At 35.7% G+C, this 72,089-nt stretch overlaps 1 protein-coding gene across 1 annotated transcript; it reads left to right on the top strand.

Annotated features, from left to right (window-relative positions):
* The first annotated feature begins 37,948 nt into the window (after positions 1–37,948).
* Positions 37,949–52,126, top strand: LOC105220110 (protein wingless). The gene is made up of 5 exons (XM_011196527.3): positions 37,949–38,714; positions 39,563–39,825; positions 46,545–46,846; positions 49,205–49,617; positions 49,775–52,126. The coding sequence occupies exons 1-5, from the start codon at positions 38,617–38,619 to the stop codon at positions 50,079–50,081; spliced, it is 1,383 nt and encodes a 460-aa protein (XP_011194829.1). The 5' UTR covers positions 37,949–38,616; the 3' UTR covers positions 50,082–52,126.
* Positions 52,127–72,089: the final 19,963 nt, after the last annotated feature.

Here is a 72,089-nt window from a genome sequence, read left to right as displayed (position 1 = left end):
ACTAGGAATTTTCGAGAGGAACAGCTTTCGCTGAACCTGTTTTGTTTTCAGTTTTTTGTACTGAATTATCAAGTTCAAATAAAGAAGAAGATGAGGAAGTTGCAAATATATTAGCTGCTGTAGCGGCTTTTTTGCTGTTTTCTGTCATCTACAAGTATGTATATCATCTATTCCAAATGTATTACAATACTCAATTACTATGAATTTTATGCTCTGTGCAATGCTTTGAAAAGATTTCTGAAGAAAAAGAAAAAAAACAACAAACACATGCGAGAGCTGTAGCACATGAAAATTTTCATTAGCTCTGCTGTGCTACCGCTCTCAATTTTTTGCTACCGCTACGCCAGAGCATAGCGCATAATTTAATTTCCCGCACCAGCTACAGTTTTTTACCTAACAAAACTCAGAGCATAGTAGAGCACATACTTTTACATTGTTATGCAAAGGCCATGCTGTGGCTCTCGACAAAGTGAGAGCGGTAGCGATAGCATAGCAATAATTCTAGAAATTTTGCTGCTACGGAGTAGTAAATAAGAACCCTGATCTCAACATATAACACTGACACCAGAGACCTGCAGAAGTGCACCGCCACTCAAAATACACCGCGTGCTTACTCGCATATTTCTCATACTTGTGTATCAAAAACACTTAGCCAAATATGTCGCGATGGTTTTAAAACTCACAGAATTTTTGACTTAGCTCAAAGCGGTTAAAAAAACACTTAACTCTATCGCTAATAATAATCGCTTTTTTCCAAAAGCAAACTTTGACTATATTAAAAAGGGATATAAATATTTCAATTTTACATGCTAAAAAACTTTTTAATTCTAATTATCGTACGAACAGTCAAAAGGTTGACATTGTTCTTGCAGGGAATGTTCCACAACGACTTGCGTCAGCATACATAAAACAACAAAAAAGTTTGCAGTTCCTAATAAGCAACGCACAAAAAACTGAAGCACGACAAAAAATGAATACACAAACATCAATACAATAGTAAGCACTACTGGTGATGAGTGTTTCTTGCCTTTTCCTTTGCTGGTCAGGATTAAGATCACCACTTATCAGTAAAAATCAAAAAGAAGAGTGTGTAAAACAAATACAATTAATATGCAATAGCAAATACATGACTGGCTCAGTAGCTTCTTCACTCATAGTTCTTTGAGTAGATTTTAGCTCACAATGCATGTCTATGAGTGTGAGTGGACACCGCCATCGCTTTTGAAGCAAGTTTACTCTCAGTAAGGAAATTAGGCACTCATGCAGTTCTCTGACTGACACTCGTCAACTTCACCATTACGAAATAACCATAATCAGCAAACTTACAACACTAACACTGCACACTCACCACACTCACCACACCACTCAAGAGAACAGTGTGGATCAATGCTCACAGAACTACACCCATACACGATGAAACTACATGATGACACTACACGATGACACAACACTGCACATCCAAACGCAACAAACAAAAGGGACGTACAATGCGACCCGAACCCCACTTCTCTTTTATCGTTTTCGAGATTCTTGGCCACGGTCACCCGATCAGCGACTATTCTCCGCCCTCCATAGTGTTTTAAATAACCAAAATTGTAATATTTTACCTTATAAATTCAATTTGAATCGTTTGTATATACATTTAAAGAAAACATATAATACATCAAAACAGAACACATATCAACACTATAACTTGCGCGTTCTTATTTTATTAACGTTTAAAACAATCTTCGATACGAAGGTGATATACAGTGAAGAAACAAAGTAAGTACTCAAAATTATACACTACTGTTCGACGGGTTGTCGCATGGATTATTTCAATAGGACATGATTTCATTAAGTAGCCAACAGCAGAAGCATTGGAAGACAAACTCAGAAATTTTTACAAAGGAAAAAAACTCCAGGTGTAATTGATGCTATTGTTTGTGCTCTTAATAATTAACGCACCAGTTAAAGATAAGCATATTTATTTTGATAGAAATAGAAACAAACTACAGCATTGTTCTACAGGGTATTGTCGACGCAGATCAAAAGTTTATTGATATGCACTGTGGCGAACCCGGGTCTTATCATGACTGTAGAGTTCTTAAAAGATCAGCATTTTATAGAAAAGCTGAGAGTAATATAAAAAATGTATTTAAAATTCTACCTTCATTTTCGGAGACTCGGCATACCTTTGCAAAAATTATCTTATACCGGTGATCAAGGACTACGGTTCGCTAACACGTGAGCAAATTTGTTTCAACAAAATGCATTCCTCTGCAAGAATTGTAGTGGAAAATGCATTTGGCGCACTTAAAGGACGTTTCCGAAGGTATTTTAAGTTTACAGAGCACAGAGATTTATGTTCAATATAAAATTTAGTGGCAAATCTTGTATAATGCACAACATATGTATTATAGTAAACGACGATACCACTATTGGCAATGATATTGAAAGTGCCGAAACGGAACCAGTCCCGGCATCAGAAGGGGAGAGAGAAGCATGTGGAGATCGTCCTAATAAGTTGCTTATGATTTTAACACAAAACAACTAAATGTTTTAAGTTGCACTTCGTCTTTCAGGCACATATGAATAAGAAATTAGATATATTTACGAGCATACATACCACATTTATAAATGTATATAGATTATTTTTACTTGTTAATTGTTTACCAGAGTTACATAACTACTTATATATTTTTAGCCTCCCATATAGACATGCATATATAAAACATTAAAAAAAATAATTAATTTTATTCAAAAAAAAGTACTGAGCTGAAGCTAAAAGCATCCTAATACCCCTGACAGACGGCGGCGTTAATTCGGAATAACTGCTTTTATTATTATTATTATTATTAACCCAAACGATTACCCTCCTCCCGCCCAACCGACGCGTGGGGCGCAGTCCACATACGAGCGGAATTTGCCGAGTCTAGAAAGGCAAGAGATTTTTAAGCGTCCGGTTCTCAAACTGCTCTGCTACAGAAACAAACATTTCAACAGCTGAGAATTAAAAATTTATAAAAACAAAAAGTTAAAAATTTCTGAATATTACTTATTAAGAGAAGACAAAATAGTTTTTTTGATGCTAAATATTGAGTCAGTTGGATCAAATGTGCTGGAATGCGAATTAAAATCATGACATATTCGGCGGAATGGTTCATTTAACTCAAAATTTGTTCTAGAAGATTTTAGAAATTTTAATTGGGGTTAATTCGAGAGTTATCTCAGTTAACTCCGTTTGCTAACTCCCATTTAATCCTCAAAATATTAGGAGTTAGTGGGAGTTTGTGGCATTTTCGTTGGCAACATTGTTAAACATGGCCGCTTTTTACCTATTGTGAATGAAAATATGCAATACTGACAGCTGTTTTTCAATTAAATATAAACAAAAACATAGGCATGCTAATTTTTTCTAAAATGGAAGTTTTAATAATTACGTATTTATGTATATTTGTTTAGTAATTTGTGATTTTGTACTAATTGTGCGACTAACAACCGCAATATTTGCTTTCTATCCAATTTTATTTTACCAAAAGTGAAATATTATTGCCAATCAACTGTTTATGGGAGTTTATAACTCGCTTTGCTGCCGTCTGTCACCTACAAAATTGGAACTGATTAAAAGCGCAGTTAATCCGAATTAACTCTGCCGTCTGTCTAGCCTATTACCGTAAATCCTTGAAATATCATGTCTTCTAAAACATGCTCATATGCAAATTTTTTCTTCCGTGAGTGTATATAAATATATAAAAATAAATTTATATTTATGTATATTAAAAATTTGTTAAAACAATTTAAAATTCTAACTTGCAATTTCTTTATTTCGTTAATTTTGAAATAAATTGAATTTCAGTTGACAGTTCGTGCCTGCATTGCCAACACAGCGAATATATGAAATAAGCAAAGTGCGTTTTATTTGCCCACGATTTAGCTATTAGCTTGTGGTGGCAAAATAAAACACGCCTATTGACATAGTTCAGCTACGCGGGCTGCAGTACCCGCCGGAGAAAGCACAGGAAGAGGAAGACTTCCACTCCGTTGGAAAGACCACGTGGAGAGCGCAAAATATTGGCAGTTAAGCGGGAAAGCCACTTAAACGGGGATTACTTTTTATATATAAAGTTTTAATATATTAGGTCTACAACTTTGCTTCCGCAAAAATTACAAAAATTTTATTCAAAATATTGGTCGTCTCTAGCTACTACTTTTGACCATCTTTCTGGCAGCATGCGTATTTCGTGACGAAAGAACTCCTCATCTTTCGAGTCGATCCAAGTATCAATCCAATTTTTTACTTCTTCGTAAGAACTGAAGTGCTCGTTAGCTAGACCGTGTGCCTTCGATCGGAACATGTGGTAGTCAGATGGAGCAACGTCTGGAGAATACGGCGGGTGGGGTAAGATATCTCATTTCAGCGTCTCCAAATATTTTTTGACCACCTTTGCGACGTGAGGCCGAGTATTGTCATGTTGGAGAATGACTTTATCGCGTCTTTCCTCTTACTATGGCCGTTTTTATTTTAGTGCTCGGCTCAAACGCATCAATTGCATTCGTTAACGATCTTGGCTTTAGCATCTCATCCCAGCTGGTCCCACGAAATGCAGAGCATGACCTTGGCTTCATAATCACCATTCTTAAAACGTTGAAACCATTCGCGATATGTTCTTTCACTTAGGACAGCCTCACCGTACGTATCCGAAAGCATTCGATGAGCCTCAGTCGCACTTTTTTTGGAATTTCCGGCAAATGTCAAGGATTCGGCTCAAAAAGTGACATTTTCTGTTGAGAAAAGTTTGGGATGCAAACAGATCTCTACAAATATTTTGTTGGGTTAATGTTGACACAAATGTCCAAGATCGATATAAAACGATTTAATTGATTTAATCGACCAGTGCTTGACCCTAGAGACTTCTATTGGAAAACGGCAACGGAAGCAAAGTTGTAGACCTAATACAATGAAGAAGAGAATACCAGACAGAACAGATAACCAGAAGGCCCCACATTTCTCTCTGAATATTTCGAGACTCAGAGTAACTACGAACAGACTTTAGACCAGTAAGTTAAGAAAATGAAGAATTGGAGGAATAATTTTGATTAAGCAACTTCACATTTTTTATACTCTCGCAACAAAGTTACTAAGAGAGTATAATAGTTTTCTTCACATAACGTTTGTTTGTAACACCATACATCTCCTGCTAATGGCAGGCACCTTGTCGCGGTGCAGGGGCTTAGTCGTTGCTCAGCCGGCCATCTGACTGCGATGAAAATTCTAACAGGGTCTTTGTGTCTATTCAGGTGGTAGCCGTGGGAGTTGCGATGTCCAAGATCTGCCACCTCCTAATCCAGGGTGTTATGCGACTCCCATGCCCATTGGATGGTTTGCAGACAGGAGGTACATCCGGCTGTATTCCAACGGAGCCTTCCCAACACCAGGCCGCATTGGGAAGTAACTGTGGCCTTACCACGTCATGGGGCTCTGGCGTGGCGGACCTACCCCTTCCCCACAGTAAACGTTGACCAGGAGGCTAACTCAAAAACAACAAACAAAAACAACAAAAACAAACAAAAACAGCGACAAGGGTACTCCCAGCTCAGGGAGAATACCACGCTTCCTTGATGCTCTAACGGCAGAGGAGCGTTCGCTGTTCGAGGAGTACGCGAGAGACGACGACGTACCCTCAACGAGCAGCGGCAGAGTAGGCAAGCCACTACTCCTGGCATACCAGGCGGGAAAAACCCCAAAGGAGGTTCGAGCGAGTACGAACCCCTGCAATATGTACCCTCTATCGCAGAAGATAAAGGCAAGGGGCCGGCGAAGAAACGGCCCGACAAACTAAACGAGTCCAACAGGAGGGGTAAGTACCCTTCGCTACCTGAGGCAGGCTGTCCAGGTGGTCCAGACGATCCCCTTAGAGTAGGAATGAGTGGGGCTACTGTAAAGTGGTACCTTCGACACTTGGATGAGGGAAAATCGCCTGAAGTAGCCAAGGAACTTGCCCTTGGCAGAATACGAGGTGACGGAGGAAGCAATGCCAAAAAAGCGCCTGTAACAAAAGGTACACAGGACAACACTTCCACCAGGCGGCAAGTCAGAGATGAAAGAGCTGGCAAACGTGACAGAAGCCAGGTAACGCCACAAGAATTACCAAATTCTAAGCAGCTTAGACCAGCCACGGTTCCGGAGTCGAGCGGGCAAGCTAGGTCCGAAGAAGCGTCCAGGGTAGTAGATAGCCAGCGCAGGTATGCGGACACTCTTAGGAGCGTACGCATTGCAGTACTGCCGCTAAGCTACCCAGAGATAGCTCTGGTCCCGGCCCAACTCACCGTCCTCCAAAACCGCATAATGAAGCGGGTAGCCAAAGGATGGAGGAACGCTCTATCCTTCAATGGCGTCTATTTTCGATCAGGCATGCTACTGGTTGACTGTAGGGACGAAGAGACCGCTACCTGGCTTACGGAAACTGCTCCCAAGCTTGAAGGGTGGGACGGTCCAGTCCTCTGCTCCAAGCGAGGTGAGGAAATACCGCCAATACACAGTATGACGGTATTTCTTCCTAGAAGCGCTGATGAGCCTCTTGAATTCCCCATGGAGCTGATAACGGCACAAAATGAGGGCATTAACACCTCAGCTTGGCGAATCATAGACAGCAAAAAAGAAGCCTCCGGAATAAGACTCTACGTCGGGATAGACGACGTGTCTTACAAAATACTCCGGAAGGCGGACTTCCGTCTTAACTTTTGGTTAAGCGCTGTCCACATGCGCCCTTGGCGGCCAAAGCCCGTGGAAGAAAAGGGAAATGAAGGCGCCAAAGTGCAAGGTGGAGCGGAGACAAGTGTCAAATCCGCCCCTTGGATCCCGCCGTGCAGGTTTCTACTGCCGGTGTCATGGACACCACGGAAGCGCTTCCCAAAGAGTCAGTAGAGGAGGCACCCTCTACTCACGAGCTTTTGGAGGGGATAGAGGAGCTAGTCGCTGCAGATAGCAAGGCCAGCGACTCGGAGGACCTCCCCTTCCTGGATCCCATACTATGAAGGACTCCAGTTTAAAAGTTGCTCAGGTGAACCTGCATCATGCAATGGCTGCATCGGCGGTTATCGCCAGCAGGTTCTTTAAAGACAAACTGAGCATCACCTTAGCCCAGGAACCCTGGGTTTTCAGAGGGGAGGTCAAAGGACTAAACACTGACAACAATAAGGTAATCTGGGACTTATCCAGCGACAGACCTAGAGCCTGTATTGTTCTGAAGAAAGACATTGATTTCTTTTGCATTTCAGAGTTTCTAACGCAGGACCTGGTGGCTGTACAAATAAAGGACAAGGAGGAAAAGGAAGTTGGACTTATCCAGCGACAGACCTAGAGCCTGTATTTTGCTGAAGAAAGACATGGATTTCTTTTCCATTTCAGAGTTTCTAACACAGGACCTGGTGGCTGTACAAATAAGGGACAAGGAGGAAAAGGAAGTTGTCCTAGTGTCAGCCTACTTTCCTGGAGATACCACAGTTGTGCCCTCCTCAACGGTGGAGAAGTTACTGGACTACTGCAAGCTTCCACTTATCCTAGGATGCGATGCCAATGCGCACCATGTGGAATGGAGCAGCTCAGACTTCAACCCAAGGGGTGAGACTCTTTTAGAATTTATTATTAGTAATAATATGAACGTTGAAAATGTAGGGTGCAGGCCCACCTTCATTACCATGGCCAGGGAGGAAGTCTTGGACGTCACTCTGAGTAACGACCTTGCGACCAATCTGATCTCTCAATGGGGGGTCTCTTCGGAACCATCCATGTCAGATCATAGGATCATAAGGTTTGTACTCGGAGTCAAGACCAGAAATATTCCACCAAAACGTAACCCAAGAAAAACAAATTGGGATACCTACAGGACAACGCTTAATCTAAATCTAGAAAGGGTTGACCAGCATGTTAGGGACAGATCTGTTGGGTCACTGGAAAGCAGGGTCACTGCAATTACCCAGTACGTCATTGACGCTTACCATAACAGCTGCCCTATTAGTAAGTCCACCGGCAGACAATCGTGCAAATGGTGGAAGAGCAAACTCTCGAAACTCAGAACCTCTGTGCGCAAGCTTTTCAACAAAGCGAAACGCACAGGGTGCTGGTTGGAGTATAGAATAAGTCTGACCAACTATAGCAAGGAGATCAGACAGGCAAAGAGAGACAGCTTCAGAAATTTTTGTGAAAGCGTCTCCTCGACGCCAGAGGCTGCGAGACATAATATTAATTACATAAGGTCATAGTCAGAGGGAAAAGCGATACTACATTAGCTATCAAACTCCATAACGGATCTTATACAACAAGCGCAGAAAACAGGATAAGAGTGCTGCTGAGTACGCACTTCCCGGAGTCGTTCCGGAAAATCACTGATTGGGCACTCGCGGGAACGCTATTCACAGTGGACTCAGTGAAATGGTCTTTGGGATCTTTTAAGAAACTCAAGGCGACAGGAGTGGACGGGATCTTCCCGGACATTTTACAATATGGAGGAGAATCCTTACTAACTCACCTGGTGGGGTTGATGAGAGCGAGCCTTGCATTAGCTTACATTCCGCTCTCCTGGAGGATAGCTAGGTTTATCTTCATACCCATTGCAGACGAACTTGCTGGTACAGCTGCTGCAACTATACCGACTGGGCCAGAACCCTTTCTGGCAGTGGGCCCCCACACTATCCGGGCAGAGGAAAAAAGTGTTAGGGAGGAGGAGGTTAGATTCAAGTGCCTCAAAAGGTGCAAACTAAGGGTATTGGTGGTTATATACACGGGCCACTGTAAGCTCAGGACACATCTTAATAATCTGGGCTTGGTCTCGTCGCGGACCTGTCGCTTCTGTGACATGGAGGACGAAACTCCCCTTCACTTACTGCTGGAATGTGCAGCGCTTCACAGGAGCAGGCAGGAGCAAAGTTTTAGGATATACCATCCCAACAGATGGGCGCCTCGTCTCCCTTAGTCCTAATACTATCCTGAAATTTTTCAGGGTACTGGGTCTTATGGAGTCGATGTAGACATGGAGAGGGCACAATAGACCACTGGTTGTGGTGCTTTCCTCAAAATCAATATCTATCTATCTATCTATCTAACACCATATATACCGACCAATTTCAATTAAATTCGATTCGTAATATTTCCGTGGCATATGATATGTTATAAAAATAGGCCAAATCGGTTGACAACCACGCCTACTTAGTATATACCAGAACTGTGAAGTCAATATGAATCGTTTACTTTACAATGTATAAAGTAAGCACTAGAGAGGATATTGAAACAGAACTTTGCACAAATACTGAATTTATAGAGTGACATTAGCCATCTTAAAATCGCCGAAAGCGGACCATAATACATTTACATTTTTTAATAAAATTATAATTTATAATAATTTTCACTAACCGTAGTTTCCCTTCTTTTTTATCCATTATCGCATAAAGTCATAAACCAGCGCGAGCTAATAAATTATTTAATCAGGAAATATTGGAAATAGATTTATTTTAAGTGTAACATGGCCAAATTTTTGTTTCCAAATAATTTTAGTTTGTTTAGACTTTTAAAATACCATGTACATCTATACAGGCGAATACTTTTGTCTACATGAATTAGTACTTATTTTTATACTCTTGCAACATGTTGCTCAGAGGATTATAGTTTTCTTTACCTAACGGTTTATTGTGTCACTTAGAACTAAACGAGCTATATAACAAGTAAGGAAGGGCTAAGTTCGGGTGTAACCGAACATTTTATACTCTCGCGACCCATATATTCGGTATAAAGTTCAATAGAATAACGAAAATCATCATAAATAGTATATGGGGACTGAGGTAATTCCTAAACCGATTTCACTCGTTTTCACCACCAAGATACAATGTATCGAAGACTATACGCTCACTTAATTTAGTATTACTTATAATTAGGTATATGGGATCTGGGGGAAGTTATGACCCGATTTTTACCATTTCAGGTACAGAGAGAAACTGTTATAAGAAAAAAATTCAGAGGGAATGAATTACATTAAAATATCTGAGGGATTTACCTATATTTTCGGTGAAAAATTACCCTTAGGTACTGAGTTCTTCATGTTTGATATCAGGGCCCTTGAAAAGTCATGGTTCGATTTTGACAATTTTTCCACAAGTGAGATCACAGCTCAAATACAATATTTTTGTAATGTTTTATTCCGCTATCTTCATTTGTTCCTAATGTATATATGTATTACTAGCAGACCCGGACACACGTTTTTGTGGCTAAGGAATACATTAAATTAGTAAATCTTTCAATGCAGAGAAAAAATGCTTACGCATAAAGACGAAAACATTATAGCCGATAAATTTTAAAATGATTGATAGACACTATTGTTGATCTGTGTTAAGCGTAAATCGTCATAATATGTAAAACTTTGATTTTTTAATCGTATATTGGAGAAAGTAACAAATGACCAAATTTCATAGTTGGCTTTATTTTGGCTTTGGTGACGACATTGATTACCTTCTTCACAGCCAGTCTTGTTCTTTTGCAAAGTTTGATGTTGATTTATGTTACGCAGCATGATGACAATTCACACTACTTTTAATTGCAAGTGATTGGGGATAGTCCAGCAATTTAAAATAGTCTGTGGGATAATTGAATACGTCATCCTGGTTTGTAGCTGTGTCAACTCTCCTTTAACGAAATTCTAAATTGTCGCATTAAGATCAAATAGATCCTTGTTTTTTTACCACCAATATAGGTCATTCAATCAGCCATTTATGTTTATCATATTATGGTTTCATGTCAGGAAAAACATGATGAATGTTTTTATAAATAAAGAGACTTTTCAAGTAGTGGTATTTTAATAAATTTTTTTTATAGAAAATCGCTTATTGTGACAAAACTATAATAGTTAGAGATATGATGTCGCGACGTTTTTTGTAGATAATGATAAGTTCTACAAAATAGTAGCACATCACTTTGTTATATTTTCAAGCGTTTTCGCAGCATTTGCGATTAAAGAAAGTTTTTTGGTATTTTTTTTACATTATCGGAGTTTTGGTAAGGAACCCTATTTTTTTTTTAACTAAATATAGCCTATCTCACTCAGGGATAGTACAGCTTTCCAATGGTGAAAGAATTTTTCAAATCGGTTCAGTAGTTTCGGATACCTATCCGAGACAAACAAACAAAAAAACAAACCTTTCCTCTTTATAATATTAGTATAGATAAAGTGAACAAATCAAAAGAATTCAAAATTGAGTTATGTGTTCAGTAGTTTCGGAGCCTATCCGAGACAAACAAACAAAAAAACAAACCTTTCCTCTTTATAATATTAGTATAGATAAAGTGAACAAATCAAAAGAATTCAAAATGAGTTATGTGGGAAGTAGACGTAGTTGTGAACCGATTTCGCCCATATTCCACCCGTGTCATCACGGTGTCCAGAAAGTGTTATATACCGAATTTCATTGAAATCGATAGAATAGTTCTTGAGATATGGTTTTTGATCCATAAGTGGGCGACGCCACGCCCATTTTCCATTTTGTAAAAAGATGTCAGTGCAGCTTCCTTCTGCCATTTCTTATGTAAAATTTGGTGTTTCTGACGTTTTTCGTTAGTGAGTTAACGCACTTTTAGTAATTTTCAACCTAACCTTTGTATGGGAGGTGGGCGTGGTTATTATCCGATTTCTTTCATTTTTGGACTGTTTAAGGAAATGGATAAAATAAACGACTGCAGAAAGTTTGGCTTCATTGGTTTGCGAGTTATATACAAAAAACCTATTTGGGGCGGGGTCACGCCCACTTTTCCACAAAAATTACATCCAAATGTGCCCCTCTCTAATGGGATCCTATGTTCCAAATTACATTTTCATAACTTTATTTATGGCTTAGTTATGACACTGTATAGGTTTTCGGTTTCCGCCATTTTGGAGGCGTGGCAGTGAACCGATTTTGCCCATTTTCGAAGGCAACCTACTCAGGGTGCCAAGGAACATGTGTTCCAAGTTTCATTAAGATATCTTAATTTTTACTCAAGTTATCGCTTGCACGGACAGACGGACGGACAGACATCCGGATTTCAAATCCACTCGTCATCCTGATCATTTATGTATGTATATATAACCATATCTAACTCTTATATTTCTTGGTGACACAAACAACTGTTATGTGAACAAAACTATAATACTCTGTGCAACAGGTTGCGAGAGTATAAAAATGATAAGGATGACGAGTAGAGTTGAAATCCGGATGTCTGTCGGTGCAAGCCATAATTGGAGTAGAAATTAAGATAAATATGAAATGGTGGTATCTTAAAAGCTATAAAATTAACTAAAACATAAATAAAGCTACGGAAATAATATTTTGTATGGAGGATCCGACTAGAGAGGATATTTACTGACATTTTTTCATCAATACCGGTGTGACCTCGCCTCTAATAGGTTTTTTTATATATCTCATAAACAACTAAATCTATATCAACCAAACTTTCTGGAGGTATTTACTTTAGCCACTTCATAACGTTATTTTCAATTTTGTTTGTTGTCGTTTGCTATTGTTTGGCTCTTGACATCTGTATCCCATGCTTTTGTTATATGATTTATGCGATCTATAAGTGTAATATTATAGTTTTTGTTCGCATCCATACGATATTGACTAACTCTTTTAAAATTCTGCCTCGATAGTAAAATTTTAAATTTATATTATCCCCTGGTCGAAAAGTTCGATTTATGGAAGGACATTTGTATGAAATATGTTTTCAATTGCTAATTCAAGAGTTCGAGTTAGGAAAGTTTGAGTTGTGGAACAAAATTATTATGACATTTGATTTTTAAACGCTATTCGAAAGTTCGAGTTATAGATGTTCGAGTTATGGAAGTTACACTGTATATACAAAAAACCTTGTTAAATTTCATCCAAATATGCCCATCCCCTGTACCACACCTAATCAAATTTTATAGCTTTATTTATGGCTTAGTTATAGCTCTGACAATCGGCCGATTTCACCCACTGTTGCCAAAGAAATGTTTACCGAATTTCATCAATTTATCTTAATTTTTACTCAAGTTATCGCATTCATGGACAGATGTACAGAAAGTCGGTCGGGCATACATCCGGATTTCAATTCTACTCGTCAACCTGATCAGTTTTACATTTATAATACTCAGCCCTATCACGCAATTCATCGTACACTGTTTTTTCGGAAAAGTTAGAAATTGCTTTCATGCAATTCGATTATCTTAAAAAGTAAGTTCGAAATTCGTAAAGTGACATTCACAGAATACATCCGAAACGACGCGTTTTTGCTAACGGAAAAATTTAAGAATATACATAAAAAAGAAGAAATAAAGCAAAAAAAGGTGCAAATGTAAGTTTTTACTGAATTTAAGTTAATTGCATTTGTTAAGAGTAAAATATATTTCAATTTGATTTCCACAGGTCTAAAGTAATAACCACGAAACAACAATATGCGCTTCTGCTTGAACTTTTGCAGCAAAAGCCCGAAATGGCGCAGGGTGTTTCAAAGTGTCCTAAGGAAGAAGCAGCGGAATTTTGGAGTAAAGTAGCCGATGAACATTGTAGGCCCCCCTACTAAAGACATTTCAAGCTGGAAGAAGGTAACATATTACAGTTCTTTTAATTATTGAAACTAAAAGAATAATTTATATATTCTATATTTTATTTTTTAAAAGGTATGGCTGGATTGGAAGGCATATATAAAAAGGAAATTGGCCGAAAACACCGAAAACAAAAAAGAACAGCCAGCTACTGGTGGCGGTCGAAATAGACAGCACCATTTCAGCGAATTGGAAGAAGCTGTAATCAAATTAACTGCATTAGAGACGAGTACTAACGGCATACAAAACACAGTGAGTGTGGGTTTATCTATGGCAGTTGACACTGATAATGAGGCCGAGGCCGATATATTGCTACCTTCAATGAGTTGTAGCCCTGCACTGCCAAGACGCAATGGTAAGATACCAGAAACATGCACAATAGATTTAGTAAAAGAACAACTTTTACTTCAAAAAGATTTTCAAAAAAAGGTTTTCGAAAAGTTAGACGATCTTTCTTCAGATATGCGCTGATTATGCAAACTAAAGAAAGCAGAAGTGGAAGAAATCGGTAGGCATAATAGAGCAATGGAAAATTTAATTGCAGCGAAAAATTCAGTTAAGCAGCAAATGTTGCAAGTGGAGCAACAAAGCTTACATTATCAAAAATATTTAAATAAATAAAATTTTAATTAAACCTCCATAAATATATCGTGTTAAATTTGTTCTACATATAGCCTGTCTTATCTGTGAAGCTTCATCATTATAAGTTGATGAGATGATATCATCATTTTCAGAAAAATTATTGGGATCTGAAACATTTTCTAAAGCATCATCAGGTACACGAAACTGGATGCAAACATTGTGCAACGCTGCCGCAACATTAACGATTTCAGATGCCTTCCATGGCTCGTAGTGAAGTTCACGAGCACTCATAAGACATCTAAATCGATTTTTAAAACACCGATTGTTCTTTCTACAATATTTCACGCCTTTGTATGTATTTTATTATACTTCTCTTCCGGGCTTCCTGAGGAAGGTGTTCGAAAAGGTGTCATTAACCATGGTTCCAGGGCATATCCAGCATCTCCTAAAAATTGTAATTTTGAAAGTTTGTAAAGAGTTATGACAATTTTTATACTCTCGCAACAAAAGTTGCTAAAGAGAGTATAATAGTTTTGTCCACATAACGGTTGTTTGTAAGTCCTAAAACTAAACGAGTTAGATATAGGGTTATATATACCAAAGTGATCAGGGTGACGAGTAAAGTTCAAATCCGGATGTCTGTCTGTCCGTCTGTCCGTCTGTCCGTACGTGCAAGCTGTAACTTGAGTAAAAATTGAGATATCTTAATGAAACTTGGAACACGTATTCCTTGGCACCATAAGAAGGTTAAGTTCGAACATGGGCGGAATCGGACCACTTCCACGCCCACAAAATGGCGATAACCAAAAAAACATAAAGAGCTATAACTAAGCCATAAATAAAGTTATGAAAATAAAATTTGGAACATAGGATCGCATTAGGGAGGGGCACATTTGAATGTAATTTTTTTGGAAAAGTGGGCGTGGCCCCGCCCCCAAATATGTTTTTTGTATATATCTTGCAAACCAATAAAGCTATATAAATTAAACTTTCTGCTGTCGTTTCTTTTAGCCGTTTCCTTATACAGTCCAAAAATGAAAGAAATCGGATAATAACCACGCCCACTCCCCATACAAAGGTTAGGTTGAAAATGACTAAAAGTGCGTTAACTCACTAACGAGAAACGTCACGAACACAAAATTGCACAGAAATGATAGCAGAAAGAAGCTGCACTCAGATCTTTTTACAAAATGGAAAATGGGCGTGGCATCGCCCACTTATGTGTCAAAAACCATATCTCAGGAACTACTCGACAGATTTCAATGAAATTCGGTATATAATATTTTATTGACACCCTGATGATATGTGTGGAAAATGGATGAAATCGGTTCATAATCACGACTACTTTCTCATATAACTCAATTTTGAATTCCATCTGAATCCTTCACTTTATAATATATACATTAGGAACCAATGATGATAGCGAAATAAAACTTTACACAAATACAGTATATGATCTGTGGCATCACTTGTGAAAAAATTGTCGAAAACGGACTATAACTTTTCAAGGCCCCAGATATCGAACATGTTGAACTCAGCGCCTAAGGTTAAATTTTAACCGAAAATATGGGTAAATCTCTCAGCTAATTTAATGTAATTCAGAGGAATTTGTTTTCTTCCAATAGTGTGTCTCTGTTCCAAAACTTATTAATCGGGTTACAACATCCCCTAACTCCTATATACCTAATTATAGGTTTTTCAAAAATTCGTTGGGCTTTATTATGCATATATGTTATGGTTAATATGTGATATATCTTAGCAAAATTAAGTAAGCGTATTGTATTGGATATAGTGTCCCTTGCTGGTGAAATTGAATGAAATCGGTTCAGGAATTACCTCAGCCCTCATACCTATATATAACGATTTTCGCTATTCTATTAAACTTTGTGCCGAATTTATGGGTAAATTTGTGCGTTATCTTAATAAAATTTCTTCAATAAATTGCGAGAGTATAAAATGTCCGGTTACACCCGAACTTAGCCTTTCCTTACTTGTTATACATATGTATATATGTATGTAGGTATAATACCCAAAAGCCAAGTGTTTCGTTCCCCATCGAGGTACTTTTTCTCAAAAAAATAACGCGCACTGCTAACATTCCATATATGCGAGTCATGATTGCTCCCAGGATACTGAGCGTTTACATAACGTATTTTCATATTATTGTCGCATATCTGCAAAACATTGAATAAGAAGTTTGACATGTGAATTTGCTTCCTTACTTACAATCATGGCATTGATACTAAAGTATCCTTTGCGGTTATAATAGAGAAACTTATCTTTTGTTGGAGCAACGATTTTAATGTGTGTCCCGTCTACACACAAAATCGCACCTGGAAATCCGTATTTCTGATGATGAACGATGAAGTAAAGATATAGATGAAGTCCTTGAAGAACTTGCATTCCTTTCAAGAACGCCGAGGACATACGTAAAGGCCGGCTTATTTAAGCGAAAATTTTTAACAAACCTGTTTTGAGAAACTCCTTTGAATAAAGTATAACTATTTTTATAGAACCTGAGTATGTACGTTGTTTCGCCTAACTCCGAGTCTCAAGTCCCTAAGTGATTTTCTTTGAAGTTTTAGATCGCGGCGGGTTCTCTCTCGTTCTTCCTTTATCAGCAAAAATACAGCCGTCAACGAATACATTTTTTTGTTCATAAATTCAACTATATCATACAAGTTTTCAGTTTGCTTTATCAAAATATACATACTTTTCTCAACCCAGCTGATTTTGAAATGTCAAAATCCAAAATTTAAGTATGGTAACAAAGTTTCGAGATCACATGGATTCAGTGATAGCAAATTATTCGTATTCGTAGCGAACATTCGTATTCGTAGCTTTGCTACGATGGATTGCGTGATAGGGCTGACTATGTATAACTCTTTTAATTCTAGGTGACACTTACAATCGTTAGGAGAATAAAACTATTATAATTTGTACAATATGTTGCGAGAGTATAAATATAATACATATGTACTAGTAAAAAACAAAGTTTTAAATATACTTTAATTTTGGAGTACAGTTTTCACCGCTTATGTGCCCCCCGTTTAAGTTCCTTTCCCGCTTATGTGAGCATTTTTTGCGGCATCGTTGTTTTTCTCTTAATTTACGTATAACAATACCCGCTTAAGATCCTCCGCTTAAATGCCTGTAATATTTAAGCCGCCACAAAAAATTTGTTTGCAAATTTCCTCTTTTAAGTGCCTTTTAATATTTTTGACATTGCATGCGATGAGTATTGTCAAAAGTAAAACATCTACAAAGTTATGTAATGTTTTTTTGTCCATATTTATTGTTATTAAGAAGTATTTTTGTTATTAATAAGAAATAAGTGTGAGATTAATTCTAAAAGAAAAAAATATTAGATCGAAGTGTTGGAGAAAAAGCTTGATAAGTACGAGTACCTCGAGGCACTTAAGCGGGATTCATTTAAGTGCCTTTCCCGCTTAAGTGTCTCAAAAGTCTTGCATGTTCAGAGGGGGCACTTAAGCGGGGATTACTGTATTTATGCATATTTCTTTTAATGCGAAAAATCACATTTAATCTACATTTTTATACTCTCGCAAAATGTTGCTCAGAGTGTTATAGTTTTGTTCACATAACGGTTGTTTGTGTCACCAAGAAATAAAAGAGTTAGATATGGAGTTATGTATATATAAATTATCAGAATGACGAGTGGATTTAAAATCCGGATGTCTGTCCGTCCGTCTGTTCGTCCATGCAAGCGATAAATTGAGTAAAAATTAAGATAGCTTAATGAAACTTTGAACACATATTCCTTGGCATCCTGAGGAGGTTGCTTTCGAAAATGGGCAAACTCGATCCACTGCCACGCCCACAAAATGTCGAAAACCGAAAACCCACACAGTGTCTTACCTAAGCCATAAATAAAGTTTTGAAAATAAAATTTGGAACATAGGATCGCATTAGTGGGCGTGACCATGGCCCCAAATAGGTTTTTTGTATATATCTTGCAAACCAAAAAACTGTATAAACCAAACTTTCTGCAGTCGTTTCTTTTAGCCATTTCCTTATACTGTCCAAAAATTACAGAAATCGGATAATAACCACGCCCACCTCACATATAAAGGTTATGTTGAAAATGACTAAAAGTGAGTTAACTCACTAACGAAAAACGTCAGAAACACTAAATTTTACAGAAGAAATATCAGAAAGAAGCTGCACTGAAAGTTTTTTACAAAATGGAAAATGGGCGTGGCGTCGCCCACTTATGGGTCAAAAACCATATCTCAAGAACTATTCGAGCGATTTCAATGAAATTCGGTATATCACATTTTCTTGACACCCTAATGACACGTGTGGAATATGGACGAAATCGGTTCACAACCACGCCTACTTCCCATATGACTTAATTTTGAATTCTTCTGATTCGTTCACTTTATAATATATACATTAGGAACCAATGAAGATAGCGGAATACAACTTTACACAAATATTGTATTTGAGCTGTGACATCACTTGTGGAGAGTTATCGAACATGAAGAACTCAGTGCCTAAGGGTAATTTTTCACCGAAAATATAGGTAAACCTCTCAGATATTTTAATGTAATTCATTTGAATTTTTTTCTTATAACAGTCTCTGTACCAAATATGGTTAAAATCGGACCATAACTTCCCCCAGATCCCATATACTTAATTATAGGTAATATAAAATTAAGTGACTATTTATGATGATTTTCGTTATTCTATTGAACTTTATGTAGAATATATGGGCCAAATTGTGTGTTAGCTTTATAAAATTACATCAATAAATTGGGAGAGTATTCGGTTGCAACCGCACTTAGCCTTTCCTTACTTGTTTTTATATAGTACTTATGTTTAAATATGGCGTCGTCTCGGTGGAAATTAGAAAAAATATTAGTTCAAAAATATCACACAATTTTATTAATCACAAACTTACTTCACGTTTAATAATATCGAGAACCACACATAATAAACATACGAATTTTATAAGCACTGGAAAGTCATATTGTAAACATGTGTGCCCCATTACATATACATATATATTAAAATATACACATAGATACGCACTCTCGCATTGTAACAATACTGTATTCTAATATTTATGCACATAAATAGGCGCCACAAACCTTATTCCTGAAAGAATTTCATTTGATTAAAAGTAATAAAAATAAGTAAATAATTAGCGTAGAAGTAGTTTGTATATGAAATAATTTTTTGTCATAAACAAATGTATAGCACTTTAAACAACTAATATCATCAATTGCTTACATATCGAAATAACATACATATATAATGACAGTATTTGTGGTTATAAGTATGGCAGAAAACCATTCGGGCGAGAAAACAGAAACTATGAAAAACATCAGGAAATAATTTGATAAAATCGTTTAAGACAAGGAGTGGGTATACTGTCAACGTTTCGTTTTAACACAAGTAAATATCAAATAACTGTGTTTACATAATCCAGGTTTAAATTAGCAAAGGTTAGCGTGTAGTGTAGGATATTTATAAAAGCAAAACTCTCGTCGTATAATATTTTAGAAAATATTTAAAACTATTATACTAATAGTGCGATGAATGTCGAATCAAAACCATGACAAAGATGTGTACAAAAAATTAACAGAATTTTCGTTTTATAATTTATTAGTCTACTTTAATATTGTCACCTTCAAAATAGTCCTCATTCGATATTATGTACGCGTTTCTTCCAATCGTTGAAATACTTCTTAAACTCGATTTTTGGGTTAGCCTTAGCTCTTTCAACGAGAATTTTTTGAAAAGGGTAAGAGGACATTGTCCAAATAAATTGAGGAATACTACCGATTTGTCAGACGGACAAAATCTCCATAAAATTGGTATTTTTAAACCAAACCAAAACAAAAAGTCAGAATCATTAAATTTCACCACTGAAATAGTATAGTGATGTGACATGTGAAATGTTACAAAAACTGCATAATGGGTATATTTTAGACAAAATCTCATTCTCGAATAAAATTTTATTGATGCCTTCATTTCATTATTCTCGTCGACTTTATACTATCACCTTAGAAATCTGTCCACAAATTACCCAAAAGACCTAAATATAAATTTTCGCTATACAGGTTGACTATTAATTTATCGATATAATGTACATACATACTATGTGCGAATTAATTAAGTGAATATATTATCTTGCATATAATGCGGTTTTGTGTCGAAAATTGTTGAAATACAGTCCCAAGTTTTACAGTCCAGTCTCCAAAATTAGATATAATCGTAATAAAATTTTTGAAAAATATTTCCTGAGAATGCTTTAATCTAATGATTCTGTTTTCACTGCCTATGTTTAAAAGTATTTGGCCTTTGCAAATTGAGAGAGCATAAAATGTTTGATTTTGGGTTATTTTATACTTAATATGATTTCGTACCTCTAGGGTGTCATGCAAATTTTGTTAAGATAAAAAATAATATTCGACATAGAGTTCATTAGAATAATGAAATCATTTCATGCAGTATATGGGGGCTGGGGTAATTCCAGGGTCAATTAAAGTAAACTGGAAATTTACTTTGAGGATGTTTTGATGAAACCTATCTCTCAATAACTAATATCTTGAAATCGTGCATCCTCTGAGGATTGGTTCGATATATTCACGTTAGTATAATTAATTCAAATTTCAAAAATCTATAATAAATTTTTTTAACAATTGGAAAACTTTGGAATCGGTTCACTGTGCAATGGTTTTGCAAGAGCAAGAGAATCCCCCTAGTGTGTTTTTATGCTCAAAGTTAATGGAATCAGTACCTACTTATTCCCCCTTCCCTAATTTATTCAATATATTGAATTTACATATATCGTTGCTAACGTAAGATATATATTTTAATAAAGAGAAGCGAGAATATTTTTTCTTTTTCTTTATATGGAATTTGTGACACGCATGCAAATAGTTCTACTTCAGATATGCGTACGTTTTATAAATGTAGTTACGATAATAGCAAAAATCGGCCATTTTTGGGCAGCTGGCAATCTCAAATTTGGTTAATTCAGCTAAATGTATGAAATATTTGTGCATTACTGATCTGCATTAAAATGGGTCATCAACAAAGCATCCAAAATAAATTTACGTATTGAAGATAGCTCAGATTGAAGCTCTGCTCATTTACCAGTGTTACAAAGTCTATGTGAAAAACCAGTAATTTCGTCCGGCACTTCTTCTTTATCTAATAAACATACTGATTGGTATAAATTCATGACTATACTGAATAAAGTCGAATTTAAATTAATGCGCATATCGACAGATGTTGAATTAGATTGTGAAGTTGAATCCTTCCCAAAAGTAATTCAAAATGCTCGGAGGAAGAGTAGATGGCAGCAAACTAGGTCGGTTGCTCTCAAAACTGAGCTTAATAGATGTACAGCGAAACTAAGTACAAAAATTAGACAGTTTAAAAACTATTCCTTCAAAACGTATTTGTCCAAATCAACCGATTATTCGCTCTGGAAAGCTGCAGGGAATATTAATAAACAAATAAAACATGTCACACCAATAAAATTAAAATAAGCTGAATGGGCCAATACGAATGCACAAAAAGCTACAGTATTTGCAAATCATTTGAGAAACACATGTACACCTAACGATGGACATGAGCTAAACAGTGAAAATAGTTGGTTGGATCCACTAGTCAGCATTTCTCCAGTTACTAGTAAAGAAATTGAAAGGCTTATCAGGAACGCAAGGCTCCTGGGTTTGATTTAATACCCGGAGAAATATTACGCAATCTACCTAAGAATTGTATAAAAAATTGTAAACATTTTAAACAGTGCATATACCTAAGATACGTTCGCTTTGGAAAGTATCTGACGTTATTATGATACCTAAGCGAGGTAAACCATTACATGTCACATCTTATAGGCCAATATCGCTGTTGCCAGCTTTATCGAAAGTAATCTCATAAAGAGGCTCAAATCAATAATAGAACGAAAACCACCTTATACTAGTACATAAGTTCGGTTTTAGTGATCACCATTCACCATCCAGGTGCCCGGATAGTTAATTTCGTTGAAAATGCTATATTATAATTTGTTCTGCGGCCTTCTTAGACGTGTCTTTTGGCTTTTCATAGAGTTTGGCATTCGGATCTACTGCCAAAATTGAAATACAAGGGCTGCTATATATATTTCTGGCCTAGGCTACAGACGGCTGCGATAATATATATTAGCGGGCTTGATTTGCCTTAACTTGCGCATTTCTTTATTACAATTTTACCTAGTATACAATGATATAATACTAACAACAATTCACTTCTAATAAGTTAAATAATAATAATTAAAAGTTACATGTTAGAGAAATTCATTTGCTGCTACAGTTGCCTTGCTAAGTCTGAAGGTCTCTTACGTTTCAGTCGGTTTTCTCGTTCAGCAGTTTCAATGAATCAGGATGCCTCTTCATTTACATGCTGTCTGAGCCTCATTTCGTGAGTCTTTGCAGGTTTGGTTATTTCGTATACTACTGAATTCAAACCAAGATCACGGTGAAGGTCAGCAGATCTAACATACCAAGGAGTATTAACTATACTTCATAGTACCTTATTTTGGAAGCGCTGAATGCAGGTAATACAGCTTTGACTTGAGCAACCCCATAGTTCATAGGCCCAAAATCGGCTTTAATATTTTATTATATATATGTAAATTGTTTTCGATTGATAGCGAGGATCTCCTACCGACTAGATGGTAAAGCTTAGCAAATTTTAAATCAAGCTCAGCCCTTTTTTCTTGCGATGTATAGCATCTAGGGTGATTCCTAGGTGCTTAGCATTACTGTGATGTGGTATAGAAGTACCATTTATATAAATGGGATGGTATGATATTTTTATACTCTCGCAACAAAAGTTGCTAAGAGAGTATTATAGTTTTGTTCACAGAACGGTTGTTTGTAAGTCATAAAGCTCAACGAGTTAGATATAGGGTTATATATATCAATATGATCAGGGCGACGGGACGAGTCAAAATCCGAATGTTTGTCCATCCGTCCGTCCGTGCAAGGGATAAATTGAGTACAAATTGAGATATCTTGACGAAACTTGGCACACATGTTCCTTGGGACCCTGACAGGGTTGCTTTCGGGCAAAATCGGTCCAGTGCCACGCCCACAAACTGGTTATAACCGAAAATACATATATAAAGTGTCATAACTAAGAAGCTGCACTCAGATTTTTTTACAAAATGGAAAATGGGAGTGGCATCACCCACTTATGGGGTCAAAACCGTATCACAGGAACTACACGAAAGATTTCAATGAAATTCGGTAAATAATATTTTCTTGACACCCTGATGACACTTGTGAAAAATGGATCGGCTCACAACAACGACATCTTCCCACATAACTCAAATTTGAATTCCATCATATTCCTTCACTTTATAATGTATACATGAGGAACCAATGAAGAAAGCGAAATAAAACTTTACACAAATACTGTATATGATCCGTGGCATAACTAGGAATGCAAACGATGTATCGATATTTTTGAAACATCGATGTTTTCGTCAAAAAGCATCGATGTCTCGAATCTAAAAACATCGATGCATCGATGTCACTTTCAACGATGTTTTACGTCGATGTTTTATATAAAAATTTGACTTCACACCTTTACACTTTTTCGGGTATTAACTCGAAACCCTCTATTTGGATACGCTTTATTACATTGGAATTCAATTTTTGTAAAATACGGAGATTATGATTTATTTATACAATTTAATTCTTGCGTATGCTACTGCGTTAGATCAGAGATTCAAATTACTGCATTTTAAAGATGCTATGGCTAAAAGAAATACTTTTTTTTGTTTCATAACAAATTCAAAGAATCGCGCTGATACAACGGAATCTTCGGATGAGTGTAAAACAGAATACTCGTTTGATATTTGGAACCAGAATAAATATTTGGTCCACCAAAAGGTGAAATGTAGGCTGTCAAATTTATCTAAAATTACAGGGACGGAAGGTTGAAGAGAAAGTTTTCTCGGCTGTTACCCCTACCAATCAGAAGCCAACAGAGTTTGGATTGACATGAATACTGAGCTTCCGGAGTTGTATAAATAGGCTTATTAATATTTACACAATGTCGCCATTTCAGTGCCGAGTAAACGACTGTTTTCTAAACCCAGGGCAACTATCACGCAGAAGTAAAATCAAAAAGAAATGACAGTGAAAAAACTTCCCATGTCGTTGTTTTGAAATTCTGTTATTTATTGAGAAAAAACTTTAACAGACATATAATGCTAAGTGAAATAAAAGGTATCAACTTAAGACGTACTACATTTCATTTATTTATGCTTCTGCTTCTGTATCCCTTAGCTTTTCACACTAAATTTAAAATAAGTTAAAAAAGTTCAAAAATACATCGATGTTTCGATGTTTTAATGGCCGATGTTTTTGATTTCGATGGGTTTTGAAGAAACATCGATACATCGAACCATCGATGTTTCATTCTACGATGTTTGCATCCCTAGGCATAACTTGTGAAAAAATTGTCGAAATCGGACAATAACTTTTCAATGCCCCGGAAATCGGATATGAAGAACTCAGTGTCTTATCTAAATCTCTCAGATATTTTAATTTAATTCAGAGGAAATCTTTTTCTTCTAATATTGTGTCAAAAACGGTTAAAATCGGGTCATAAATTCCCGTAGCTCTCATATACGTATTTTTAGGATTATCAAAAATACGATGGGCTTAATTGCTTGTAAATCGGGTAATATGTGAAATATCTATATAGCCAAATTAAATGGGCATATAATCTTAGATATAATGTAAGTTGGTGATGAAAATGAGTGAAATCGGTTCTGGAATTACCTCAGCCCTTATATACCATATATGATGATTTTCGTTTTTCTATTGGACTTTATACCGAATATATGGGTCAAATTGTGTGTTATTTAATAAAAATACAGCAATAAATTGCGAGAGTATAAAATATTCGGTTGCACCCGAACTTAGCCTTTCCTTACTACTTTTAAAGTAAAGTCTACGTGCATTGATTTGGAATCGTTTAATTTAATGCGCCATTTAGTAACTGCATTGACTGCTGTTTGCACTCGAAAGGTAGATACAGAGCTTGACTCTCCTGCTGTTAACAGGGCTGTGTCATCCGCAAATGTCACATAACTTGAGTCAGTGGGGATATCACTTGTAAAAAACAAGTACGCATTGGCCCCAACACGCTTTCCTGGGGAGCACCCGCTTCTATCGGTTACAAGTTTGAGTACTCATCCTCTTGTTTTATGCGAAAGTATCTATCTTTTAGGTATGAAGCAATTATTTCGCAATATTGTTTGGGTAACATGTACGAGGGCTGCTATATATATTTCTGGCCTAATAATGAAAATAGGAATATTTATCAACGAAAATGGTTTTATTGTTTTTCAAAAAATTCTCCATCAAGATTTATACACTTTTGCATGCGCTCAAACCAATTTTCAAAGCACTTTTTTTGAGCCTTTTTTTGAGCGATTGTCAAATTGTGCGGGATCCAACGAGAACAAACCTTTTTTACGACCAGGTGTTCATACAATATCGAATGTATGCTGGTGGGAGAAATGCATAGACATGCCTCTATCTGAAGGTATGTTACATGACGGTCTTGCATTATCAGTTCACGTACGGCATCGATGTGCCATGTGTTTTTGGACGACCTAAACGGAATTCGTCTTTGAGCGAGCGTCGGCTACGATTGAATTCGTTGTACCAGTTTTTCACAGTGCTTCATAGCCACACAAAGATTTTAGTTCATCGATGCACTCTTGTCGCGATAATCCACGTCGAAAGTTGTGAAAAATGATCGCACAAAAATTTTCACGAGTTAATTACAGTTTTTGGCCGAGATGAATTTTTTTATTCACTGTAAATAAAACAATTCACGATTAAATGACAAAACGTTCTGAGTGATGTTATGCTAAACAAGTAAGGAAGGGCTAAGTTCGGGTGTAACCGAACATTTTATACTCTCGCAATTTATTTATTTAACTTTATTTATATTATATAATACACAATTTGACCCACATATTCGTCATATATATTGTATAAAGTCCATTGAAAGTTGGAAACCATAATATTAGGTTAGAAGCACCGAGGTCCTCGTGTTCGATATATGGGGCCTTAAAAACCTATGGTCCGATTTCGGCGATTTTTAGAATGGGGCTGCCACACTATTAACATAGTATTTGTGCAAAGTTCTGCACCGATGTCTTCGCTAGTACTTATTTTATATATTGTAAAGTAAATGATTCAGATTGTTTTCAAAGTTCTGGTATATAGGAAGTAGGCGTGGTTGTAAAGCGATTTGGCCTATTTTCACAACATATCATTGGGATGTAAGGAAACTATTACAAACCAAGTTTCATTGAAATCGGTCAAGTAGTTCCTGAGATATGGTTTTTGACCCATAAGTGGGCGACGCCACGCCCATTTTCCATTTTGTAAAAAATCTGAGTGCAGCTTTCATCTGCCATTTCTTGTGTGAAATTTAGTGTTTCTGACGTTTTTCGCTAGTGAGTTAACCCACTTTTAGTAATTTTCAACCTAACTTTTGTATGGGAGGTGGGCGTGGTTATGATCCGATTTCTTTCATTTTTGGACTGTATTAGGAAGTGGCTAAAAAAAACGACTGCAAAAAGTTTGGTTTATATAGCTCTATTAGTTTGCGAGATATGTACAAAAATGAAGAGGCGTGTAAATGAAGAGGCATCCTGATTCATTGAAACTGCTGAACGAGAAAACCGACTGAAACGTAAGAGACCTTCAGACTTAGCAAGGCAACTGTAGCAGCAAATGAATTTCTCTAACATGTAACTTTTAATTATTATTATTTAACTTATTAGAAGTGAATTGTTGTTAGTATTATATCATTGTATACTAGGTAAAATTGTAATAAAGAAATGCGCAAGTTAAGGCAAATCAAGCCCGCTAATATATATTATCGCAGCCGTAGTGGCTATAATAGATGGAGCAAACTCTAGCAAAACGAAAAATCCCTTCAGGACGCCAACTTCGTACATATGTATGTATACAGTGATCCCCGTTTAAGTGCCTTTCCCCCTAAAGTGACCATATTTTGCGGCATCGTTGTTTTTGATAAAATTTATAATGCCTGTAATATTTAAACCACAAATACAAAATTGTTTGCAATTTTGCTCTTTTAAGTGCCTTTTACTACTGACATTAAATGCGCAGAGTGTTGTAAAAAGGAAAACATATATGTACATAGTTTTGTAATGTTTCTTTTTCATATTTAGTGTTATTAATAAATATTTTTGTTATTAATAAGAAATAAATAAGATGTTCATTCTAAAATAATAATATTAGATCGAAGTATTTGAGAAAAAGCACGGTAAGTACCTCGAGGCACTTAAGCGGGATTCATTTAATTGCATGTTAAGAAGGTGTACTTATGCGTGGATTACTGTATTCATAAAATATGAATATTGGATTCCCGATAGGTGGATTCAGGAACATATTGTAATTTTTTCCCATCTGCCGTCAAGAGCTCATTTAACATAAAATTGGTTATACATACATATGTATTATACGTGCATACATATGTACTTTGGCTTTATTTAATTACATTTGTTTTCCTAAACGTTACTTTGTGCCGTTGCACCGAATATTTATTTTAGTCCTGTATAAATCTTCTATTTGTAAAGGACTCGAACTCTAAATAAATATCTTTTTGTTCAGAAATTATTTGACGTATGCGTATTTATACATACATATGAATGCACGTACTATACATAAATACACCTTTTGTTGTTGAAATAATCCTTTTCTGATGAGCAAATATAAGGGCATAGTGGTTATTTATTAACAGCAATATTATATTTTCCTAATGTTACATTATACATAAAAGGATTAAATAGTAGTTTTGACTAGGAATTCTCCTACCTGCCTCATGTGCTCAAACTAATTTGCTGCATTTTGGTTCATACATATTCACATGCAGTACAAAAATATACATATGTATGTGTATCCTCTAGAACGAGCTGATTTACAACTAGCACAGAACTATATAATTGGGAAACGATGCTGGTTCTTGATCTATCTCTACACACTGTTTTCAACTGTATTTTTTTATCGTGGTGGTCGTACGAAGTGAAATGGCAATTTCACTTTCTTAATGCACTCAATTCATACAATTCTTATTTATTACAGTTATCAACGCACAATGTAAATTATTTAAATTAAATTTGGATATACGAATGTTTCCTAGACGTCGTTTTTAGGAAGTTATAAGTTTCTAATAATATTTGTAATAACACCTTTTATACGTAAAGTACAGCGAAGGCACCAGAGAGTAGATGTTAAATAATTTTGTTGATATCAATAGTATAATAAATACTGTGCTGGACAAAAAAAAAACCGGTCAATAAGAAAATTTGAATTATGAGCAAAAATATTCATCCAAAAAGAACATTTTATATAAGGGATTGTTTGTATTTGTAATAAGAGATAAAACAAATTATTAACAAAAAATATTAATGTTATATTTCCAGGAGCGAACTTTTTTTCAAATTTGGTCAAATTCATAATAATTAGGCATATTCAACAAAATTTATAAAGGTAATATCAAAGTGGTTGTTTGTTTTTATTGTTTAAATTTAGTCTATCTAATAGGAAATATTTCAATCAATACTTTGTTGCGCTTCCTTTTGCTTTAATTACAGCCCTAACCCTTGATGGTATGGACGAAATGGCATTTTGGAGTAATCCGAACTCCATGTCATCATACCACCTATTCAAAAGGACGAAAAGCAGTTTTTTTGCTTCCTCGGATTCTGTGTGGCTATCTGTTTCTTCTCCGCCCACAGGTTTTCGATTGGGTTTAAATCGGGGCTGTTCCCAGGTCACGGCAACTGATTTATTTCCATTTAAGGCATAAATTCGCGTACCTACAAAAAAACAAGGAAGGGGGTCAAAATTAGTTCGGAATGCGATTAATAACAGAACACTTACGATCTTGGACCTGTGACATGGCGCAGAATCGTCCTGAAAGAACACATCGGTTTGTAGCTGATACAGTTCCTCGATGCAGTGTATCAAATTGGCTTCCCGGATTTTTTATATGCCTCAGCGTTGACTTTTCCTTAAATTAAATGAATGTTATGAACTAAAAGGGATTAATTTTATTGAAGCAAGATGTTACAATACTTGTTATAAATTTGTGGTAAATGCGAGGTCTAATTTTGTGTTCTCAATGTCTCAATACATATATTAATATTGGTAATAATTCCAACAACTTAAAAAAAATATCGGTCAATATCTCCACCACCATAAATCAGTGAACTCGGTCCATGAAATATCCCCATATATTAAATAGAATTAGTTTCACTGTTGTCTTTATGGCAAACATATATGTTATCTTCGGTTATGTCAAACGGTTTCAATATATCTTTCTGTTGACATTATACCGGATGTAGTGGTAACGGGTATTCGTATTATATGTAGGTAACGGTCATCGGCAAGTAGCAGGTTTTATACATTACATTGTATTATTATGCAAGAGAGATAGCATTCGTGTAACTGTAACTATGTAAAGCAGAATGTATGATAATTGAACCCTTGGTTATATAAATATATGGTAAATGAACTTTGCATAAATATTTCATTTTAATGAAATTTTATTTTTATTGTTGGTGGTAACTTGGTGTTCATTCATATTTAAAACTGAGGAGATCAGCGAGTTTCTTGAAAATGGCCGATTCGAATTTCCTCTTTGGTCGGTGGTTATACGAAGTATGATGTCGAAGTTTGTATGAGTTCATAAGGTACTCAGCCTACTGTGTCGTTAATGAGCGGGGCAGCTGCTGTATAGGCTTCGAATCTGTCAATAATTGTATGATTTTGGTGTATAGTGGAAGTGTCACTAATCGATATGAATATGTTAAAAATGACAAGAGGGTGATTTCAAGTTTGCGGTATAAGATACAATCTTTGTCCCAAGTGATGATGAAGTTGCCAAACGTATCTGTTGTAGCTAGACGACCTGGTCTCTTGATGATTCGCCGCTATAGTGATTGTGGAATAAAAGGACGTACTGTACATGTGGATATGTTGCAATACAATATACGGGTTTATTCATGGACTTGTTATAGTTATCGTGGTATATTAGAGCTGCAATTGCTAAAATTCTGCATCGTTCGTGTGTAAGTTCTTCGGATGTGACTGTAGCGTCAACTCGAAATAAGGCATTTAACACACGACAATAAGCTTGAAAAAACATATAAAGGCGTCGATCTTGCTTCTGTTTAAATTCGTATATTAATGGTTTGTGATCATTGCAATATTGGATAGGTATGTTTACTAATCCAAAAAGATGTCTCACACACTCGGTGTTTTAATGCGGGTGTGCCAGAAGTGTCGACCGATGTTGTCAAATTTCTCGGAGTATTTTCATAGGGACGATTTTTAGGGGCGCTAGCCATTGGCAAAATCCTGACGATTGATCCAGCTGTTGAAATGTATTCGACTTGACATTCATGTTTCTGGTTGTACCAGAGGTGCATAGTCAAGGGATTTCGTCGATATGTCGTCATTCATAGGTTATCAATCATTAGTATGGTTTTCACTAATTTTTGCTGTTCCACTTACACTGCGGAATAGGCATAAATCCAATGAGAATCCGGCCGGACCATAGCTGTAGGGAGAAAGGCGAGGCATTTCCTGATGCACTGTCCACGGTTCGTAGGATTGCACAGTGGTCGGGCTTGAAGGGAGCCATGGCCATAAATACTTTTAGTTGCGATATCGTTAAGAAATTTTCACCAAAAATCAGATAAAAATATATATTAAATATCTTATAAAAAACTTGGCCCCATCATGCTATAGCTCTTATTGGAATGATCGGAACAAGTTTTGATAATTTTGTTGTTTTCGGTTTTAAAATTTTTCATTTTATTGTAATAACAGTGAAGTTAATATTCTGAGGAAAAAGGGCGTAGACGTAAGGAAGGGCTAAGTTCATGTGTAACCGAATAATCCATGTTCTCGCAATTTATTTATTTAAAGTTATTAACACACAATTTGACCGACATATTCTACATAAACTCCTCTAAAATATCGAAAATCATTATATATTGTATATGGAATCTGAGAAAATTCCTGGACCGATTTAAACTATTTTTGCCATTAAGCAACATTATGTTCAAGAATATATGATCACTCAATTTTGCTAAAATATTTCACATATTAACATACGGGGGCGTGGTTATTATCAAATTTCACCCGATTCCGCGTATAATCGGAAGCTAAAGGGAAATGTGTCTGGCAAGTTTGGTTTATATAGTTTATTTAGTTTTCGCGGTATATAAAAATAACATATCTCGGTGCCGGGCTCTGCCCTTTTCTTTTTCACTTTTATTATTCCCTCCTTATTGTGACCATCTGCACAACATTTTATTTCATAGCTGTATTTGTGGCTTAGTTATAGCACTTTATAACTTTTCAGTTAACGTCATTTTGTAGGCATAGTAACGGTCCGAATTCGCCAATATATGGACGGACAGACAGATATCCGGATTTTAGCTCGTCTCGTCATCCTGATCATTTTGATATATGTACGTATAAAGGTTTTTTATGAGCGCTCAAGCACTTGTTTGGAATACCAATGAAATTCTTACATTCGATGTCATTATGTATGGAACTCGATTTCTTTTGCATGGTCAGCACGAGCACGCTTGCAGAACTCAATTTTCGACGGTTCTTAGTATAAAGTTTATTAATCGTCGCTGGATTGTTGGCATAGATCATAGACTTGACGTAGCTCCACAGGAAATAGTCGAACGGCGTCAAATCACACGACCGAGGCGACCAATTGATCCAATTGATTTCCAGACAAAACTGGTTCGCCATTTAGAGTTTGGTCATTTTGTCAACATATATTGTGATCGATTTTTTATTTTTGGCATATGGACGCAAACACTGTGGATTGTTGCCAGCTATCTGCCTTACCGACTATTACCATACGATACGGTAGCGGGGGAGTACCGCAGGGCTTGAGATTTGACAGCACGACTGATGACCTGAGAACCTGTGTAATTATACGGCTTCATGAACGTACAACATAAGTGCTGGTAAAGAAACTTAGACGTTTCTGATCACAAGGAGGAAGAAGCTTGAAAACGTTTCAATTAACATCGACGACTATACAATAAAAGAATGGCAAAGTTTACGAGAAAGCGGCACATACAGTCCTAAAGAGAATAATTGCTGTCCAAGTCAGAATAGGAGAGCGCTACCGCCCAAGACGCGCAAAGCTCTGTAACATAAAACGTATACAAAGAATGCGAAGTTTGCCTTGTGCTATTCGCACGGTGTACCACGAGGCGACCGGCATCTGGTATAATTCCGCCAGATATTAAGTGAGTCTCAATGAATGGCAGAGACTATCGGACCGAGATCCCCAGGCTAATTAGAAGCATGCAACATGCGTAGAGGGAGAACATGTAGAAACTGACATCTATGTGACACAGTCTTTGATGTGGTACGATGCGAATTGTTCTCTTTGCGGCAACAGTGAAGAGAAACGCCACACATATTCATTTTTAACTAAGGAATGAATGTGAGAGAGTTGAATTAGAGAAACTGACATCGGAGGAAGTGACGTCGGATAAAATCGTGCTGCACATGATTAAATCGAAAATGGGATAGAGTGAGAGCGTAGTCCGTAGTCTGCCGCTAATGTAGAATAATAGACAAATAGTAGGCAGGGAGCAAGCGTATACAAAACTTCAATAAATACTATCTATCTTTGGAAGATTCCTCCTCCGAAAACAAAAAAATAAATAAAATACTGTAGAAAGTCAGTTCAGTTTTGAGTACAAGGTTAGTGATAACGCCTACTTCAAGGACAGGTTGGTCGACACAACAATACTTTGCACTTTGATATTTCGTGACTGTAGCTTCCTCCTTTCATATCCACGAACCTTCAACAATGTGAAACTGGAGGCAGTTATTGAAATCCTTGATGAGTTTGGTGTCGGGTATAACCTCAAGTACCTCATTTTGCAAAAGAACTGTTGTTGTAGAGAGAGGTGTCGAGTGTCGTAAGCTATTACGTTGACGACGTAGCTCTTATGGTTTCCTAAATACTGTATTAGCTCAGCCAAAGGAAATGCCTTTTACTGCTGTATAGAAGCTATCTGAAAGAGGTGGTCTTATCACTAAAAGTAGTCTTCTGACCCTGTAAGACCATAGTTAATTCAATAATGTAATAAGGTTTGGTAGAACAAAGGGATTGAATTGATTATATAATAGTAAATCTAATAGAAATAGATATAGTCACACGGTCCAGAATACAATATAATATAATACAAAATATAATTTGATACAAACCTACCGATGAAAACGATAGCTAAATTTGATAACTAAATTTGATAGTATCTTTATCACTTTTATATATCCGATATTCCGCAAATTTCCCATAACTAATTCTTCGTAGATACCTTTATGATTGGTGATATTTAGAAGCGTCATTGTTGCCGTAATTGCTAAAAAATAAAGCATGATAGTTAAACTTTAACTGGTTACGCAGAACAGCTACTACATCCCATTACGCCCCTATATGGTGACAGCTGCCCAGAGCATACTTAGAAGAGAATACTTCTCGAGCTTAACGGTGGCAGTAATGCTATTGAAAGCATGGAAGTAGCACCCAAATCTACAGTCATTGACGACAACGTTGTCGGATCGTCACCTGACCAAAAAAAAAAAAACAAGAATGCCGATGGCCTAGACTGATATTGCGCATGCATAAACTCCTCTGTCAAATATGGACGGAAGAACGCATGCCCAACGAATGGAACCTGTGTGTTCTCTATTCTATTTACAAGAAAGTTGATCCCGCTATCTGCGCCAACTACCGCGTATAAGCCTTACCGAAGGTACTCTTGGAAGGACTGATGCCCATCGCTAATAAACTAATTGGAATTTATCAGTGTGGATTCCGAACTGCTAAATCAACCATTGACTAGATATTAACGACACGCCAACTCCTGGAAAAGACCCAAGAAAAACAGATCGACACGTCTTGGCACCTCTTGGAAGACCACGTCGCTGTTGGCAGTTATCGAGGTAGTGATCGTATCTCTTAGATCCAGCATAAACACCAACAACTACGTAGGCCACGAAATCAGGAACAAGAGAAGGTTTCTTCTGTGATAATCCCATCACAGAATATATTAAATATATTTTAGCCAATGGAAAACCGAACTATTTTTATCATCATATGTTTGTCTATTGTAGAGTAAAAGGAGGTGATGTAATTTAAAATGGTGGTTATATTCAGATTTGGTCCTTTTTAAAATTATAAAACAAGTAGCCTAACGCAATGCAATGGGCAATTTTAATTAATCAAGTACTTACCGAGATGGGGTGTAGCCATTCTTCCGGTTATGTAGTTACAGTTATACTCAATTCTGACTCTTGGATCCACTTCGCCCATCCTTGAAACATAGGTAGTCCTTGCTTGATAACCAACCCGATTAGAGTTTTGGGTTACTGCTAAAAGAGAGGAAGCTTCAGTGGAGTTACTCCGATCCGATCCAATTGGCCTGGTCTAATAGCAGCGTCAGTTCCCCGGAGGTGCGGCTGCGAGCAGGCATAACGAATGATGGTTAAACTGTAACTGGTTACGCAGAACAGCTACTACATCCCATTACGCCCTAGTGACAGATGCCCAGAGCATACTTAGAATATGAAGGCGCTGGTCTTGGAGCAAGCAGCTCGCTATAAAAATGTGCACAAACATATTACTCGCCTAGCGATGTTGTGCGCTGAGTTTGAAATCACGCCATGTAGAAACCATATCCGTGCCATCACCGTTGCCCAAGCATTACGATGGACTAAACAAGGTCTGAGACAAGTAGGCCCTTGTGATATTTACTACAGCGGCCATGTAAAGGAGCTCGGGGTGGGAGAGGGACTCATACGTGGAGTCCTAGCATCATGTTGTGTTGTGTATCGACCACTATCTTGTAACAGCCGAATGGTTTTCTACTCGACTTGCACTCAGGCTCTCTGAGAACACTCATCAGAAACTCGGTATAAGGCAACTGTGGGTCGATATTTGAAGCTCCTTACGTGCAGATGGAATCGAAACTTTTGGCTTTCGAAAAAGTCCAAAGAGCCGCTGGTGTGAGAAGGATCGTCTTTTCGACCGTCCACAACATGAGCAGTATGGGATAGATACCGGGAGTTTAAGAGGAACCACAGTGTGATCTAGAGTTGATGATCAGAGTATACTGAAATTGTAGAGCAAACGCTCCTCCACCCCTGCTGGCAATAAAAGTATAATACCAAGAGATGGGTAACCCGATTCCCGAATCGATGACCATGGAACAAATTGGAACAAACGAGCTCGACTACCAATGTATGGCAATTACCCGTTTGAAGAACAACAATGGGTCGGGGTGTCGATTGATTGCCGGCAGAGCTATTCAAATACGACGACGAAGAACTAACAAGGCTTCTTTCCGACGACGATTTCAACCTAAGTTTGCTCTGCCAAATTCATAATAGGGGGAAACCACACAATCTGCGCCAATCTGTTATAGGCCTTCTCAATATCGTATATACATATATAGGTTCTATCAAACGTACTATATGAAAGACTAAATCCCACCATCAACGAACTGATTGGACCTTATCAGTGTGGCTTTAGACCTGGAAAATCTAGAACTAACCAGACATGCCCCAAATCTTGGAAAATACCCGCGAAAAGATATCAAACGAGGTTTCAGGCAGGGTGCTCATTATTGTGGGAAATAGAGAAGGTACAATCTCTAATCCATAATCTATAATAGTGTACAGCTAGACTAAACTTAGTAGAATTACAAGAACTTTTTAACAAAGTTAATTTGGCATACGCATTAACATAAAAGTTATACAAAGAGTAAAAAATGTAAGTACCATGGATATCTAATCAATGATTCGGATTGTTTCAAGGAAAATGCACGAATTTATTACTTACTCCGACTACGGAAACATACTACCAACATTGCTTCAAAACATTCGATAATTGCCAGGTCAACAAAATATTGGCAAACTCACAGATGGGACGAGAGACAGAAAACAATATGCTGAAATAATTTAAAATCTATGATATTCTAAAATATATTCTATTTTCAGTATGGTCCAGTATAGTATATATATATATATATATATTATTCAGAATGTTTAGTATGGTCCAGTAAAGTATAAAATTTAATATGTATAATATTAAATATGGTACGTAATGACCGTAAAGAAATCAGACAATAATTATATCCATTTCCAATATGACATCTTTTTTAGATTCAATATAGAAACCCAAATAGATCTTGACACTAAGGGTGTTTGAAGGTGTAGAAACTCTCATAAAGTGGTCAAACTATACCATACATATACATCACATACCTATTTGACATCTTTGGAATTAAAATTGTTATAATATCCATAAAAATTGAACGTTAAAATATAAAAAACATGTGTATACAATTATAAATAAATGAAATGTATAAATATGTATGTAACTTACATCAGTTGTTTTTTAATAGATACAATATAGATAGAAATAGATGCGATATATGAAATTTTTGACATGAACGGACTTCCAGTCTAAAAAAAGTTAAAGTGCGTATATGTAAAATAACATTAGTCGTACTTCCAAGACAACAACGTCGGAATAACAATAGCTTCGGGATTGTATTCGAACAAGTTAAGAAGTTTTATTTATTCCATTGAAATCGATAATTCAGAACTCTGTGTGAAAAAATATTTCTGAAAAATGTATATGCTTTAAACTTAACATCAAACCTTATTCTACGTTCTGATCTGATCATCTGAATTAGAAAATCTGTGGAAAATATTATTATATTTCTTTGTAAAAGAAGTATGTATTATTTCAAGATAATTTACTTTCGGATTGATATTAAATATTTAATATAAAAATACTTAATAATATCATAGTATTTATATGTATCATATTCTTAACAATTTTTAGTGTATTGGAGTATCAGTATATCAGTATGTACTATATGTAAATATTTAAGTACTCGTGCATACAATCTTGTACACGGACGTACGTATATAAGAAAATATACATGTCTATTTTCTGTTACAATTCCACTAATTTTTTGTTAATTCGCTTACAAGTATCACTGTTATTGCTGAGCAACTACAAATATGGGTTAGGTGAATTTCACGTATTATAGTCATCTACTTACATTTCTGCAAACTGTCACTAATACCTCATGAAGTTTACTGTATTGACTGTATATAAGTTTAAAAAATATTTAGTTACAACGTTTGCATATACAATTACGTTATTGTATTATACGATCATTTACTGTAACACATACATATTATTTGCTTATAACATGATATATCATATACAACATACTATATATGTACCTGCATGTAGGGTTTTCCTACCAATTTCATAACAATGACGCTTAATGTGCGATTTTATTGGCCGCTCTTTTATTTTATATACAATAGCGATTGGCTATTGAACATTCAGTCAGAGTAACATGACTACATAAGACAATGTTGTTTGCTGCTCTTGCTTATGGAACATTATTGTTACCTAGCTAGTTTGTGATCAGCACATGCAATATTTTTATCTCTCTCTCACTCCAAGGTTTTCTCTAAACAACTACATTAACGATCGCTCAGCTAGACTGCTGCAGTAATAATAACAACTTGATCTGTACGACTTAGTCACCCTTAGGAAAAAGCAATACTAACAACAACCCAACTACGACAGCGATTGAAGCAAGGAAGGTGAAACCAAATTACTTCAGTGTCAGTTTGGCGATAGCATTGAATCGGGTAACAGTATTATTCGTACTGAGAAATTATTTGGCATTTAACTGCAAATTTCAAAAGCAAATACCTACGCTCTCTACAAACTTGAAATAATTTGAAAAATTTTAATAATTGATATTTGTGAACGATTATATATATACGCATATATATCAATAGATATCTGAGAAGACTCGTTGCATTTGTAGTGGTCAAATATTTTGTATAAAAATTGCGTAAACTTATATGATATATTTAATATGTTACATCTGAAATCAAATAACTAAAAGTGTATAAATCTGTGAATAATAAACGCATTCGATCAAATCGAAGTTGTTGCAATTAAATTTGCAAAAGTCGTGTGCAAATTGGTAATTGCATGAGTTTATATGCATTCTGAAACTTAGTGAATATATTGTCTATATTGTAATGACGATGTTGATGGTGCATTGAATACAGAAATTATGCTATAGTATGGAAAATCTGAATTTGGAATATTCTCAATGTATTAAATATAAAAAGTGCAAATAATTTGAAAGTCTATTAGGAAAGACTACTTAAAGCATTGTTAACTGTAAAGAGTTAGAGTTTGATTTTTTATATATATAAAAATACCTAAATAAAACAACGCCACGTAAACGTAAAGCTTAATTACAAAAATGGATTTATCAGCAGTGCTATTCGTATGTTTAATAGCATTATGCGCATCAACGGGAAGTAAACCTAAGCCGGGACGAGGAAGGGGATCCATGTGGTGGTGAGTTCGCAGTGTTGCTTAAAGCTAATACTTTCTGACCTTACAAAAGTTCAATAATAATAAAGTTCGTTTCTTAAGTCTTTTGTTTAATATGTTTTTTTATACAGTTCGAAAAAAACCTGAGAATAAAGCGAAACCTGAGAATATTTTACAACGGGAATGTATACCATTGTTTTATTACAAACTGTAATAATTAAGATGGTGTTCTACAAAAGGGAAGCAAATGTACACAACTCACATTCTAGTATAATTTGATTTAACTAATTTTTGGGAAGAAATTTTATACATTTGATATCTGATTTTTAAAATACTAAACTTAAATAAAACTCAATTTGATAGGCGATGTATTATTAATGAACATCAAAGCCAATGTATTTGAATTATTCACAATATCTTCTCTTCTCTATTGATACAAGTGGTATGATATCATCATATTTCTAATGTTTAGAGTATTCAAAAAATCCATACACCTATATACACTGGAATTATAATGTTAGTTTAATATACAAACAAAATTATTTAACCTAAAAACAACTTAAACGGAACTAATGTGCAAATATTGTCTATATGTACGATTTTTTAGTTCAAAAGAAGGAATATGGAAGCTGAGTAAACCGCAAAGCAACCATCAGTTTCATTCTTCCTTTTTTCGAACTAATTAATCAGTTTTCATTGCAAAATAAGTGCTTACATATAATACATATACCGATAATATATAACAATATGTATTAATATTTAATGGTTTCTCCATTACAAATGCTTTTATAGCTAGGCAACTAAACTTTATAACCAATACATTTAACTATTTATTATGTGAAATTAATGTAATCTTCTTTCTTTCATTATAGGGGCATAGCTAAAGTGGGGGAACCAAATAATATATCACCACTTAGTTCAGGTATTATGTATTTGGATCCTGCGATTCATACAACATTAAGACGTAAACAACGACGCTTAGTTCGAGATAACCCTGGCGTTTTGGGTGCACTAGTGAAAGGCGCCAATCTTGCAATAAATGAATGTCAGCATCAGTTTCGCAATCGACGTTGGAACTGTTCAACAAGAAACTTTTTGCGCGGTAAAAACTTGTTCGGGAAAATTGTCGATAGAGGTAAGGTTTCTATTGTATTGGAAGTTTCAACACTATTATTAATATCTTAAAATCAATGCCCATACTCTGATGTCTTCTTTGTTATTATTGGCCAACATTTAATATTCATCGTTGAACTCATTATTTAATCGTAATCGATTTAGACATCCCGAATTGGAAATTGTTTACAATATCTATTAAGTTAATAGGCGGAAAGCAAGTAGCATTTATCTGAACACTTATTTAATTTTTCAATAGAGACTTCGACCACACTCGAAGATCGAAAACCTCACAGTAGGATGCTGTACATACCAGATTTAGAATACGCCTTTGTATTATTAACACATACAATTTTCTTATTCACACCAAACGCAATAAGAAAATCATTCTTTAGCTGTCAGCACTCATGCTGTCTGCGCTGTTGTGCGCCTGTGCTGTGTAACTAATGAAGTTATCATCTATACATAATAGCTGGCTTCTATTGCCTTTGGACAATTTTGTCAACCTTATGAACTGCTGACAGTTTGATGCATGTCTAACTTACCACACATACATACACCGAAATATCTGTATATGTATAGGTATTCAACTATCTTTTATTATCTTAATTTTTTGAAGCCTGACTAAATGCTGTGCCCAAAAGTGACCTGCAATATCTTTTGTAGCTTTAAAATGTCTACACGACATGCCTTTGCTTAGCATGATCACACAAATTTCTAACAAAATTTTTCCTAGTTTCGCGTTTTTAGTACATGATTTATTAATTATTTGTAAGGGCTACTTTTCAAGTTAAACAATCAAAACCAAAAAGCTCTATCGAGTTGTTATATTCAATATTACTTACCGATTTCAGTAGCACAGTTAAATGTTGCTGGCAATCATTATACAATTCTGAATAATACATAATCCTAAATTGTAGAATATTCGATGAATGCTGTCACTGTGTTTTGAAATAAATTAACCCACTTTTAGACAAATGTATATATACAAAGAAATTATGCACAATGTTCTCCGGAAATAGTGTTTATTTCTGACATAAATGCCTTTATACAGATATATATATATATATAATTTGCATATATATATACATAGGTGTATATATCTATATATGTTTATCTATATAGAATTTCATGTAGAAACATAAATTCAGTATTTGAATACAAGGAGCATGTGTAAACTGCAAGATCATACGTCTTAACTGGTTTAACCGTGATAATATCCTCTTTTGTCTTGATGGATCAATATATGAACATGTTAAGCAAATATAGACACACGACCTTTAAGCTAAAGCAGCTTAAATAACAGGAATAACAAACACAAATTGTTGTGTCTGCAAATAAATAATCTTCAACAGCACTAGAAACGAGATACATGTCAATGTTCATTTTTAAGTGGTTAAAGACATACATAAGTATTAATATATACATTCATATATATGTATTGTAAGTACGCGTGCGGCTCTTTTACAAATTGGGTGCTGCTTTAAAAAGGACCAACAACAGCAAATACTGATCAAAGATGATACAAGTGCTTGCGCCACGAAAAGGGAACATACCACATATATATTCCCAGACACAATTGTCCTCAAGAGAAGTACCTAATATTGCACAAAACAATTGGGTGAGATACAGACGTCCGGGCAGAGGACTCTTACCAAACAATACCTAGTAACAAAAAAAAGTAGGCAAGGACTTGGATGAATGGCAGAGACGTTAAGTAGTAGCGGCCCCACAGCTGAGTCCAATTGTACAATTAAATCTCATGCGTTTACGTATGTTGTTTTAAATATACCAATATATGCACAAATATATTCAGTAAGTAAATTGAAATGCAATAGGAACTTCTCATCATTACAATACCTATTGTATTTATGATCGTCGGTAATTTCATCTAAGTAGAGCAACATCCACATAATATATATATATATGTACGAAAGGAAGCGTTCCACGCCCGTCTTTTATTAATGATATACACTAATATCAATTCAAATTTCTTTATACGTCTTTTAATACAATCCACTCACTAAAAAAAATTTACAATTTCTGCGAAGGCTAGGCGTGGCCCGTGAAAAGTACTAAAATATTAACAATATGTTACTCACAAAAAATGCGGAAATAAATTTGCATATGAAAATATCTATGGTAATATTGATGTATGTTTTGCGATGTTAAATATTCGATTATTAAACGTTAATAAGACACTTTTCTACAAAAGAGCAAATAATATATATATGTTATCTATGTACAAACGTATGTATATGCTGAAATGAGTTTAACCTCAAACGTTTCATAAGTTTAATGCGTCATAACTATGAAAATATGAATGAGTCTTTGCCTTCCGACAAGTATATACATATACATACATATATGGTATATGTATGTAATTATATGTGCATTTTTAAAAATTTACATTTTTGAGCGTACTAAAATCAACATGGCAAACCCACAATATGTTAAAGCTTACGTGTACGTTTGCGCATATCGACCAGGTGCGCATGCCCTTTTCTTATCTTTCGCAAACCATCGAGATAATCTGTACCGCGCGTCTCTTTCCCTTTTTATACTACAATGTTCGTACAATTTAGGGATGTTAGCCGTTTTGGAATTTGCTAGTGGTTAATTGCATCTGACATGAAAAAAATTTCTGTATTTGAGAACTTTTGCTGTATTTCAGAATATTGCAAACAAATTTAATTGCCTTCATTAAGTTTATGAGATTTTAGATCAGAATGACTCGCAATAGCAGTTTCCGATATCACTGAAACAATAGTGAAATGAAATACTTGCTGAAAATCAGTTGTACTAGTTTCTAAGCATAGTTAGAACTTTTTCTACATTCACGTATATACGTATATTTTAACAATGATTTTAATTTTTCTATTATTCCATTGTAGGCCATGTGTTTCGAAGTGCAGTTGATGTTTTTATCTTAAAATTTTTGTGATTCATAATGTATTTTCTTCTGCCTTTTACACGCCTTTTTTCTAATTAGACCTATACTGAATGTATGTACGAAGGTACAAGCATTTGCTTGTGATGCGTATGTTTGGTTTTTGCTTAATAAGTTGCTCACATATGTACATATGTATGTATATGAACTTCTCTTATTATCGTGACAAATAGGTCGTACACGGGCGCACGCCCTTAAAAGAAAGAGCACAAACATTCCCACTCCCTGCTAATATTTACATATGGTATGTACTTATGGTAAATATGTACTTATGTATATACCACACATACTACAAAAAAATAATATTCGTGTGCAACTTCCTTCCGCAAGCGGTTTATCAAATCTGAAATGGTTTTGTACCGCAAAACTATAAACAAAATCCAAAAGGTAAATACTTCGGTGTGGCAAGTGTATATGTCGTAAATATTAGTTTAAATATGTGGGAATGAAATTTAATGCAAACAACGCATGTACTTTTAGCAGGAATTCGATAATACCATATAAAAATGGAATTGTAGGCTAATTTTAGTTCTTTTCTTTTTAACAATTTACTTTTCTGAGAAAATGATAACTTCAGTGAGAGAGTATCTACTTTATATGTTTAATGTGGTAATATCATACAGCATATGTAATTCCGTTGAAAGGCGTGTCAATAATTTCGACTTGTTTGTGCACAAACTTAGCTAGTGAAGAACAAATAATTATTTGTAAACTCCAGCGGTCGAAGGAATAACATTTAATAATAGGCGTGTTTTATTTGACCAGCAAAGACTTAGCCATCATAATTATGTTGGCTTGTCATAAGCTATCATAGCTTGTATATTGAACTATAGGCATTGCCAGTTCATCGTTTTTTTCATTCATAGTAGTTTGGTTTTTTCCAAAAACAAGTAGTTGGCAATAGCGAGAAACCCCATTTTGATATATAAAAATGTGAACAAACCAAAATTTTAAATTCTATCGAACTTTATTCATATGTATTTTGAACATCCCGGATCTAATAATAATTGTAGATTTCTTAAAAGATCAGAATATTATAGAAAAGCGGTAAACAAAAGGAAATTTGATTTATAAATTCAACTTTTTTATACTCTCGCAACAAAGGTTGCTAAAAAGAGTATTATAGTTTTGTTCACATAACGGTTGTTTGTAACACCCAAAACTAAACAAGTTAGATATAGGGTTATATATACCAAAGTGATCAGGGTGAAGAGTGGAGTTCAAATCCGAATGTCTGTCTGTCCGTCCGTCCGTCCGTCTGTGCAAACTGTAACTTGAGTAAAAATTAAGATATCTTGATGAAACTTGGCACACTTATTTCTTGGCACCATAGGAAGGTTGCTTTCGAAAATGAGCAAAATCGGACCAAAACACATAAAGTGCCATAACTAAGCCATAAATTAAGCTATGGAAATAAAATTTGGTATGAATGATCGCGCTATGAAGGGGCATATGTATTTGGATGTAATTTTTTTGGGGAAGTGGGCGTGGCCCCGCCCCCTACTAAGTTTTTTGGATATATCTCGCAAACCAATAGAGCTATATAAGCCAAACTTTCTGCAGTCGTTTTTTTAGCCATTTCCTAATACAGTCCAAAAATGAAAGAAATCGGATAATAACCACGCCCACCTCCCATACAAACGTTAGGTTGAAAATTACTAAAAGTGGATTAACTCACTAACGAAAAACGTCAGAAACACTAAATTTCACATAAGAAATAGCAGATGGCAGCTGCCCTCAGATTTTTTTACAAAATGTAAAATGGGCGTGGCGTCGCCCACTTATGGGTCAAAAACCATATCTCACGAACTACTCGACCGATTTCAATGAAACTTGGTTTGTAATAGTTTCCTTACATCCCAATGATATGTTGTGAAAATAGGCCAAATCGCTTCAAAACCACTCCTACTTCCTATATACCAGAACCATGCAGACGATCTGAATCGTTTACATTAAAATATATAAAGTAAGCATTAGTGAAGATATCGGTGCAGAACTTTGCACAAATACTATGTTTATAGTGTGGCAGCCCCATTCTAAAAATCGCCGAAATCGGAGCATAGGTTTTTAAGGCCCCATATATCGAACACGAGGACCTCGGTGCTTCTAACCTAATATTATGGGTTCCAACTTACAATGGACTTTATACAATATATATGACGAATATGTGGGTCAAATTGTGTATTAATAATATAAATAAAGTTAAATAAATAAATTGCGAGAGTATAAAATGTTCGGTTACACCCGAACTTAGCTCTTCCTTACTTGTTTTTCAAATAAATTACATTTCAGCTGAGAGTTCGGGCCCGCATTGCCAACACAACTAATTTTTAAGCGAAGATATGAAATAAGCTAAATGCGTTTTATTTGTCCATTATTTAGCTATTAACTTGTGGTGGTCAAATAAAACACGCCTAATATAAATATCTATAATTATATTTTAAACTTCTACTACGTACATCATAGCAACGTTGTACAGAAGAGGAGTTTTGCCTTAAGACAAACTTTGTTTTCTTAAAAATTATATTTTAACACGATTGCGCAATAATAATGTATACTAGATGATAAACAACTATTGTATTATTTGGGCTTATACCTACAAATGACTAGTTTTCAGTTGAAATTTGCATTTCCTTTCTACGTTTATTTGACCAAGTCAATCTGGGACGAGATTATACGTAATCTATTGGACTATCATAATATGAAGATTATATTATAAATTTAGTTATTATTATCGTTATTATTTAAAGCGATATATTAAATAAAAAATACATGCAATTAGTGGGCAGAATATTTTGTTTAAAATTACTAATATTTATGATATACAAAATTCGATATTTGAATATGAAGAATATTCTTTAAGGTGTATTTATACTTCCAAAAAGTACAATATTCACAACAAGAACAATAAAACAACAATTTTTACATACAAATAATAATGCTCCTAAAATTCTGTATAAAAGCAATCCAGTTGTTCAGAATGGCCTTTTGTTGGCTGTACAATAACTCACAAAAATAAAATCAGTAAAATTGGCTACAAACAATGTGTAAATTCACACCTTTATTATATATAGTCTCCTTTCGACTTATCTTGCTACATTGAATGTCATAATGATAACTTAAGATGTCACATTAACCGGAATCATGTAGACAAGTACTATTACTCTTTGCAGAAATACACAGTTATCAAAGATACAAAAGTTACATCGAGTATTACTATTCATAATTTTAATTTTTTAAATAATGTTACATACTATATTTGCGAAATTAAGTTATTATCCTGTTTTCGTAGTTATGGGATAGAAATCGAATTACGACATGAGAATGTTCAGAAAACAAATATTATTTGTATTATACAATATACAAATAGTATACATATTATACCATCTACATATAGGCTACTGATTTTGTAATTCAAAAAAATTTGTGAAACAATTTTCATTTTAAATGGTAGTCCAAGCTCATCTTTTACAAATTGAAACGACACTGATTTCTTCGTACAGTACGCTGTGATCACAAATAGTATTACATCATTGTGGGCTGAATCATATTACTACTGAAGTAATTGATTCCTCTTAAAGTTTTCAAATGTGTTAGTTAATACAATATTGCGCGCATTTAAAGCGTTTAAGGACTGCCCTATGAAATCTGTATACATACATATGCATGTATATTTACGTATGTAATGCTTATATTTTATTCGCTGTCACTTTAATGTTCATTCATAATGGATATGCTCCTATTTCGCATTTTGTACATTCATTATTATATAAACATTTATTTTCTTTCAGGCTGTCGTGAGACTGGCTTTATTTATGCCATCACCAGTGCCGCTGTCACACATTCGATTGCGCGCGCCTGCAGCGAGGGCTCCATTGAATCGTGCACCTGTGATTATAGCCATCAGTCGCGATCGCCGCAAACGAGCCTCCAAACTGGCAGCGTAGCGGGTGTTCGCGACTGGGAATGGGGGGGATGCTCGGACAATATCGGATTTGGTTTTAAATTCTCACGTGATTTTGTAGACACTGGTGAACGCGGCCGTAATTTGAGAGAAAAAATGAACTTGCATAATAATGAAGCTGGCCGGACTGTAAGTATAATTGAATTTATTTTTTTCTTATATCGATATTTATTTTATGGAAAATTTGGTATACTTAAACAAATATGTATTTCAAATTAAATATACTATTCATACACATTATTATAAAAATAAATAAAAGTAAGTAAAAGCTGCCATGAAATATATTTCTCTGGTATGTGGAAACGTTGCATATAATAATATTTACAATCCTATATAGGAATAATCTGCTTGAAGGATAATTACTAGTTACGTCGATCAAACGTCTCATTATATTCTTGTAAGGTAGATTGCAATGTAATCGCAATAAAAAGATAGTAAATAGTAATGACAAATAAAAAAGAAAGACTACTTCACGGTATATACTACAATAACAGGTACAACAACCACAACGACCATAAAGACAACATTTTTATAGTCACGTTGGCAGTCTTTGTTAATTGCAATGGTGCTTGATAGCGGATTTACTATTACATTTTGTGTAACTACAAACATGGGAGGGAATTTTAATGGATTGTTTCCAATAACATTAACCCGTTTATAATTTGCACATACAAGCATAATATGTATACGTAGATGTATTATTAGCTTTGTATCTTCTTTAATTACGTACATACAAACATACTTATGTATGTATGTACTATGCTAGGTTACAGATCTATATGTATGTATGTATATACATATGTACATTTGAGCTTAAATCGTAAACTGTGTAATAGTTCATTTGCTCTTGATTTATACTTTTCACTTTTATATTTTTTATTTAAAGTTACTGCGTTGTTGCTCTAAATCCGTGGGGCAGTAAATACATACCGAACTTCACAGCGCTTATTGAACACGCAACGCGAGTTGGTGGTCAGCCGCCTTTTTTCATGTCTGCCACACACAGATTCGATTCCTACCGTGCGGCTTGCTATTAACCAATATTAATATGTTGACAGCATTGTTGATAGGAAAACGTAAGGGGTCGCAAAAAGAAGGAAAGTTTTGGTTGTGACTAGAATAAGTTCTTAATACCATGCAAGACATCTGTTTGTAAATATTTAATATTTACTTAACTAAATGATGGAAATTGAGTTAAATTTCATAATACAATGGACATTATATTTTTCTAAAATCTTCAAATTTATAAAATCCACACGAGTGCACATATATATATTGTATAATCTGTACTGATTTGCCATTTTGTACTTATTGGGGGGTTCCAAACTTCTTATGAACCACTAATTGCTAGAGCAATTAATATCAAACTGGATGATTTGTTCTCCCTCCCCTATGTTATGTTTCTAGAAAAAAACTACTTTCAGTTTTCTTCATACAATAACTCAGTATACCTGCGCTCGTACAATAAAAAAGTATGAAGTAGTCTGTATTTGTGATGTGTATATACACGAATGTACATCAAATACACATGAATATGTATCAAGATCTTAAAATTAAGTTACATTCCCTTGTCAACTGGCTATTCATTCTGTTGCTCTCCATTCGTCGATTAATTCTTTTCTGCATTGTTATTAATACGTAAGTTGCCACGGTATTAAGCTTTATTGATCGTGTTATGGCGATGGTCTTCTTTATGTGTTGATACTGATACTATTCCTGATGTGGCTTCTACTTTGGTTGTTGTGAAAATATCAACAAGCGCATAAAAATTGGGCTCATGCTGCGCGGTTTTTTGCTTAATATGGCAACAATTGCGTGAACGCCTGCAAGCATCAAACAATTTTAAGAGAGCCAATGTAAATGCATTAATATGTGTGTCATGAACACTGAAGCTAACTTCCCGACAAACATAAGGAACACAGTCCGCGAACCAATGAATTTACACTGCAAAACAATAAGTCTACAAAAATAAGCTCATGCTTATAAATGTATGTATATTCAAACCATGATACGGTAAACGCAGCTTCATACTTTGAACTCATATTTGTCTATAGTAATTTGTACAAACTTTGCAATATGTATATATTAAGGAAATTGCAACATTAAGCGATTAATAAAATAATTCATTAACAGTTAAAAATCATTATTAATAAATCTTGTTGGGATTTGTCTGCCAGTATTTACCAAAATCGGCATTGAAAGTATATGAATTAGTAGGGAGATAGACTTTCCAATTTATTCATCATGATTCAAAAACTCAGGACCATGGTATCGACTAACGGCAACATTGCTAACACTAGCTTAAATTCTATTGTGTTTGCCATATATTATTAGTTTAAATGTTTTCCTTAAGGCGACCAATTACGACTTTACCTTTATGCGAAGGTAAAGTTGTTTAATGAAATATATTTGCGTTTATTATTGGAATAAATCATAAGATACATTTTCACTAGTCTATAACTGATTTTTTCGTTTTGCTAATTTCAGCATGTACAAGCGGAAATGCGTCAGGAATGTAAATGTCACGGTATGTCTGGCTCCTGTACGGTGAAGACTTGCTGGATGCGGCTAGCTAATTTTCGTGTAATTGGCGATAATCTTAAGGATCGTTTTGATGGTGCGTCACGCGTAATGATCAGTAATAGCTTAAAGCAAAATGGGAATTCCGTGCAAAGTAATTCAGCAAATTCAAATGCCGCTGGAATGTCCAGTGCGGCTATAAGTCCGAATGCGGCAAGCCCGAATGCTTTCAGCGCAGATCGAATGTTGAATGATCGCATACCAGAGCAATCAATAAAAACACATCCAAATAAACCACCTTTAAATACACTTAATAGCCTTAATAGTTTATCACGAAATTCTGTGCGAAGTCGTGGACGTCAAGGGAAAAAAAATAATAGGTGGGTAACTTATATATACTTATATAACTTATACATATATTATATAAATTTGCATGCAGATACAGATTTTGTTTAAGTTGATTATAAATACTTATAAAAATTAATGCTTATATGTAGCGCCTCTCTTATATGATATAAATTTTCTTCTTCTCAACAGATACAATTTTCAGTTGAAACCGCAGAATCCAGAACATAAGCCACCTGGCCCTAAAGATATTGTTTACCTGGAACAGTCACCAAGTTTCTGCGAGAAAAATTTGCGATTAGGCATTCAAGGAACGCATGGGCGTCAATGCAATGATACATCAATCGGCGTTGATGGCTGTGACTTGATGTGTTGCGGTCGCGGATATCGTACACAAGTCATCGACGTCATCGAACGTTGCGCATGCACATTTCACTGGTGCTGTGAAGTCAAGTGTAAAACATGTCGAATTAAAAAAACAATACATACGTGCTTATAAGTAGTGATGAGTATTTTTCAAATCTCCGCCCGATACCCCCTCAAGGCTTCTAGTACTAAACATTTTCAAAAGGAAAATATACATACATATATAAGCTTTAAAAAATAAATGAAACGATTTTGGAGTCTGCCACAAATCATTTCCAACAAATTCTCTCTACAACAACAACATGTAGAGTTGATTTTTGTGCGACTGGGTTATCAATTGCGCATATAATAATATGTATAGAGCAAAAAGATCCAGCCAAAAGGGCATTAAAGGTGGAGTTTGAAGATTTGCGGCGCATTTGTCGTTTGTTATACCATGTTTATTAATTTATTTATTTTTTTTTAACTTTGGATTACAATCAGGAGGTTGTTCGTTATATAAAAAGGACGTTACATTAAGTAAGCTGTCAATTAATTCGAATGAATATAATTAAATCAGTATTTTTAAAGTTAATACGAGTATATACATACCTTTGTAAATATAAATAATTATACCCTATGGGCAACCAATTGGATGCACGATAATGATATGTATATCATATATATATGTAGATCAACTAAATTTTCACGGAGTACAGTGTAAACATACTTTAAGTTTAGAATATGCTATAAGTAAACTTTTCTGTAAGTTGGCTTTAAAAACCCACCCATTGAAGCGAATTGAACGCTTTTCATTTACAGTATTAAATCAATTGAATTCCTAATCATTAGGTAGAATAGTAATATATATATATATATATACATATATTATTTTTTAGAAAAATCCACAAGCATTTTCCAGTTTAATAATAAGTGGCGAAATACATTAATAAATAATAAACGAATGTTTATGTGAATATTGCCTTGCACAAAAAATGAATATCATATCGAAGACTGAGATTTTATACCTACATATAACTTATATAAATATGATTTTTTGCTCTTTAATTGCAAATTATTTTCATATATGTTCTCACATATATTGGACTATACGGATCCATGCAAATATATATAAAAATGTGTGTACCCCCATACATACATATATCTAAGCTGCAATTTTTTTTTTAAGTAGATTTTATGAAACTTTGATATAATTTGTACCAGTTATTGATTATAAGATAATTTTTAACCGATGATGATTTGAGAGTTAATTGATTTGTTGTTTAATAAATAGAACAAATTATAATGTTCAAACAACATGGTGAATTCTTAACCAACCATCATTATATAATTTCTAGCAATAAGAGAAATCTAACGTGAAATAAGAATAATACATAATAGATTCTGGAGTATTCTATTAAAAAAAGACAAATGAAAGGTTATTAATACGTTACACTGTTTAATGAAAAAGCATCATATGAACCGAACCCCGATTTGTATTATGGATTTAAAAAGCGATAAATTTTAAGAAAAATGGTCTTCAAGGTAACAGATTTTATATTCCCGAAGCAGATAGTATTGAACTTTGAACATTTATTAAAATTTAATAGGTCCGTTTTATTGACATTAATATTTTCAATTAATATTTTAAATATTTCGTTCATTCGATTTATTCGCTTTTAAAATATAGAAAATATTAGTATACTGTATACCTACGGAAGAGAAATTCATCAACAAATTATTTTAGATAACACATTGTTGACAAACAACAAATGTAATTAAATCTCAATCATCATCAACCTTATTTTTAACATTTGCGAACTCTTCTCAGTATGTATGTTGTTTATTAAAGAGTTTGTTATATAATAGAAGTATATAATTTGAGATGTAAATATATTTATCTATATGACATTGAAGTAAGTAAGTACTTTCGGAGAGTTTTAAATAATTATTCTAATTGTAATTTGTATTGCACAAAATCTGTTTAAATACGTTTTTACTGTAATTTATTGAATATTTCTTAGTTAAGCCAAACAAATATAATATTTAACATTTTAAGGCAATCAACTTTTTTCTAAAAGGGTATACATCATTTGTTATACATAAAAATGTATAATAACTATTTATATGCAGGTTTATTAGTTAAAAATTGTTAAGTTAAGGAAATAGAAAAATAAAATCAACGAATGAAGAATAAGTGCTACTTTTATTTTTGAGCAGAATAATAAATCATCATCATCAAACTTAAAAGAGACGTAGATATATATCCGTCGTAATTACATCACCTAACGATTGTTTGTAATCGATAAGAGGTGTAAACCAGAACGACAAAACTATCCGCAAGCAATAGCTTCAGTAAAATTTGAAATATCTTGATACAACTGGGGACACTTTTTAATATACGATACTTTTATGGGGATGGGATTGTACTTATAGATGACGCGTGACATACCTGGACAAACTGTAGTTTGGTGCCGAAATGGAGATTTATTTGCGGAACTAACGCAGCACCCATTTGAATTCTCAGCCGTTGGTACCTCATCTCCCTCAACGTCTAAAAAAATGCTCCTGCCCTGAACAGCATGACTCATTATTGGTGCCTCTGCCCAGCTGGTTGATGTCCTCATACAAATAAAGGCTGATATCACCGCCATCCAAGAAGTGCGATGGACGGGACAAGGACGGCGGAAAGTGGGTCCTTGTGACATCTACTACAGCGGCCATATAAAGGAGCGCAAATTTGGTGTTGGATTTGTGGTGGGAGAGAGACTCCGTCGCCGAGACCTGGCATTCACCCCGGTGGATGAACGTCTAGCCACAATCCACATAAAAGCGAGGTTCTTCAACATATCGCTTATTTGCGCCCACGCCCCAACGGAAGAGAAGGACGATGTGACCAAATATACTTTCTATGAGCGCCTAGAACGCACCTACGAGCGCTGCCCCCGCCACGATGTCAAACTCGTGATTGGCGATTTTAACGCCAGGGTGGGTAAAGAAGGTGTCTTTGGCACAACAGTCGGAAAATTCAGCCTCCATGACGAAACATTACCAAACGGTCTGAGGCTGATCGACTTCGCTGGGGCCCGAAATATGGTCGTCTGTAGTACCAGATTCCAGCATAAGAAAATACATCAAGCTACTTGGCTGTCTCCTGATCGAAACACGCGTAACCAAATCGATTAGGTTGTGATAGACGGAAGGCATGTCCCCAGTGTTTTAGACGTGCGTACGCTCCGAGGACTAAATATAGACTCGGACCATTATCTGGTTGCAGCGAAGATACGCACCCGCCTTTGTGCCGCAAAGAACGCCCGTCAACAAACACGGGGAAGGTTCGAAGTCGAAAAGCTGCAATCGCAACAGACAGCCACGAAATACTCTACTCAACTTGCACTCCTGCTCTCTGAGAGCACTCATTAGCATCTCGGTATAAGGGAACTGTGGAACGGCATCTCAAACTCACTGCGTACCGCTGCAGCCGAAACAATTGGATTTCGGCATCGACAAAAAACAAGCTGGAACGATGAAGAATGCCGTCTTGCAGCGGAAAGAAAACAGACTGCATACCTCGCAAAGTTGCAAACGACCCCAACACGTTCGAGATGGGATAGACACCGAGAGCTGAAGAGGGAAGCGAGACGCATCTGCAGACAAACAAAGAAAGAGGCCGAAATGCGTGAGTACGAAGAGCTTGAGAAGCTGGCACACTGAGATATTGCTCGAAAATTTTTTGAAAAAAGGAAGCGACTTAATGAAGGTTTCAAGACCGGAGCCTCCTCATTTAGAGACCAAGATGGTAATCTGGTAACCGATGTCCAGGGCATACTGGGATTATGGAGGAAACACTTCTCCGACCTGCTGAATGGCAGTGAAAGTACAATACCAGGAGCTGGCGAACCTGATTCCCCAATCGATGACGATGGAACACTTCTCCGACCTGCTAAATGGCAGTGAAAGTACAACACCAGAAGATGGCGAACGCGATTCCCCAATCGATGATGATGGAACAGATGTTCCATTACCCGGCCATGAAGAAATTCGAATAGCAATTACCCGCCTAAAGAACAACAAAGCGGCTGGGACCGATAGATTACCGGTGCATGCATCAGCTTCTTTGGTCGGAAGAAAGCATGCCTGACGATTGGAATCTCAGTGTGCTCTGCCCAATCCATAAAAAGGGAGATCCCACAATCTTCGCCAATTACCGTGGGTCAAGCCTCCTAAATATCGCATACAAGGTTCCATCGAGCGTACTGTGTGAAAGACTAAAGCCCACAGTCAACAAACTGATTGGACCTTATCAGTGTGGCTTTAGACCTGGAAAATCGACAACTGACCAGATATTCACCATGCGCCAAATCTTGGAGAAGACCCGTGAAAAGAGGATCGACACCCACCACCTTTTTGTCGATTTTAAAGCTGCTTTCGACAGCACGAAAAGGAGCTGCCTCTACCCCGCGATGTCTGAATTTGGTATCCCCGCAAAACTAATATGGCTGTGCAAGTTGACGCTGAGCAACACCAAAAGCTCCGTCATGATTGGGAAGGTCCTCTCCGAGCCGTTCGATACCAAACGAGGTTTCAGACAAGGTGGCTCACTAACGTGCGACTTCTTTAACTTGACGCATGGATAAGGAGGCGAAGCGAATGGGTCTGGAGGTGAATAAGGACAAGACGAAATATCTCCTGTCGTCAACCAAACAGTCGGCTCATTCGCGTCTTGACTCCCACGTCACTGTTGACATAACTTCGAAGTCGTAGATAATTTCGTACACCTGGGAACCAGTATCAACACCGATAATAATGTCAGCCTTGAAATCCAACGCAGAATCACTCTTGCCAACAGGTGCTACTTTGGACTGAGTAGGCAAATGAAAAATAAAGTCCTCTCTCGGCGATCCAAAATCAAACTCTGCAAGTCGCTTATCATTCGCGTTCGCTTTATGGTGCAGAAGCTTGGACGATGTCAACATCAGATGAGACGACACTAGGAGTTTTCGAGAGGAAAAATTTGCGCAAGATTTATGGTCCTCAGAACATTGGCAACGGCGAATACCGCAGACGATGGAACGATGAGCTGTACGAGCTAATAAAAAGACAGCGGCTACGCTCGCTAGGTCATGTTGTCTGAATGGGCGAAAACCATGGATAATATGATACGAAACTCTTCTCTTTTGCTTGTTGAGAGAGACCATAAACTCATTTTTGATGTTGGCAACAAAGCCAGATCATGGGCTGCTGAACAGCTGACAGTCAAAATGACGAGCTACCACTAAGAATGTGTATATTATGTGTATATTATTTAAGAAACGGTGGCTATTTGTATCAAAGTAATATATGTACGTTCTTTAGCAGTGTCGGTTTTGCTCGTGCATTTCTGCCCGAACACTTCTCAACCGATTTATGCCGCACACCCCTTATATCTGGAAAATACGGACATATTTATAATACGTGGTTTCGATGTTATTTGAATTTTTTCTCTTTCTTCATATGTCTTCTTCGTGTTGTTCGTTAAACCGAGTACTTACAAATCTCCGATGTTCGTTATTTAAGGTACTTAATGTAACAAATTTGGTTTATCGTTATAAGCGGGTTTCGTTAAAACGAATATTCATTATTTCGGAAAACTACTGTACTTCAATGTATATTGCAGCTCTGTGCAATACTTCGAAAAGATTTCTGAAGAAAAAGAAAAGAAAACAACAAACACATGCGAGAGCTGTAGCACAAGAAAATTTTCATTAGCTCTTCTGTGCTACCGCTCTCAATTTTTTGCTACCGCTACGCCAGAGCATAGCGCATAATTTAATTTTTTGCTCCCGCTCCAGCTAATGCTAAATGCTAAATGCTAACTGTGTATAAATTTCCTATAAATATTCCCGTAAAATTTATGAAATCTTTATTTGAATCGATTTAAACGGTATAATTTAATGTGTGAATATTATTTTAAGCAAAATTTACAGGTACCAACAAGCACCCGGATAACGAAGGAAAACAAAAAGGAAGGTGAGAATGTACAATGCAAGAAAGGACCATCTATTCAGACTGGTATTGACCGCTACATAAACACAAAAATGAAATCTAGTCCAATTAAATCAGCGGTCAATAACAAAAAATTTCAAGCAGGCACGTCAAATGGTAAAAAGCCAGAAAGTTTAATTGGCAATAGATTTGCCTTACTGAACTAAGAACCTAACGACGATGCGAAGGGTACTACTGCAGCAGTGAATGCCAAACCCCCTCCAATCTATTTGCGTGAGCTTAGCTCAAATGCGCTTGTCTCCAAATTGAGTAATTTAATAGGCACAAACAATTTTCATATCATGCCTTTAAAAAAGGTAACATAGATGAAACGGAAATTCAAACGTACATTGAAAAAAGTTTCATGGATGTAGTGAAATTCTTATCAAATGATAACAAGAATTACTACTCGTACCAATTGAAGACCTCTAAAGGCCTAGTGGTAGTCATAAAAGGTATAGAGTATTCGGTCGACTCTAACGACGTCAGTAAATCAGTAGTTAATATATTTAACAGAAATAAAGTACCTCAGCCGATGTTCAAAATAGAATTGATGCCAAATAAAGAACAACTAAAGAAATATGAAACACAACCAATCCACCAGTCGACTCCAACATGCCTATACGAGACTTGAAATTGCGCTCGAAGTGACGAGGAAAAGGCTACTTGTTTTGCAAACCACCTAGAAAAGGTATTTCAACCAAATTGCCCAAAGAATAACTTTAAGTTGTCAATCTTACCTAACACAGCAAATGAGTCGAACGAGTCCTTTAAGACTTCACCTTCTGAAATTATTAGCATCATAAAAGAACTTAATCCAAAAAGGTCGTCGTGACGTGATAATATCACCCCATAATTGCTAATTGAGTTACCAAATATTGCTGTAGAGGTGCTCTCTTTGCTCTTCAATGCAATTCTAATTTTCGGATACTAATTCAGCCTCCATGACGAAACATTACCAAACGGTCTGAGGCTGATCGACTTCGCTGGGGCCCGAAATATGGTCGTCTGTAGTACCAGATTCCAGCATAAGAAAATACATCAAGCTACTTGGCTGTCTCCTGATCGAAACACGCGTAACCAAATCGATTAGGTTGTGATAGACGGAAGGCATGTCCCCAGTGTTTTAGACGTGCGTACGCTCCGAGGACTAAATATAGACTCGGACCATTATCACACCCCTTATATCTGGAAAATACGGACATATTTATAATACGTGGTTTCGATGTTATTTGAATTTTTTCTCTTTCTTCATATGTCTTCTTCGTGTTGTTCGTTAAACCGAGTACTTACAAATCTCCGATGTTCGTTATTTAAGGTACTTAATGTAACAAATTTGGTTTATCGTTATAAGCGGGTTTCGTTAAAACGAATATTCATTATTTCGGAAAACTACTGTACTTCAATGTATATTGCAGCTCTGTGCAATACTTCGAAAAGATTTCTGAAGAAAAAGAAAAGAAAACAACAAACACATGCGAGAGCTGTAGCACAAGAAAATTTTCATTAGCTCTTCTGTGCTACCGCTCTCAATTTTTTGCTACCGCTACGCCAGAGCATAGCGCATAATTTAATTTTTTGCTCCCGCTCCAGCTAATGCTAAATGCTAAATGCTAACTGTGTATAAATTTCCTATAAATATTCCCGTAAAATTTATGAAATCTTTATTTGAATCGATTTAAACGGTATAATTTAATGTGTGAATATTATTTTAAGCAAAATTTACAGGTACCAACAAGCACCCGGATAACGAAGGAAAACAAAAAGGAAGGTGAGAATGTACAATGCAAGAAAGGACCATCTATTCAGACTGGTATTGACCGCTACATAAACACAAAAATGAAATCTAGTCCAATTAAATCAGCGGTCAATAACAAAAAATTTCAAGCAGGCACGTCAAATGGTAAAAAGCCAGAAAGTTTAATTGGCAATAGATTTGCCTTACTGAACTAAGAACCTAACGACGATGCGAAGGGTACTACTGCAGCAGTGAATGCCAAACCCCCTCCAATCTATTTGCGTGAGCTTAGCTCAAATGCGCTTGTCTCCAAATTGAGTAATTTAATAGGCACAAACAATTTTCATATCATGCCTTTAAAAAAGGTAACATAGATGAAACGGAAATTCAAACGTACACTGAAAAAAGTTTCATGGATGTAGTGAAATTCTTATCAAATGATAACAAGAATTACTACTCGTACCAATTGAAGACCTCTAAAGGCCTAGTGGTAGTCATAAAAGGTATAGAGTATTCGGTCGACTCTAACGACGTCAGTAAATCAGTACTTAATATATTTAACAGAAATAAAGTACCTCAGCCGATGTTCAAAATAGAATTGATGCCAAATAAAGAACAACTAAAGAAATATGAAACACAACCAATCCACCAGTCGACTCCAACATGCCTATACGAGACTTGAAATTGCGCTCGAAGTGACGAGGAAAAGGCTACTTGTTTTGCAAACCACCTAGAAAAGGTATTTCAACCAAATTGCCCAAAGAATAACTTTAAGTTGTCAATCTTACCTAACACAGCAAATGAGTCGAACGAGTCCTTTAAGACTTCACCTTCTGAAATTATTAGCATCATAAAAGAACTTAATCCAAAAAAGTCGTCGTGACGTGATAATATCACCCCATAATTGCTAATTGAGTTACCAAATATTGCTGTAGAGGTGCTCTCTTTGCTCTTCAATGCAATTCTAATTTTCGGATACTATTCAATTTCGTGGAAAAAGTCGCAGGTTATCCTGATAGATAAATCTGGGAAAGACTTGACACAGCCGTCTTCATACAGACCAATCAGTCTTATACCCTGCCTTTCTAAAATATTTGAAAAGGAGCTACTCTCAAAGATGTCTCCTTTCCTCCACGAAAATAATGTAATACCAACGCACCAATTCGGGTTGGAGTCTTATTTAAAAAATAGACAATTTATGGTTAAAGTAGGAGACTTCATATCTGCTGAACGACAAATAAAGGCTGGTGTACCACAAGGCAGTGTTTTAGGCCCAACTCTGTACATTATATAGTGAGCCGTAGCAAATGCCACATTATAGCATCAAGAATATTAGCGGAGCACTTAAGATCTGTCGAAGAATGGCTAGCCAACTGGCGTATAAATGTGAATGAACAAAAGTGTAAGCACGTTACATTTTCGCTAAGACCAAAAATGTGCCCGGTAGTAAAAATGAACAAGCGAATGAAGTTACCTATCTTGGTATTCACCTAGATAGAAGGCTTACGTGGAGAAAACATATATCTAGTAAAATAACGTGCATGAAGATAAGAGCTTCAAATTTAAATTGGCTTTAAAAAAAAACTCTAAACTTAGACAACAAAGTGCTTTTATACAATGCGGTCATAAAGCCGATTTGGATGTATGGCATTCAATTGATATAATACAAAGGTTCCAATCGAAAATGCTTAGATCAATCACGTGCTCACCATTTTGGTCTTCATGGATCTTGGTAACCCTATGGTAAAGAAAGCAGTAGAGGACAACAGATTGAAATATATATCTATACTCCGTGATCACCCAAACTCATTGGCTAATGCTTTAGTATATTCCTGCGATCAACACGCCTTAAAAGAAGGGATATGCCTGCATACTAAAGAGCAACGTTTCACCAATACAGCTCAATCACTTGTTTGAGCTTGTCTAGTTATACTCTCGCAACAAAAGATGCAAAGAGAGTATTATAGTTTTGTTCACATAACGGTTGTTTGTAAGTCATAAAACTAAACGAGATAGATATGTTAGGTTATATATATCAAAATGATCAGGATGACGAGACGAGTTGAAATCCGGATAATTTTTTTGGGGAAGTGGGCGTGGCCCCGGCCTCAAATCGGTTATTTGTATATATCTCGCAAACCAATAAGCTATATAAGCCAAACTTTCTGCAGTCGTTTCTCCTACGTACCCCACCACACACCATGAAAATAGTTGAAATCGGATAATAACCACACAAGTAAGGAAGGGCTAAGTTCGGGTGCAACCGAACATTTTATACTCTCGCAATTTATTTATTTAACTTTATTTATATTATATAATACACAATTTAACCCACATATTCGTCATATATATTGTATAAAGTCCATTGAACGTTGGAAACCATAATATTAGGTTAGAAGCACCGAGGTCCTCGTGTTCGATATATGGGGCCTTAAAAACCTATGGTCCGATTTCGGCGATTATTAGAATGGGGCTGCCACACTATTAACATAGTATTTGTGCAAAGTTCTGCACCGATATCTTCACTAGTGCTTACTTTATATATTGTAAAGTAAACGATTCAGATCGTCTTCAAAGTTCTGGTATATAGGAAGTAGTCGTGGTTGTGAAGCGATTTAGCCTATTTTCATAACATATCATTGGGATATAAGGAAACTATTACAAACCAAGTTTCATTGAAATCGGTCGAGTAGTTCGTGAGATATGGTTTTTGACCCATAAGTGAGCGACGCCACGCCCATTTTCCATTTTGTAAAAAAATCTGAGTGACGCTTTCATCTGCTATTTCTTATGTGAAATTTAGTGTTTCTGACGTTTTTCGTTAGTGAGTTAACCCACTTTTAGTAATTTTCAACTTAGTTTTGTATGAGAGGGGGCGTGGTTATGATCCGATTTCTTTAATTTTTGGACTGTATTAGGAAGTGGCTAAAAAAATCGACTGCAGAAAGTTTGGTTTATATAGCTCTATTGGTTTGCGAGATATGTACAAATAACCGATTTGGGGCCGGGGCCACGCCCACTTCACCAAAAAAATTACATCCAAATATGCCCCTTCATAGTGCGATCCTTCATACCAAATTTTATTTCCATAGCTTTATTTATGGCTTAGTTATGGCACTTTATGGGTTTTCGGTTTTCGCCATTTTGTTGGCGTGGCAGTGGCCCGATTTTGCTCATTTTCGAAAGCAACCTTCCTATGGGTCCAAGAAATAAGTGTGCCAAGTTTCATTAAGATATCTTAATTTTTACTCAAGTTACAGCTTGCACAGACGGACGGACGGACGGACGGACAGACAGACATTCGGATTTGAACTCCACTCTTCACCCTGATCACTTTGGTATATATAACCCTATATCTAACTCGTTTAGTTTTGGGTGTTACAAACAACCGTTATGTGAACAAAACTATAATACTCTCTTTAGCAACATTTGTTGCGAAAGTATAAAAATTACTAACGAAAAGAGTCAGAAACACTAAATTTCACAGAAATATTAGCAGAAGGAAGCAGCACTCAGATTTTTTTACAAAATGGAAAATGGGCATCGACCACTTATGGGTCGAAAACCATATCTCAGGAACTACTCAACAGATTTCAATGAAATTCGGTATATAATATTTTCTGGACACCCTGGTGTGAAAAATGGACGAAATCGGTTCACAACTACGACAACTTCCCATATAACTCATTTTTATACTCTCGCAACAAAAGTTGCTAAAGAGAGTATTATAGTTTTGTCCACATAACAGTTGTTTGTAAGTCCTAAAGCTAAACGAGTTAGATATAGGGTTATATATACCAAAGTGATCAGGGTGACGAGTAAAGTTCAAATCCGGATGTCTGTCTGTCCGTCCGTCTGTCCGTCCGTGCAAGCTGTAACTTGAGTAAAACTTGAGATATCTTAATGAAACTTGGAACACGTATTCCTTGGCACCATAAGAAGGTTAAGTTCGAAAATGGGCGGAATCGGACCACTGCCACGCCCACAAAATGGCGATAACCAAAAACACATAAAGAGCTATATCCAAGCCATAAATAAAGTTATGAAAATAAAATTTGGAACATAGGATCGCATTAGGGAGGCGCACATTTGAATGTAATTTTTTTGAAAAAGTGGGCGTGACCCCGCCCCCAAATAGGTTTCTTGTATATATCTTGCAAACCAATAAAGCTATATGAATCAAACTTTCTGCAGTCGTTTCTTTTAGCCGTTACAGTTCAAAAATGAAAGAAATCGGATAATAACCACGCCTACCTCCCTTACAAAGGGTAGGTTGAAAATGACTAAAAGTGCGTTAAGTCACTAAAGAGAAACGTCAGAAATACCAAATTTTACATAAGAAATGGCAGAAGGAAGCTGAACTGAGATTTTTTTACAAAATGGAAAATGGGCGCGGCGTCGCCCACTTATGGGTAAAAACCATATCTTAGGAACTACTCGACAGATTCGAATGAAATTCGGTATATAATATTTTCTTGGCACCCTGATGACACATGTGGAAAATAGATGATCACAACTACGCCAACTTCCCATATAACTCAATTTTGAATCCTTCTGATTCCTTCACTTTATAATGTATACATAAGGAACCGATAAAGGTAGCGAAATAAAACTTTACACAAATGCTGTATTTGAGCTGTGACATCACTTGTGGAAAAATTGTCAAAATCGGACCATGATTTTTCAAGGCCCCTGATATCAAACATGAAGAACTCAGTGCCTAAGGGTAATTTTTCACCGAAAATATAGGTAAATCTCTAAATAAATTGCGAGAGTATAAAATGTTCGGTTGCACCCGAACTTAGCCTTTCCTTACTTGTTGAATTTCATCTTATTCCTTCACTTTATAATATACGTATACATAAGGAACCAATGAAGATAGCGAAATAAAAATTTACACAAATACTGTATATGATCTGCGGCTTCACTTGTGAAAAAAATGTCGAAATCGGACTATAACTTTTCAATACCCCGGATATCGAATATGAAGAACTCAGTGCCCCATGGTAACTTTTCACCGAAAATTTCGGTAAATCTCTCAGTTATCTTAATTTAATTCAGAGAAAATATTTTTCTTCTAATAGTGTGTTTCTGTACCACAATAGGTTAAAATCGGATGTTCAATTAAATTAACTTCCCTTATATATGAATATAATAATAGCTTATAAATCGGTTAATATGTGCAATATATTTATGCCGAATAAATGAGTCAAATTGTGTGTTTTCTTAATAAAAATATGGCAATAAATTGCGAGAGTATAAAATGTTCGGTTGCACCCGAACTTAGCCTTTCCTTATTTGTTTTTTTAAATAGATTTAAGATTTTTTAACTTATTGTTAGGCTTAAAAAAAAAGCAGTTTCAATAAACAAAGAAATATTGAAAAAAAAAAATTTAGTCGCGGCTGTGCTCCATCCGATTAGTCCAATTTTGTCATACTTCAACAAACATTTGGGCCGGTATCTCACGAATAAATACCTTAATGTTGGCTATCCCCCCTTCTTCGAAGCAGGATTGTCGCTAAAGACATGAGCTTTAACATAGACAACATATGGGCGGCCAAATAACAGACAACCTACGTGAAATAAACTGTTCATGGAACTCGCCTCTCAATTGTTCCATTGCTTAGCCGTGCTTTGTGGCATGTGGCACCGTCTTGTTTAAATCCCATGTTTTGCTTGTTTACGTATCCATTCAACCAAAAAATGAGCTATGTCGCCGAACATAATAATTCTATAAAAATTGTATTTTCGGCCAACATTTCAATAGCCGCGCTAGACCACAATTGCTGCGAACGGCGCCGAATCGATAATTAAGGCTCGTCGCTAACACTGATCGATAAAGCTATAGATTTGGTGCGAAATTTAGTTACAATATCTCGAATATCCGCTACTGAGGCGATTGAACTGACTATAAAATGTAACAAACAAGCGATACATATTTTTAACAGAGTAAGAATTTTGAAAATAATGTTAAAAACATATTTTATTTTCTGTCTTAGGACATAAAAAAATAATTTAAAATCCGGTAAAATCATTTAAAAATCTGCATATATACATTGGGTAATAACACTTAAACTTACTGAAATAGGTATTTACATATTAACTGAAATATACGGTATAGAGTGAACCGGAAAGCCGAGAATCACTGTACATGTGGGATTTAAGACACAACAGCCATCAGTTTAAGGGGACCCCCACATTCTCGATTTAAAATGTTGACGATTTTTATTTGAACATAAATTATTTTTTAGGGTTGTAACTTTGCATACATTTATTTGAAGACTTAAAAAAGAAGAAACAAATTGTATAATTATACTCTCGCAACCTGTTGCACAGAGTATTATAGTTTTGTTCACATAACGGTTGTTTGTGTCACCAAGAAATAAAAGAGTTAGATATGGGGTTATATATATATAAATGATCAGGATGACGAGTGAAGTTGAAATCCGGATGTCTGTCCGTCCGTCCGTCCGTGCAAGATGTAACTTGAGTAAAAATTGAGATATCTTAATGAAACTTGGAACACATGTTCCTTGGGACCATGAGAGGGTTGCTTTCAAAAATGAGCAAAATCGGTCAACTGCCACGCCCACAAAATGGTGAAAACCAAAGACACATAAAGTGTCATAACTAAGCCATAAATAAAGTTATAATAGTAAAATTTGGAATAAAGGATCGCATTAGGAAGGGGCATATTTGGGTGCAATTTTTTTGGAGAAGTGGGCGTGGTCCCGCCCCCAAATCGGTTATTTGTATTTATCTCGCAAACCAATAAAGCTCTATAAACCAAACTCTCTGCAGTTGATTCTCTTATGTACCCCACCATACACCAGGAAAATAGTTAAAATCGGATAAGAACCACGCCCACCTCCCATACAAAGGTTAGGTTGAAAATTACTAAAATTGGGTTAACTCACTAACGAAAAACGTCAGAAATACTAAATTTCACACAACAAATGGCAGATGGAAGCTGCACTCAGGTTTTTTTACAAAATGAAAAATGGGCGTGGCGTCGCCCACTTATGGGTCAAAAACCATATCTCAGGAACTACTCGACCGATTTCAATGAAACTTGGTTTGTAATAGTTTCTTTACATCCCAATGATATGTTGTGAAAATCGCTTCACAACCACGCCTACTTCTTATATACCAGAACTTTGAAGACGATCTGAATTGTTTACTTTACAATATATAAAGTAAGCACTAGTGAAGATATCGGTGCAGAACTTTGCACAAATACTACGTTTATAGTGTGTCAGCCCCATTCTAAAAATCGCCAAAATCGGACCATATGTTTTCAAGGCCCCATATATCGAACATGAGGACCTCGGTGCTTCTAACCTAATATTATGGTTTCCAACTTTAAATGGACTTTATACAATATATATGACGAATAGTGGTGTATTATGTTATAAAATAAAGTTAAATAAATAAATTGCGAGAGTATGAAATGTTCGGTTACACCCGAACTTAGCCCTTCCTTACTTGTTTTTTTGTTGTTGTTGTTTTATTCGATCAATTGAAAGCCCTTTTTTTCGACGGCGCATGTGATTTCCGCTCACTGGAACATCTGAAACCAAAAATTCCAACGGGAGTAATCCCGTTTGGCTCTGGTATGAACTAGGATTATTAATTTCGCACAAAAATTAACAAAATGGCGGACCTTTGAATTTTTTTTAAATCGCATTTTTTTAGACACATATCAAGTGGAAAAGTAAAGAAAATCTTCACCGATTTGATTTTGAATAAAATTTGGAACCGATTGGAATAATAGGTTTCGAGTAACCTCATGCGTCAGTCGTAGAAGCACTGTTTCGAGAAAAACGCGTTTAAACGTCCTCTCGCCGTCGCCTGAGGCTTCCACCATAAATAGGCTATATCTTCAAAAGTATTTGAAATTTTCACTTGAAATTTGAAAGGAACATTTTTGAATAGTTATAGATTCTAATTTAATTAAAAAAATCGATTTCTTGAATCGATTTCCGAATAAGTTGAAAGTAGTTTTATTTTGTTGAAAAAACTGCCAATAAAAAAGGAAATCCATAAGGTAATGTAATACAAATTATTGCGAAAACTTGTCGGAAGAAAAATGCATTTAAATATCGTTCAAATTCTGAGTGATATTCCAGCAACTGAATATATGCTGACTTCGGAAACTTCAATTGCAATGCATACGCACAAAGTTTGATGTCCCGAAATGCATCCGCAATATTGTATCATACTTTGAAATGCATCAAATCAGTCGATGCGCAGTGATCAGGATGAAGAGTGGAGTTCAAATCCGAATGTCTGTCTGTCTGTCCGTCCGTCCGTCTGTGCAAGCTGTAACTTGAGTAAAAATTAAGATATCTTGATGAAACTTGGCACACTTATTTCTTGGCCCCATAGGAAGGTTGCTTTCGAAAATGAGCAAAATCGGACCACTGCCAAGCCCACCAAATGGCGAAACCAAAAACACATAAAGTGCCATAACTAAGCCATAAATAAAGCTATGGAAATAAAATTTGGTATGAAAGATCGCACTATGAAGGGGCATATTTGGATGTAATATGTTTGGGGAAGTGGGCGTGGCCCCGCCCCCTACTAAGTTTTTTATACATATCTCGCAAACCAATATAGCTATATAAACCAAACTTTCTGAAGTCGTTTTTTAAGCCACTTCCTAATACAGTCCCAAAATGAAAGAAATCGGATCATAACCACGCCCACCTCCCATACAAAAGTTGGGTTGAAAATTACTAAAAGTGGGTTAACTCCCTAACCAGAAATCAGAAATGGCAGATGAAAGATTTTTTTACAAAATGGAAAATGGAAATCAAAAACCATATCTCAGGATCGAGTAGTTCCGATTTCAATGAAACTTGGTTTGTAATAGTTTCCCAATGATATGTTGTGAAAATAGGCCAAATCGCTTCACAACCACGCCTACTTCCTATATATCAGAACTTTGTAGACAATCTGAATCGTTTACTTTACAATATATGAAGTTAGTACTAGTGAAGATATCGGTGCAGAACTATGCACAAATACTATGTTAATAGTGTGGCAGCCCCATTCTAAAAATCGCCGAAACCGAAATATCAAACACGAGGACCTCGGTGCTTCTAACCTAATATTATGGTTTCCAACTTTCAATGGACTTTATGTATATTGTATACGACGAATATGTGGGTCAAATTGTGAATTATATAATATTAATAAAGTTAAATAAATAAATTGCGTGAGTATAAAATGTTCGGTTACACCCGAACTTAGCCCTTCCTTACTTGTTTTATTTACAATTATACTAGTAGTTATTATTTCTAATCATCACCATGGTATTTGACACCCAAAACAATAAAATTAGCATTTTTCGATCTAAGCGTTTTGTTGGCTTGTGACTTATCTGATTTTGTCTCGTATAAAACACAGAGTATTTTTATCAATTTCGAACTTCAGACTGACTTCTTTGATTGAGACACAACTGTGTGGAAGGACAATGAGGAATATCAAACTGCTGCGGAATTTCTTCAAAATTTATTTTTTGTTAATGATGTTGCAGAATGGGTGGCTAAATTTATGAAAGATTATAACCGCACCGAAGAAGCTCAGTTTATATTGCAGGTTATCGATTCTTACCGAAAAAAATATCCATCACATACAAAATCATCATTGAATAAATAATCATAAAGCTTTTAATGTTTTCTAAACCTGAATTTAAATACCAAATTTACAATTAAAAAAATTGTGTGTGTAATAAAGAAAAACATCAAAAATTTAAAATAAAGTCTTTTTCTTCACCTTTAACCAACTTTTGGGTCCATCAATTATTCTCAGATCAGCTTCAATTTTTTCAGGCATTATATTAGGTCTACAACTTTGCTTCCGCCGTTTTTTTTTGTAAATTTAAGGCTTTATTGTATAAAAACGGTTACAAAAATGCTATTCAAAATATTGGCCGTCGCTAGCTACTACTTTTGACCATCTTTCTGGCAGCATGCGTATTCCGTGACGAAAGAACTCCTCATCTTTGGAGTCGATCCAAGTATCAATCCAATTTTTGACTTCTTCATAAGAACTGAAGTGCTCGTTAGCTAGACCGTGTGCCATCGATCGGAACAAGTGGTAGTCAGATGAAGCAACGTCTGGAGAATACGGCGGGTGGGGTCAGATCTCCCATTTCAGCGTCTCCAAATATTCTTCGACCACCTTTGCGACGTGAGGCCGAGCATTGTCATGCTGGAGAATGACTTTCCTCGTACTGTGGCTGTTTTTCTTTTAGTGCTCGGCTTAAACGCATCAAGTGCGTTCGGTATTGATCTACTGTGATGGTTTCACTTGGCTTTAGCAGCTCATAATATATCATCCCCAGCTGGTCCCACCAAATGCAGAGCATGTCCTTGGCGCCGTGAATGTTTGGTTTTGCCGTCGACGTGGTGGCATGTCCAGGCTTTCCCCATGACTTTCTTCGCTTAGGATTATCGTAGTGGACCCATTTTTCTCCGCCAGTTACAATGCGATGTAAAAATCCTTTTCGGTTGTGCCTTTGAAGCAGCTGTTCAAATGCAAAGAAGCGCCGTTCGCCGGTCTTCGACCATTCTTAAAACGTTGAAACCATTCGCGACATGTTCTTTCACTTAGAACAGCCTTACTGTACGTATCCGAAAGCATTTGATGAGCCTCAGCCGCACTTTTCTTGGAATTAAAAGCTTCCCGCAAATGTCGAGAATTCGGCTCAAAAAGTGACGTTTTCAGTTGAGAATAAGTTTGGGATGCAAACAGATCTCTACAAATATTTTTTTGGGTTAATGTTGACACAAATGTCCAAGATCGATATAAAACGATTTAATAGATAAAATCGACCAGTCCTTGACCCTAGAGACATCTATTGGAAAACGGTAGAAGAAAAGACCAATTTTTATATAAAAAAGAAACTTTTTTAACCCGTTACTCATTGACTTAGACATTTTGTAAAATATCATAAGAAATCGTGGCCAGGATACCCCGCCCTCTAATAAGTTTTTTGTACATATCTCGTAAACCTCAAAAGCTATATCAATCAAATTTCTGGAGTTACTTCCTTTAAGCACTTTAGTATATGTTGTATGAAAATGGATGAAATCGGATTATAACCACGCCTACCTTCCATACAAAGATTATGTTAGAACTACTGAAAGTGGTTGGATTTTGTAAGAAAAAGCATTAGAAAATCAAAATTTTATGGTAAAAACGGTATAGAAGACTGCACGCATATTCGTATAAAAAATGAACGGTGAGCCACGCTCACTATATATTATTAGCAATATATAAATTACGCGCCATGGAAATCTCTAAATCGTGAATCTTGAATCTTCTAAAAATCTCCGAAATCTTACAATAACTTTTCAGAGACTAAGATATCGAACATGGGGACGTGTTTCTTTCAATAGTGTGCCACTGTGTCAAAAATTGTCAATATATCCTCTAGCTCCCATATACCTAATATACGAATGTGGACTTTATACAGGATATGCCGGTTAATATGTGAAATATCTTAGCAAACTTAAGAGAGCGTATAGTCTTGGTGGCGAAAATGGCTGAAAACAGTCCAGAAATTACCCTAGCATCGCTTTCTAGACAACTTTACCATGCCGAATATACAGAACGAATTGGTTGTTATCTTAATAAATTTAAATACAATGATCGCCAGTTAAGTGCCTTAAGTGCATAACAGTGCGTGTCTATAACATTTAAGCCACAAATAAAAAATTATTTGCAATTTTTCTCTTTTAAGTGCCTTTTAATATTGTTTGCAATGAAGGCACTGAGCGTTGTGAAGATGAACATTTAAGAAAAAAGCTTTTTAGAGATTTCAAAATTATCATCACAAATTTTTAATTACAATTATGATTTTCATTCCAAAAGAAAAAAAATGCAGCCTTATTGTAAACTTCATGTGAATAAAACCTTTCCAAGAATTTTTATTTCCACACGAAAGAAAATTTTGTATCATGAATTTCGTGTGAATGAAAACTTATATTCGAGATGCTGTCACAAATATTTTTGTTTTGGTTTTTTGATGATTCGTATTGGGGCTAAATGTGAAGATTCCATTTATAAAGCCAATTACGTAAAGTTGTAAAGCATAAATTATCATTCCATATGGAAATGTTGATACATTTCCACCTCGGCTTCTTCCAGACAACTTCAGCAGCTACCACCGGGTTTCAATTTTAAAGGAACAATAACCCCTTCAACTAAGAAAAAAAATATTACTGAGGACAAAGAGCTCTCTCTTGGGTCAGAAGGATCTTGATACTGACTAGCTCTTGTACAGCTCAGCTGAAGCCCAAATGTCCAATAGAAAATCACAACAGCAGAGGTAGTGCTCATACTTTTTTCTATTCTCCTGTCGATAAGACTGACATGTATAGTCCTACAATTTCCTGAATTGTTATTCATCTGAAGGACTTACACTTCCAAGCAATAGATCCGTTGCTACGTTTAACGCAGCCACTTGCACTTTAAAAACGCTAAAATAGTCTTGAAGACTTTTGAAGTGTCCTTCACCCTCCACCGAATAATAATTTCACTTTGGTTTCATATATCCACATCTTCGAAAATTTTCCCTTATTGTAAATGTAATTTTGTTCATGTGAAACAGCAAAATTTGTTCACAAAATAAATTGTTGGGAACAAGTATCAATATTAACAATTTAATTAATTTTAAAAACTTTTTAATACAAACTAAGGTCTACATATATTAAGTAGTTCTTTGGCTATATGAATCCAAATTTATTGCTTCACGACTATTTTAGTGTTTTTAAAGCGCAAGTGCCTGCTAAAAAATAGCACTGGATCTATTACATCAAAGCGTAGCATTCTTCGGTGAAGTGACGAATCACTCTGGTAGTAAGTGCTCGCTGACTACGCGCCTGATACTGGTAAAAAATGTGTATCCTAGGTAATAACGTAAGGCTAATCAGCTTTCAAGGCTAGGCACGTAAGTTTTAACTACAATAGAAAGCGAATAAATACGAGCACCACCTACGCCCTTGTGAACTACAGGAAATTTGGGCTTCAGCTGATCTGGATAAAAGCTGGTCAGTCGCAAGATTCTTCAGACCCAAGGAAAATCGTGAGATGTCTAAGGCGCTCTTCGCCTTCAGTAATACTTCTTTAGTTATGGGGGTCATTGACTTTATCCTTGCGAATTAGCGAATTTAGAAGTAAAAAACATATGCAGATTTGTAGTAGGTTCACTGTGCTTTTTCGAACCTTAATATCTATTAGGGTTTATTTTTCTTCCCAAAGGACTATCCTTATAGTCTAAGTGTATTCCTCCTCTTGTGGGAAACAGCCATTATACCTAACCTATGGTATATTAACACACAGTTGAACTTTTAGGTGGAAAATCCTGATATATTAAACAGATTTACATAGAAAATAAGGAGAAAGTGCATGCGTTTTGGAATAGTAATATGATTTCCTAAATATCATGGGGCCACCATCGAAATCGATGGCAGAATAGAACGAGATTGTTAAGCTGTCCAATGTGCGTCCGTTCAAGTTATTTGATTAAATTATCCCTTCAACATCTTTTTCCGTGGTGGGGAAAGCAAGTCGGGCTAGCACTGAAAATTTTTGTGTGGATAATTTTTGCTTTTATGCTAAAACAGTCGCGTAATTGGCTTTATAAACGGAATCTTCATTTATAGCTCAAATACGAGTAATAAAAAAATCAAAACAAAAACATGTGTGACACAATGCCGAAATTCGAATATAAGTTTTCATTCACACGAAATTCACGATACGAAATTTTCTTTCGTGTGGTAATAAAAATTCATCATACAAAAAACAGAAATGTTTGATTTTTTCATTCGGAATATCGTTTCACATGAAGTTTACAGTAAGGCTGATTATTTTCGAGGTATTGGAGACTCGACTGTACTGTACTGTAAATAAATTGCGAAAGTATAAAATGTTCGGTTAATACATATCTAAAGTTATGAAAGCAAAATTTGGCATATTATGGGCACATTTGTAATTTTTTTTATTTCAAATTAAATTTTTTTTTCGTGTACTTTACAATTAATAAATTTAGCACTAGTGAAGATATCGGAACAGAATTACCCCATCGCTCATATTCTATATTTAATATTTTTATACTCTCGCAACCTGTTGCACAGAGTATCATAGTTTTGTTCACATAACGGTTGTTTGTGTCACCAAGAAATATAAGAGTTAGATATGGGGTTATATATACATAAATGATCAGGATGACGAGTGGATTTGAAATCCGGATGTCTGTCCGTCCGTCTGTCCGTGCAAGCGATAACTTGATATCTTAACTTGATATCTTAATGAAACTTGGAACACATGTTCCTTGGCACCCTGAGCAGGTTGCTTTCGAAAATGGGCAAAATCGGTCCACTGCCACG

This window comes from Zeugodacus cucurbitae, chromosome 3 (assembly GCF_028554725.1).
Source record: "Zeugodacus cucurbitae isolate PBARC_wt_2022May chromosome 3, idZeuCucr1.2, whole genome shotgun sequence".
Lineage (NCBI taxonomy): Eukaryota > Metazoa > Arthropoda > Insecta > Diptera > Tephritidae > Zeugodacus > Zeugodacus cucurbitae.
The sequence above is the reverse complement of the archived record's forward strand: the minus strand, read 5'-3'. Positions and strand labels throughout refer to the sequence as shown.

Bases quoted from the DNA above. Each gene is read 5' to 3' on its own strand.
- LOC105220110 (XM_011196527.3), top strand. From the start codon at position 38,617: ATGGATTTATCAGCAGTGCTATTCGTATGTTTAATAGCATTATGCGCA. The intron at 39,826-46,544 runs GTAAGGTTTCTA...ATTTTCTTTCAG, and splicing joins CGGGAAAATTGTCGATAGAG to GCTGTCGTGAGACTGGCTTT. The intron at 46,847-49,204 runs GTAAGTATAATT...TGCTAATTTCAG, and splicing joins ATAATGAAGCTGGCCGGACT to CATGTACAAGCGGAAATGCG.